The 53,707-nt window shown below is 37.9% G+C and overlaps 2 protein-coding genes across 3 annotated transcripts; one reads left to right on the top strand and one right to left on the bottom strand.

Annotated features, from left to right (window-relative positions):
- Positions 1-504: 504 nt before the first annotated feature.
- RFESD (Rieske Fe-S domain containing) lies at positions 505-10,378 on the top strand. Of its 2 annotated transcripts, none has more exons than XM_081090172.1 (4): positions 505-571; positions 6,575-6,753; positions 6,869-6,903; positions 8,509-10,378. In XM_081090172.1, the coding sequence occupies exons 2-4, from the start codon at positions 6,576-6,578 to the stop codon at positions 8,770-8,772; spliced, it is 477 nt and encodes a 158-aa protein (XP_080946298.1). In that variant the 5' UTR covers positions 505-571; position 6,575; the 3' UTR covers positions 8,773-10,378. The 2 variants fall into 2 exon arrangements, with proteins under 2 accessions (XP_080946298.1, XP_080946297.1); XM_081090171.1 differs by having other exon boundaries at positions 527-571; positions 6,571-6,753.
- Positions 10,379-11,194: 816 nt separating this feature from the next.
- On the bottom strand, positions 11,195-33,263 carry SPATA9 (spermatogenesis associated 9; the record flags this gene model as incomplete). Its single annotated transcript, XM_081090170.1, has 5 exons — positions 11,195-11,473; positions 15,536-15,631; positions 25,551-25,778; positions 32,940-33,028; positions 33,203-33,263. 5 exons carry the CDS (start codon positions 33,261-33,263, stop codon positions 11,195-11,197), a joined length of 753 nt encoding a protein of 250 aa, XP_080946296.1.
- Positions 33,264-53,707: the final 20,444 nt, after the last annotated feature.

Consider the following 53,707-nt stretch of genomic DNA (forward strand, 5'->3'; position numbering starts at 1 on the left):
AGCTGCCAGTTTTGAACACAAGATCGTTGTTGCTTTTTAAATTCGGAGAAGTATAAAGAGAAAAAACAAAGTTGCAAAGTTCAAAATATGAAAGTGAAAATCTTTCCTCGTTCCTCCAAGAAACCACTGTTATTTTTTTTTTTTAAGAAAAAGCTTATGTACAGACCTATGTATTTGTATCTCGAGAAACAATTTTTTACACCAAAGAGGGTACACACAGTATTCCATGGCTACAAGCAATTCACATGTCTACACTGTATTTCCTGTAACCATTCTTCCTTGCAATAAAACATCTTAAATGTGGTGAGATCAACAACTATTTCAAAATAAATGGATGCCACTTACGTTTGTGAAATACAAGATTAATGAGACTTGGTTCGAAGGTCCCGGCAGAGCGTGGTTGGTCCACGGTGCCGCCCAGAGGCTCCCGGAGACGGGCGCGCCGGGGTCACGTGGGCGGCTCGCCCCGCCCCCCGAGGCTCGGCCCCTGCCCGCAGCCCCGGCTCTCGCAGTAGCTTCTCGCGGGTCCGCGGCGGGCCGCTCACGGCGAGGAGAAGCGAGGAACTTGAAGGTAAATTCTGTTCCGGCCGCGGACCTCGGCGGCCGGGCGTGGGGCGGGGCGGGGCTCGCGGAGGCCGCTGCTTCCGGCTGGGAGGCGGGCCTGGGCTCGGACTTCCGGCGACGGCGGCGGCTAGGGCAGCCTGGGCTGGCGAGGGAGGCTTTCGTGTGGCTCTTGCCCGCCCCACCTCCCCCTCCCACCCCCTGGCCTTTCTGAGCAGCGCGGCCTTCCCGGGCCTCGGCCCCGCGTCGGTTAACCGTTAACCCCCGGGGCAGGCTTCCGCCCAGGCCCAGCGAAGCCCACACACCTGGTTCGCCCTAGAGGCCGCGCCACACCCCGAGCCTGTCGCCTCCGCTGGGCAGGCGGGCGGTTTCCAACCGCCTTCCCCACCTGGTGAGCCCCGAGGCATGACAACAGCGGCGGGCCGCCTCCGCATGGGTTCGTCTCCGGAGGTGTGCGGGCGGAACAGTCCACACCCGCCGGCCCCGTCCGAGGCTGCCGGCCGTCTTTACTGAAATGTTTAGTAGCTTCCAGTCCTGTGCCCCTGGGCGGGCAGAGCCGAAGGACCGCGGCCGGCCCGGCTCCCAACGTTGGGCCGCATTGACGGGTTCTCACCGGCGCCCAGCGCGCAGCCCCCCTCCAGCGCGCAGCCCCTTTCCAGCGCGCAGCCCCCCCTGCAGCGCGGAGCCCCCTCCAGCGCGCAGCCCCCCTCCAGCGCGCAGCCCTCTTCCAGCGCACAGCTTCCCTCCAGCGCGGAGCCCCCCTCCAGCGCGCAGCCCCCCTCCAGCGCGGAGCCCCCTCCAGCGCGCAGCCCCCCTCCAGCGCGCAGCCCTCTTCCAGCGCACAGCTTCCCTCCAGCGCGGAGCCCCCCTCCAGCGCGCAGCCCCCTCCAGCGCGCAGCCCCCTCCAGCGCCGGGCCGGAGACACCTGTTCGGCAGAGGCGGGGTTCACCTGCAGGGAGCTCCCTGGCGGTCTCATCCCTAACGTCCCAGGCGTGGTAGCCAGTTTCATGACGCTATGCGACTTTATTAAATTATCGGGGGAAATGTTCCTTTTTAAACATTTCTTTTCACAACTCTTAACACATTAGCGTTCCTAAATTATAAAACGGAGGACCACCATCTTTGGTGATCTATGTGGTGAGAGAGAGATTTTTACTTTGCTAAACGGTTTGGTAACTCTCAGAGTTCACTTGCAGGCCACGTGTTTTTATAAGTCCACGGAGACTCTTTCGATGAAAGGTTAAGGTTCATATTTCAGTGTTCACAAGTTTAGACTCATCGGATCTGGGTTTGAATGGTGACTGCTACTTTGTGAGTTTGAGAAAGCTTTTGTTAAAAAAGAGCCCTTTACCCTTAGTTCCTTCGTCTGGAACATACAGTACCGCAGGGGGTTTGTGAAGATGAACGAGTTTCTATACGCACAGAGCCCAGCCATTGGCACTCACTGAAAGAGCGCTAGTTCCCTGTTATCTGCCACCCAAAGAGATGGCACAAAACTACTGCAAAGGCATTTCTCTTCTCCGGCCCTAAAAGCAAGGGGACGCCCTGGAGCTATATATTCTGACGATATGTAGGCCAAGTCTCCAGACTTAGGAAAAGCATCGTGGTCAGTGCTCAAGAGGAAGAACAAGCTCCTTTAATCTCATCTCTCTTTTTGTCTCCAGTGCCATGGAAACTGAGTTAATGTCTATTTTTAATTTAACCTGAATGGATTCCTTATGCTGGAAAGGTAGCTAATAGAGACTGGGGTCCATTTAACTAATTTGGGATTTTATGTGGTGTCAACACCTTTAGAAACCCAATTTTAGGCACAAGTCAAAAAAAATATTTCTCAGAGTAAACCGTGGAACAAAATGGCTAAATTTTTTTTCAGAAGGACATCTTCATCTATCCCGCCAACTGGGTACCCTGGTTAATTTTTCACTTTCTTTTTATTCAGCTAAGATTCTACTATCTTAAGGTTGATTCAAAATAGAGGAAATGTGTGGGAGCATCTGAATAGTGCATCAGAGTAACAGTAGTTAAGGTGAATACATTGACTCTTAATTGTCCTCTGAAGGGACCAACCATGATACTCACAATATGGTTAATAATAATATGGGTGTTAAGTCTAGTCACCAGATATCATAAGTAAATAGAACCATTTATGATGCACAGAGGGAAGAATTGTTTGAAGGATGAAGTAATAGTGTCCTAAGCAAAATGGAAGACTATAATCATAGTTCTCTGAAACCTTTATCATCAGCCCCAGCTTTCTCTGTTCATTTCTTATCAGCCCCTGCAAAGCTCACTACAGATATTTTATTCTTTTCTAATTGAGGGTAAAATCCTGCAAAGACTGCATGTTCTAAGAAACTGAAACTTGAGGGAGGATTGTATTTGGTTCTCATTTATTTGGGAGTGGGAGAGAACTTATTTAACGTTTGATGCTACTCCACATCTCATGTATTTTGTTACTTGCTTGATACTAGTATTTCTTTTCTAGCTTTGGCCTGGAAAAAGAAAGAGAACTATTCATTTCTTTCCTCCTCTAATGCCCAGTTTTGAAATCAGCTGTACGAAATTCTCAAATAGTCCATTAATGTTCTATGCACAGGCACATCCACTATGGATAGAAAGTGCTATTTTATCCCATTTTTCTTGGATTTTTGGGTTATTTGGCTCATAATTATAAAGTAGGATACAACATAAATTTTGAAAAAGAATAATTTCAAATATAAGACCAAATGTAATACTTTGAGATGTTTAAGAAAATTTGTATTTGCAATCTCCTTGCTTTTCTTTATACATTTACACTTTATACAGTATCCATGAATAATATTTTTGGCTTTGCCTGTTTTTGCATTTGATAAAAATGAAAGCATACTCTAAAATATTGTTAAATTTTTTTCATTTAAAGTTATATTTTTTAAATCCAAACTGACATAGACATACTACTGCTACATTCATTGACTGAATACAAAAAAATTATCCATTTCACTGTTGATGGATTTTGAGTTGTTTCCTGCCCAGTTTTGCTATTGTAACCTTTCTTGTGCATGTCCCCTGGTGTACCTGTGAATGTTTCCCTATAATACACAGAAAGTAGGGTTATTGGGTCATGAATATGTTCAACTTTACTAGGTAATGCCAAGCTGTGGGGAGCACTAATTGATGTCATCACTATCAGTTGCTCCGTATCCTTGCCAATACTTGGTATAATTTTTTGCCAGTCTGTTGGGTAGAAAATAGTATCCCATGTGTTACTTTGCTTTTCATTTCGTTTACGTTTTCCTACTAATAAAGTGAAGCATCTTTACATATGATTAGTGGCCATTCAGATTTCCTCATCTGTGAAATGTTTGTTCTGTATTTTGCCCATTTTTCTATGACTATTTGGTATTTTCTTTCTGGTTTATAGTTCATATATTCTGAATCTTAATCCTTTGTTGGTTAAATGTGTTGCAAATTCCACTATTTCTTTCTTTTTCTTCAGCCTGTTTCCCCCCCTTTCAGTTCATCTTTCTGTTCCCATTTTTCTTATCATTATTGCCCTTCTGTCTGTTCTGTCACAAAATAAAGGGCTGTTCTGATAAAGGGCTGCACGTCCGTCCAACACTGTGGAGGTAATTACTACCACATGAGCAATTTGTGTACTTTGGGTAGCTTCCAAACTGTTTAGAGATGTAGTATTCAGAAAATCATGGTCTTTAAAAAAACAACACTATATTTTTTGCTTTTATTATGACGAAATAATTTTTCAAAAATAACTTATGTGCTTTTCTCATTCTTTAAAAAAGTAACTAGGTTAGTTAGAGCAAAGTTTAACAACACTAACATCAGAGCACAAATTTGACATGTCTGTAATTCCCTAAACTTGATTGTGTAATAATGCTTTCCCTTATACTTTGAATTTAAAGCTCCTGCTTCTTCCCATCAACATACACACACACACACACACACACACACACACACACACACACACGGGGGGGGGGGTGAGGGAGGGAGGGACAGTGCTCATCCTATACTTCAATTTTGGAGCTCAGGCTCTAATATCTATCTTCCTTATGGCTCAGAACTAACTTCAAAATAGTGTATAAATCCCTTCTATCCCTTCTATCTAAAGCTCATTTCTACACATTCACATAGAGGTTTTACTTTTTAATCATTTGTTTTATGAACTTGTTGGTGTGTGTTTTTTTTTTTAATTTTTGATCCTTATCAGAGGATATGTTTTTATTGATTTTTTTTTTTTTAGAGAGGGAGAGACATCGATGTGAGAGAGAAACATCAATGTGAGAGAGAAACATGGCCCACTTGCCTCCCATATACTCCCCAAGCAGGGATCAAATCTGAAACCTAAGTATGTGTCCTCACGGGGAAGCAAACATTTTGGTATATGGGATGACACTTAAACCAACTGAGCCCCCAGCCAGGACTGAATTTATTTTTTAAATGAGCTATCCTCTCATTTGAAAGTTGCTGAGAGAGTAAATCTTAAAAGTTGTCATTATAAGAGAAAAAATTCTATAATTATCTATACTGCTGGTATTAACTAGACTTATTGCAGCGATCATGTCACAATATATACAAATATCAAATCATTATGTTGTACACCCAAAACTAACATGTTGTGTATGTCAGTTATACCTCAAATTTTTTCAATAACTAAATGAGCCAATGCTCTGTTCCTACTAACATTTTCAAACTTCTAGTCAGTCATACAGGATTAAATAAGTATTTAGAGAAACCACTAGAAGGCCTGAAGACTATGTTCTTAAAATATACAGGTGGTGTCCTTAAAAGGGTTGCTTTCAAAGCAATAGGCTAAATATCTGGGATGAGAAGAAATATATTTATACCACCTGCACATTCTCTACTAAATCTTTGGCAATATGAGTTTACATACTGCTGTAAATTAACTGAAGAGAAGTCATCTCTTTGAATGCCCAAATGAGGCAGAAGAAAGTAATGACAATTTCTGATTTAAGAAAGAAGTGTTCATTCATACCCATCCCCTTCTGCTAGAATAGTCGTCTGGTTGATCTGCCTAGCTGACTGTCCATGCTAGGCAAAACCAAGTGAGCCGACCCAGCAATTTCACTTCTGGGATTTATCCAAAGAAACCCAAAACACAAATTTGAAAGAATATATGCACCCCTATGTTCATTGCAGCGATATTTATAATAGCCAACCTATGAAAGCATCCCAAGTACCTATCAATAGGCCAGTGGATAAAAAAAGCTGTGGTTCCTATCTACAATGGAATATTATTCAGCCATGGAAAAGAAGGAAATCTTACCATTTGAGACAGCATGGATGGATCTAGATGGTACTATGCTTAGTGAAATAAGTCCATCAGAGAAAGTCAAATACCATATGATTTCACTTATGTGTGGAATCTAAAGAACAAAATAAATGAACAAACAAACTTGAAACAGACTCATAGGCCCAAAGAGAGAACTGGTGTTTGGAAATATAGTCAATAATATTGTGTAACTATGTATGGTGCCAGTTGAGGTACTGGAAATATTGAGAGAAACGCTATGTACATTATGATTGTCTAACCACTGAGCTATACACCCAAAACCAATACATAAAGAAGCGGGGGAAAGTGATACACCTCAGCCTAGAGGTCCAAAACTATCCAGACTATCATGGAGTCCTAAATTCAACAGGATAACAACCAAATGTTTAGCATTGAGTTCGATCGGGAACAAAAGGGTAGTGAAACTTTAGTCTTGTGTTTTAAGAGTTCTGAAATATCCACCTTACACACTGAAATGAATCTAATATAAGTCCAGCTTTAAAGTGAGGAGTCCTCCCTAATTTTGGCAAGCTTTAAAAGTCAGTAACTCAAAATCATGACTATAATTCAGTATTTTAAAATGTATTATATAGCTACAAAAAATGCTTCTATCAGTCTCAGAGAAATCAGACTTCTCTTACAATGTGATTATCTGTGAGTTAAGTTATAGTCTGATAGTGAAGGCCACTTACAATTTTTTTTCCTTTTTCTTGTTGGCTCAGCTAGCATGGATCTTGGTAGCCCTGAACAAGATCCTGAAATGAAGGCGGAATATTCTTCTGTCTATGTTGGCAGAGAAGATGACATTAAGAAATCTGAAAGGATGACAGCTGTTGTCCATGATAGAGAAGTGGTCATTTTCTACCACAAAGGAGAATATCATGCTATGGATATTCGCTGTTACCGTAAGATTTTATTTTTTTATTTGTAAATCTTGTACTTGTTTGCTAACCACAAAGCTATCAAAATTTCAGGGGGTTTTGTTAGTGACTAGATTTAATACTCATAATTTCTTTTCAGACTCAGGAGGACCTTTACATTTGGGAGAAATAGAGGTACGTAAGATTAAATCTATTCTCAAAAAACTCAAATGTTTTCTATTTATATTATTTTATTCTGTAGTCAAAAATAATTTATATTTGTCTTTGCACTATACTTTAATGCTTCTAGTATAATTGCTAATATTTTAGGAATTTTCAGCCCTACAATGTAAAGAAAACCATTTCACAGACAAATGTGAGAACTATGTATGTCTTCTGACCTAGCGATTACACTCTGAGATATCTGCTCTACAGATATAATTGCACAAATGTTTAAATGTATATAGGAGATGGTTATTGTAGCATTATTTATTGTAATAAAAAATGACAGCCCTAGCCTGTTTGGCTCAATGGATAGAGCGTCGGCCTGCCGACTGAGGGTTCCAGGTTCGATTCCGGCAAAGGGCACATGCCCGGGTTGCAGGCTCAATCCCCAGTAGGGGGCTTGCAGGAGGCAGCCAATCAATGATTCTCTCTCATCATTGATGTTTCTATCTCCCTCTCCCTTCCTCTCTGAAATCAATAAAAAATATATATTTTTAAAAATGACAGCAACCTAAATGTTTTAACAATAGGAAGCCGTTTAAATAAGTTATAAATAGCCATGCTATGGAATACTATGTTTTTCCATTTCATGAAACTGATAGCCCTCTCTCTCTCTCTTTCTCTCTCACTTTCTCTGACTGGTACAAAGTACAATCTTAAACTTAGTGTTCTACTCTCTCTACACTTCATATCTACCTAGTTCCCCACTTGCCCTCTTGTCCTCATGTAAAAGGATGTGTATTTAAATTATGAATGTTAATTTATAATTAATAATTTATGAAAATATTAATTCATAATTTATGGAAATATGAATCTTTGCCAACAGTTTTCTGGGGATATAATGTCAGTATTCCAGCACTTCTGGTGTTTAAAAAATGTAAGCACCTGGTGCTGATAAATGTGGAAGAATTTCTCCCAATTTCAGACCATGACAGACCATGAGAGCTGTTAAGACCTTGCTACTCAAAGTATGTTCCATAGACCAGAAATATTGGTGTCACTTGGAAGCTTCTTGGAAATGCAGCATCTTGCACCCACCCTAGGCCTACTGAATTTAAACAGAATGTTGGTGACTCCTGTGCTCTTTTAAATTTGAGAAGCACCATTTTTAATACAATTAAGAAGTTGAGAATTGACTACTTTGGATCGTAAATTGCTCTTCAATTAATATATGCACTCATGCTTTTAGTAACCTCTCTTGAATTATATCTGAAGCTTACCATTCTTCCAGCAGTTAGTGAAAATTCCTTAAGAAGCATCTGAAGCCATTGCCTCATTTCTGTCAAGGAAGTAACACTGACATCTAATAGGTAACAGCACAGCTGCAGCAATAGGTATAGTTGCTGAGCTAATAATCTTCTGGCAGAGGTCTATCTTCTCATCAATAGCAAAACGGATGTGATAACTGCTAAGATTAGATCCTGCCTTATGCTGAATAATTTCTAAATGGGAGGGAAAAGAAAAGCTGTCTTGTTCTTTAACCTGGTTCTTCTGCAATAGATTCTGTGCTGAGTCTGAGGTTTATTGTGAACATTGGAAATATCAGACTATTAAATCAATTATTTCCTTCCCTAGGATTTTGATGGACGACCATGTATAGTTTGCCCCTGGCATAAATTCAAAATTACTTTGGCAACAGGAGAAGGACTATATCAGTCTATAAACCCTAAAGACCCATCAGCAAAACCCAAGTGGTGTTCCAAAGGAGTAAAGCAAAGGATTCATACAGTGACAGTGGACAATGGGAATATTTATGTGACTCTTTCTAATGAACCTGTTAAGTATGACTCAGATTTTTATGCCACTGGAAACTTCAAAGTAATTAAGAGTCCTTCCTGATAAAATTATATGGCAATGAAAAGTGTGTATGTTTTAAAAATAACCTTGCTTCAATACCAAAGATGATTACTTTTTTCCAACATAGGCACATTACTTATCTTTAAAAATCATACAGTTCTGAAAGGTTCAAAAGCATAAGTACTGAGTATGAAATCTATAAAATGCATAGGCCTGGTATGTGCACTTAAAGAAGGATGAAAGTAATTTGAACTAAAATGAAGAAAAGGTATAAAATAAGATCTATTAAGAAAAATTGGGGTGGTCCTTGACGTAGCGGGTTTTATTTATCATGGAAAAGTTGAATATATGCAAAGTAAACAGAATTATATAATAAACTCATATCACCCAACTTCAGCAATTTTAGCAGTCTTCCATTCTTGTTTCATTGATACCTCCACATATTCCTCACCTCTCCTATTTGATTGTTGTTACTACTTTTTAAGGTAAAATATAAATACATTGAAATGCTTAAATCTTAACTTCTGTCTTTTCAAATATGTATACAGCAGACTTTTTACACTTAAAAATTGCCTCCAGAAATGCTGAATTTAAAAATATGAAGCTTATCAATGTGCTAAACATCAAAGCCACATAAATCTTGGTTCAGTTTCTCTCTGGTCAAGACACATAGTCTCAACATAGGAAGACACTCATAGCTGCTGCCCGGCCATGGGAGATGTGAAGTCTCCTTTTCAGTGAGCAAAAGTACTTTGAATGCCTATATGAAAATTTCAAGTAATCATGTTTTTATTTTTCATGTAAATGTTACAGAGGGAAGAGATGTAGGGTGTTGTTCCTCCGAATCCTTTCTGCTGAGTTGATGTGAAATGGTTTACCCTGCCAATTATTTTTGGCCAATGCTGTTCTGGTTGCCTGGTGCCTGTACTATACCAGTAATTCCTGGGGTGCTGGTCATCTAAAACTTGGCAGCACATAGGATATAAGAACAAGTAAAAACAGAAAGACCTAGCTATTCATAGGAGAATATGAATTTGGAGAAAAACAAACCTCGTCTCAAAGCACAGCAGTTTTCTTACTGGCATAGGATCATATTATAGCTCCAAACCTAATACTTAGCATTCTAAGGGACTCACCTGGCCTGGGGGGCTGGGGGGCTGAGGGGACTGGTTGCCACCATCTTGTGGCTGTCAGCGCCGCCATCTTTGAGGGCAGGGCAGTCAATTAGCATATTCCCTCCTTATTGGTTGTGGGTGCCGCCATCTTGAGGGTGGGGCAGTCAATTAGCATAATCCCTTCTTATTGGCTGTGGGTGTCACCATCTTTTCGATGGCATGAGGGTCAATGAGCATATTCCCTCTTTATTAGATAGGATTGTTTATGACAGTAGCTACTCACCAGGTAAAGGAAATGTACCATCTCTAGGATGGACACATCCCAGCCTATTATATCAGGTGCCCGTCCTCCAATGACCAGGCAGGTCTTAAAATGTGGCCAGAATGTTAATTCATGGAACAAACCTCAGTACCTCCTACAGGCAAAGCCATGGCTCTAGTTTGCAGGCTCAATTATAGAGCATTTTCTCTCAGGATCCAGTGGCAACAATGAGTAATATGGACTTGATTTCTGGCTTTAGATCTGTTACTCTAATCTGGAAATAAAAATGTCATATCAAGTCCTGTCCTCATGTACAGAAATCTTCTCATCAGATTTGTAAATAACATTCTGTTTCATACATTCCTGACAACAATGAATTGCAAAATATTCATACTTTATAGATGAGTTACAAAAGAAGTGAAATAGGCAGAACTATCTAGCCTGTAGATAGAAAACAAATATCCTTTGAAAAATATCCATAAAAAGATATGTAGTGCCGAAACCGGTTTGGCTCAGTGGACAGAGCATCGGCTTGCGGACTGAAAGGTCCCAGGTTGGATTCCGGTCAAGGGCATGTACCTGGGTTGCGGGCACATCCCCAATAGGAGGTGTGCAGGAGGCAGCTGATCGATGTTTCTCTCTCATCGATGTTTCTAACTCTCTGTTCCTCTCCATTCCTCTCTGTAAAAAATCAATAAAATATATTAAAAAAAAAAGATATGTAGCATTTTGATAGAGAAGGTTTTTTTTCCTTCCCCGAAAAATAATTAGAAAGATACTCAAAACAAGTCTTTAATAAAAACATAAATGTATTATACAGTACATACTCCTATATTATAAACCACAGCATAAAGTCTAACCTACCAAATGGTAAATTTTCATGTTCATTAAAAAATAATTATAGTCATATTCATTTTGTTTTCTCTACCATATAAACACTTCAGAATGACATTTTATTAGTTCCTCCCCACCCTTTTAAAAAGCAGAGTAGTCAGTATATGAAAACTAGTTTCCTAGTTTTATCAGATGAAATGTTATTACATAGATAATTCTTAAGCTGTTCAGTGATATTTATGTACAGATTTGCTCATTCATTTATTTCAGTTGATTGGTCAAACACAGAATGTAAAACCTGGATCTTATTACTCAGCATATTATCAGGAAAATCTGAAATATTGTCAGGCTGATCCAGTAATGAACAATAAGATTTCACTTTGATTTCACCATCGGGAAACATAGGCTCAGAAAGTGCAGGCTCAGAAAAGGATTTTCTAAGATGTTTGCTCTCCTCTCTGTTTTGCCTTATGGATTCTTCTTCTTGGAAAATTTTCTTTACCTTCTCCAGAACAGCATTAACACAGACTGTCTAATAATGAAAAAATATTGAAAAGTAAAGTTTCTTTTTAAGCTACTAAACTTGCAGATAAAAAGTCCAATAAAGTCCTATATAATAAAGAGCTAATATGCTCATTAGACTTGACAGCAGAATGACCTTCTGGAATGACCTTCCAGAATGACCAGTGGATGGGGCCGTGAGGCAGTGGGCCGCAAGGGCCGAGCCCCTTGCCCAAATTTCGTGCATTGAGCCTCTAGTGTTTAATATAAAGTTATTAATCTACATATTCTAATAAAGAAGCACTTCCTTTCTGGAACCCCTGGCACATGGCAAACATCATGAGATTGATTCCTTGTTCTAAATATATAGCACCATAATCTAGAAAGAAAATTAAAACCTAGTATAACTCAATAAAGATATGCTTTACATCCTTTTTCTCAATTCATTAATGTTCTACATATTTATCCTTTGATTTAATTAAATGAAACATTTCCTTTATTCTCCTGATTTAATTAAATGAAAATTTCTTCTGAGAGATGAAATGTCTCCAACACGTTAATACCTCACAGTAGGTTTTCTGTTTTTGCTTTTGTAGCCCCTGGACTTTGCTTATACCTGTGTGTACAACTGGAAGGGCACAACCATTTTGGTAAAAATTTAGTAAGCTAAATGATTTCTAAATAAACGTGATCCAATTCCCCTAAAAAAATACCATTTAGTACTTTAAGAAAGTGTCAAAACATATAGAGAAATACAATTCCAAAAACAGAATGCTTTGGGTTCATGATGACATTGTAAATCCATTGTACAAACCTGGGAATGCCAGCCTAACTCCAGACTTTTAATTAAGAGTGATATTTAAATATCTTTATCAATTAAGACAGCTGCAGGTATTTTTTTACTTGCATCTGAGTATGTCGAAACCTAGAGCTATAAAACTTGAGGTGCATCACTTCCAGCTGCAGACAGCTTCATGCATTTATCCCAAATATGATCATTTTCTGTGTATACCATGCTATGACAAAAGTTTGGGAAGCCCTATCCTATTTGATATATTTCTTTTTCCCTCACCTACAAAATTTTATCTGTCCCCATCCTAACCACTTCTGTCCCAGTTTTAGAAAATGAAGGAAAGTTCTCAAGATGGTTACCTCCAACACCTTTACTACTAAATCTAATGGAAATAAAATCTTCACTTTACTTAATGACTTCTGCTTGTTTTGACACTTATCAATCTCAACCTCCTGAGTCTATTTCCTTTGCACTGATTTTCTTCCTACTTTTCTGATTATTGCTTCCTTATCTCAATGGATTTCTTAGCTCATCTTAATGTTGTTCACATTTCTGTCAACTTTTCACTTGGCATGGTTCCAGTCAGAGTGTTAATTTCCAACATATATGTTATATGCCTTCAAAACCATAATGCCAGACCTGACCACTCCTAGGTCTTGCTTGGATGCATATATGACCAATTATCAGATAACCAAAAATTGTTTCTATTACCTGCTCAGAATGTTTATAACATGACAAATCATGTGAGATTATTTCAAAAGCCTTTGGGAAATTACAGTTTAATTTTGGTTTTAGGCTTCTTTTTTTTTTTTTTTTTTTTTTTTGTTCAACATAGCCATTTCATCCAACCCATTTTTTGCAGTGTATCTGCATTCTAGCTGAACTGAATGCCAATTTTGTATGAAATTCACATTTAAGATATTGAACACATCTCAAAAATTTGAAACACTTTCAAAATATTTGATAAACTCTGTTCTTTTAAAAAAAAACCTGTATATGTGTTTAAAATTAAGTAGTTGTTGTTTTTTTTACTTTTTTAAAAGGTATCTTGGGTATTCTTGACCCCTTGTAATTCCCTATAAATTTTATAATTAACTACTCAAGTTACACACACCTGCTCATATTTAAATTGGGACTGCACTGAATCTAGATTATGGGGAATTTTAGTCTTTATTACTGTGTGTTTCAATATGATAAAAAATATTAACATAAATGTGCAAGACATCTAACAAAAAAGCCGTAAAAATGATTAAGACAAAGAAGACCTAAATAAACAGAAAGAGATGCCATGTTCACAGGCTGAAAGGAGGACTTATTCTGACAATTATTAAGACTTATTATAAAGCTTCTGTAAATCATAGTGTTGAATTGGTACAAGAATAGAGAAATAGATCAACTGTATAGAACAGAGAGTCTTCACATATACCTACATATATAAGTTCACTTGATTAAGAACACAATAAGTGTTCTTGGGCAATAGGAAAAGGGTGTTTTTTTCACCAGGGAAGTGAGTCTGTTCAATTGGATACCCATGGAGAAAAAGTTTGACTCTTACTTCATACCAATTCCTAAAAGTGAAAGGTAAAATAATAAAGCTCCTAGAATGCATCAGAAATAAGAGTTTCATGACTTTGGATGTGGTAAAAATTTCCTAATTAGGATATTTAAATCTCTGAACATAATGGAAAAGTTAATAAACTAAATTATATTAAAAGTAAGAACTTCCATTTTAAAACACACTGATAAAACAGGAAAAGGCAAGTCATAGAATAAAATAAATTTGCCCATATGTAACCAAAAGAGGGTTTGTTCCTAATATATTTTTAAAGTACAATAAAAAATAAAAAGGATGGACAATTCCTAATAGAAAAATAAGAAGATACTTTAACAGAAATTAACAAAAAGGACATTCAAATGTCCAATTAATGTATAAAAATCCACTCAATCTCATTAATAATCAAGGAAATGTAAATTAAAACCACAATATGATTATATCACATATATACAGGAATGACTAAAATGGAAAAGACTGACAATACCAAGTGTTGGTGATGATGTTGAGCTACTGGACTCTATAATTTCCTGGAATGAATTGTTAAAACCGTTTTTGGAAAACTGGCAACATCTGTACAAGATGAACATGTGCATATTCTATGGTCCAGCAATTTCACCAAAAACATATGTACAAGAATATTCATAGCACCTTACAATAGCCAAAGCTGTAAATATTCTAAATGTTCAACAGTACAATGGATAAATAGTGATAGAGTCAATTAATGGAATACTACACAGCAATGACAATCAACAAACTACTGCTACAAGCATCAAATAAATGAATGTTGCAATGATAGTGCTGAGCAAAAAAGGGCAAATACAAAAGAATATGTTGTATATAATTTTACTTATATACAATGCAAACAAAACTATCTATGGTGTTAGAAGTCAAAATAGTGGTTGCCTTTATAGACAAAGTTAGAGATTATGAGGGGGACAAGAAAGAGACTTCTAGAATGATAGAATGATAGTAATTTTTTTTTTCTTGACATGTGTGGTACATAGGTTAATAGATTTTATGATGATTCAAGCTGCGTACTTTTCTCTTTGTATGTTATATATTTTTTAAAATTTTAAAGGTAAGTATAAATGGCAATAGATTAAAATAAATAATCCCTTATAATTTATAAAAGCTTTTATATTTTTGTCAATTATTAAGACATTATAAAGCTTCTGTAAATCATAGTGTTGAATTGGTACAAGAATAGAGAAATAGATCAACTGTATAGAACAGAGTCTACAGATATACCTACATATGTAAGTTCACTTGATTAAGAACATAATAAGTGTTCTTGGGCAATAGGAAAAGGGTGTTTTTTTCACCAGGAAAGTGAGTCTTTTGATGAACACTTTTAAATTACAGCACTTGTAACTCAAAATACACTTTTAATTTACAGCACTCATAATTCAAAACACACTAATATTTGTTTTCCCCCAAATCACAGACTTAAACAATGGAATACTGAATTTTAGCCAACTATGGCACAATGGCTGAAACAAAACAGCTATAGCTAAATGAAAGCAAAAACCACAATATTTTGACCAAGTGGTAATAAACCTTATAAAAACAAAATAAGGTATTTAAGCAAATTAGCTTTTAGAGATTGAAGTAAATTTTTAATGTAAAATTATTTTGTGTAACAAGAGAATAGTACCTTGATTTATGAGTAGAATGTACAGTATACCTTTAATCTTACATAAGATAAGGATATTTATTTCTAGATTCTAATATTTTGCTTAACTTACCAAATAAATTAGTGCTGCGTATGAAGCATACATTATGCTAGTTAAAGCAGTCTTTGCTGGAAAGGAAATTATATCAAACAAAGAACCCTTTCTAATCTGCAAAAACAGAAGAGAGTTTTCTTGTTAAAACAGAAGTTTTCAATGTTACAATGTTAAATTTTATAGTGTTATTGAAAAATGAGACTTTAAGTATTTTTTCCAAATAAAGTCATTTCCTTTAGATCAATCTGGGTTTTCACATTCTAAAAATATATTAGTTTCTTTTTTTTCCTTTTGTAAAAAGATACTTTCTTTTGCTTATCAAAACCTGACATGTCAATTTTAAGAACCTTGCGCTGGCCGGTGGTGTGACTCAGTTGGTTAGAGCCTCATTCCTTGTACCAGAAGGCAATCAATGTTTCTCTCCCTCCAACCCTCCGGCCTTCCCTCCCTTCCCCTCCTTAAGATCAAATAATAAAAAATAAAAACCTTAACTTTTTTTTTTACATTTACCAAGTGTTCACTAGGGGGTGCTGCTGTGCATATTAGAACAACAGTCTCTTCAAATTTATGTAATCATCCTTTACTACATTATTCATTTCTTCAATTAAGCAAACAGTAATCAACACACTGAACATTTCCTGGAGATTAATGACCTGCTTGGAAATGTTAATCATAAGTCTGCTGAAGGCCATCCTTAATCATGATCATTATGCTTCAGGAAATGCTTTGTGCTCGCATCCAGCATGCTTTTTGAAACCAAGAGAAGGTTTACATCAATAATGGGTTTGTCTCTCAGATGTTTCCACCTGCTGGCAACAGAAGGTGTCCCTGCCTAGAACAATAATACTACATATTCGATTCAAGGGAGCTATACTTTCATAGGCCACCTCTATTGCCTTGAGTAGGATATAAAATGAGGACATTAGGAAAACCATTTCCTTGCCAGTCAGCAGTGCCGTGGCCATTAGCCATGCTCCTCTGCAGTAACAGCCGAGCTACTTGATGGCTTCAATAACTCCCAAAAGGTACAGGCTGTAGCGGATAAAATAATGCACACAAACTACAAAGAACAGATATTTACAACATTGAAAAACTGAAACAATGATAGAATGATTAGGTAAATTACACTATATCTACTCAATGGTATATTGCAGCCCTTTCAAGTGTGTTTCCAAAGAACCTGTGATAACATTTTAATGAACAAACATTTACGTGGCCCTATGTACCAGGTTCTGATCTAAATACTTGTTATTGCAGTAAACTCTGTTTTTGCTTGCTGCTGTCACTGCTGAATGGTGAACAAAATTGCTATCACAAGTTCCCTTATTTCTTAAGAGATTTATGGAATGCTGAAGCAAAAATATTCTCTAGCCTAGTAGCTAAGAGATGGCTGGTGGGGGGAGGCCCTTCTTATTTCCTACCTTTCAGGCTATACCAACTCTTAGATATAGGGATAGGTAGGGGCAGTTTTAGCCCCCTCCTTCTATAAGTCATTCTGGAAGTTTTCCCAGTGTTCCTGGCTTCTGAAAGATTTTCCAGGAAATAAAGCACCTGTTGCTGTTTTCCTCTTGTAGAAGAATCAAAATGATAGCATGCCTTTGAATCCCACTGTTAGGCTATAAGGAGATGTTATACTAGTAGAGAGCAGATGCTGATATTAGGAAGGAAAGCAAATACACTCCAGCAAAATGCCTCCTAGCAGAGTAAAAGATTATGAGTTTGTGAATATATAAATGCAAGTGAGAGGTCCATATTTAATAACTGGTAAGCCATATGCAGTAAAAACAGAAGAGTCTGAATGCATAAGTCACTCTTTCAATGCATCTTTCTCTTTCAAATTTTGTCCTTCACCTAAAGGTAATTAAAACTGATTAGTTTCAAAATAAATTATGTATTTGATACATGTTTTGCTTCTGAGTGATGAATCTGTACATTGCCTAAGGGTCAGTTTTTCACCATTTTAATGTTTTTAATAAATACTTGCTATTCCTTTGACAAATCATCCTTTTAGAAAATACATTTCCTCCAAAATTCATGCCTATGGGCAAGTGGCCATTCTTCAACTTGGGTTGAAGAACTTATGACTCAGTTGAAATACATGTTTTTCATATTATAAGCTACCCTGTTTCATCTTTGGCATGCTATGAGCAGGAACAGTGTATGGTAAAACTGAGATAAAGAAAAATTTGGTAAATTGAAGTCTTTATTTAAATAATCTTGGCCTATTTCAGAAATTTTATCTTAACCTTGTTTTTATATTAATTTTATGTTTTTTGCATATTTAAATTAAAAGTATTTCATATCAATATTATTCCCATATATTTCTTTTTTTAATTTGGTAATATTACTACATAAGATATATGGATATTTCAACAGTAAAAACATTTCAATATTTAAATTTCCCCCACATAATTTTGACTGCTTCATTTCATAAAAAGAACTGTGTTTATCTTATTTTTCACTAATAATGGGATAAATCACAAAAAAGGAAACTATAAGCAGTTTAGAAAATAAAGATCCATTTACAGATGACCTGAAGGATGGAGTATTACCAGGTCCCACTTAGTTTATATTGTCCAAAACCATCTGGTGAGGGATATCAGGGGAGTAATAGGGAAAACTAACTCAGTGACTCACGAGTAGGTGTTGTAAGAAATACTGACTACAGTTAATAGGTCCAGGGAAAAAAGTGTTTCCTATTTTGGGAAAGCTACATGACCATGTCTTTGCTTAGCAACTCACAATACTAATGAGCACAGCAAATGCTCCTAGCAGTCCACACAGAGTAAAGAAAGTTATTTGACTTTGTTTATCCCAGTATTAACATCCTGTGGATCACTGGTTTCAAATAAGCTCTTAATTGGGTGGTCCTGTAAAAGCTCAAACATCCCAACCTCTTGGCCAAACTGGAGAATTACGTTTTCAAGATTTCGGTAGTTCTGCTTTCTAGGAATGGTCCCTTTCCCCAGATCTTGAATTACACCACCCAAGAGAGCCTCATGGCAGGCTCACCCAAGGACCTAAGAAGTGCCTGATATTTGTGAGGTTTGTAGTTTAAACCCAAAACTGTAGTCTACACCGGAGGGTTGGGGTAAGGAGTAAACTTTACTTAGAAAAACCTGACCCTCACCTTGGAAAAACACTAAGTCACTGGGGTCCACCTGTGGCACAGACCTTTTAGAGGCTGTTTTCTTCACTTTGCCTGCACAAAGTAGAAACAGTTATCTCTAATGCCGGAAGTGCTCCCAGTCCTGTGGCCCTGCTTGGCCTGCCAAAGTCAACAACTATGTCTGGGAGCTGACGTGTCTTGGCCCAAGTCAGCATTCAAGCTAATTATCTAGGTCACTGCAGCTTAGAGCAGCTTACAAGGCTTAGCAGATGCACCAATCCGTGAGCACTGGTGCTGGGAAGGTCGAAAACCATCAGGATATTCTCCACTCGGTTTTCCATTCCTGAGGCCCCTTCTAGAACTCGCAGATACTAGTATATCAGTACAATCTCAGCCCTGCAGAACCTAGAAGTCTTTGAGGAGCAACCTGACTCACAAAGGTGCAAAGCAAATGCCAGGTGCCAAGGAAGTCTGTTTTAACAAGATGTCCAGCTGGAACCTCCTAACCCAAACTCTCTGTGCTCACTCATGTCACAACAAGCCACCAGACCCTTCAGGTCACCTGTATCAGTTGGGCCTTTGGGTATTTCGTATTTGGCACAATACTAGTATCTTTGAATTGGAGATATATAGTCAGTGTCCTAATGAAAATATTCCTTTATGTTCTTGAGGACGGCAATCTGCCTGACTGGTGTTCCCACCCACATAATATTCAACAGAGCTTTGGTAGAATCATTCAAGGTGCTCTGGGTACACCATCCTCTCAGCAGAGACGAGACAGAGCACATGAAGAGGGCCTTTGAACATACCTAAAGATAGCTTAATGAGGCTGCTTGCTTTCCTACATAAAGCCATGTCCTCCATGCATCCGTAAAGCATATCTGCTTGCAAAGTATTCCAGATTTCACTCCTTTTACTTCTGCACACCACAAAGTTCCACCTTGACACAGGCAGCCTGGCAAATCTTGAAAGAATTCATGTTGCAATTCACTCTGCATAAGCTGAACTCCGTCACGTTGGGAAGGCAGCCAAGCAGTGTAGCAGGGCTGGTATAGCTCCTCTGTGCTATGCCACTTACATCTTGACACACTTTGGCGCCATTGACCGATCCATTGACCTCCACATCACATATGTTATTCTGTTGTTCCTTTGACTCTCCAGGCCATTGTCTTCACTGTTCATACTTCTCTTTTAGTCATCACTGAGACTTTCAGATTTGAGATACAGTATGTTGTTTTCTTCCTTGAAACAAGTTAGTTTCCTTTCAGTGGCAATTCTGATTCTACATCCTAGTTAATGCACATTCCCCAAGTAAAGCTTCTTCCTCATTCCTACCCTCAAGGGCCCAGGAACCTCTGATTTGGGACTTTCCCACTTGTCTCACTCCAGCCATTTAAAACTACTTACACTTCCTAAGGCATGCTCTTGATTGCTTCAGCATCTTAATATACACTGTTCTCTTCCTGGAATGATTCTCCCTTTGCAAGGCTAATTTCTCCTACTTCAAGTCTCAGGTCAAGTATCACCTTCTGGAAAGCCTACACTGACTACTCTTTGGAATGACATGCCCCTTGTTGATGCTTCCATAGTGCACTTTGCACACTTTGATGATGTAATTGCTACAATCTACTAGCACTGCTTGCTTGCTTATAACACCCACAGTTCATAGGCCCAGGACAAGACATCTATAAATGCCTACTACCGAAGCTAATGATTTTACATGTCAGGTTTTCAAAAGTATTTGTTGAATGAATGAAAAAGTAGAATTATACTTTACTTACTTCCAAAACCAAATTCAACCATCTTATACTGAAATTTATAAAAGATATTAAGAAGTAAAGCTGGGCCCTGGCCAGGTAGCTCAATTGGTTAGAGTGTCATTCTAATATGCCAAGGTTGCAGGTTTGATCTTTGGTCAGGGCACATACAAGAATCAACCAATGAACAAATAAGTGGAACAACATATCTCAATACCCTGCCCCCATCACACACACACTTCTCTTCCCCTTCTTCTCTCTCAAATCAATCAATAATTTAAAATAATAATAATAAAACAGGCCCTGGCTGGTGTTTCTAAGTGGTTATAGCATCAGTCCTCAGACATAGGGTCCTGGGTTTAATTCCTGGTCAAGGGCTTGTGTGTGGGCTGCAGTTTCCATCGGCCCAGCTGCTCATGTGGGAGGCAACCAATTGATGTGTCCCTCTCACACCAATATTTCTCTCTCTCTCTCTCTCTCTCTCTCTCTCTCTCTCTCTCTCTCTCATTCTCTCTCTCTCTCTCTCTCTCTCTCTCTCTCTCTCTCTCTCTCTCTCTCCTTCACACCCTTCCTCCCTCTCTCCCTTTCACTCTCTAAAATAATCAACAGAAAAAATAAAAAAATATCCTTGGGTGAGGATTAACAAGCAAACAAACAAAACAAAGCTGAAGGATATCTGGTTCCAGCAACATGGCAGAGTTAATGAACACACACACACACACACACACACACACACACACAACCTACAAATTCTATGTAAATTTGTACACCAAAAATGCAATATAAAACTGGGAAGAGAAGAAGGAAGGAAGGAAGGAAGGAAAGGAAGGAAAGAAGGAAGGAAGGAAGGAAGGAAGGAAGGAAGGGAGGAAGGAAAGAAGGAAGGGAGGGAGGGACAGAGGGAGGGAGGGAGGAAGGGAAGAAGGGAAGGAAGAAGGAAGGAAATCTGCTTGCCAGGAACAAAGAGGAAACTAAACACTGGAAGAGTAAGTGTCTGAGTTTATATCCCAGGAGCTCTGGGGATGTTATTGGACCCTGAAATAATGGCTGGGGCTTGAGTTTCAACAAAGAGGCTAGAGATGAGACTTGGATACACATGAGGTGAGGAGTAGGCCTTTGGAGAGTCTCAGTGAAAGTGGGACTGGGACAAGTGCACCCACCAGTCAAGAAAGTAAGGAAGCTGGGCTCCCCCAGGGGCCGATATGCCTGGAGCACTAGCTGAATCCTTTAGAGGAACAGTTCTAAGAGACAAGGAATTTCTATTTTTAAAAAATCCCCATTGAAAAAAAAACTTTCAGTTAAATAAAACAAAACACCAAAAGAAATTATCTACTATGAGTGAGACATTATATCACAATAGTCAGGAAGATTAGCATCCCCCAAATATCTCATAGAAAAATCTTTTAAAGGACCACATAGAAGTGTGTTTAAAATAATTAGATTTTTTAAAAAAGAAACAAACTCATAAAAGACACTTTGAAAAGAAAAAAAAATTGGAAGTTTGGGGAAAACACCAAATAGAACTTCTAGAAATGGTAAGTATAATGTTTGAAATTTAAAACACATTAAATAAGTAAAATAGCATATTAGATACAGCAGGAGAGAATTGATTAATTGGAGGATAGCTCAGAGGAAATTATTCAAAGTGCATTTAAGAAAGATAAAGGGAAAATATGAGGACATTATATAGACAAAGAATAAAGTGAGAAGACTCTAAGCATATTTTAATAGGCATTCCAGAAGAAGAGATTAGAGCAAATGAGAAAGATGTAATATTTAAAGAAATAATGACTAAGAATTTTTCAGAATTGAAGAATTTATCCTGAGATTCAAGAATCACAATGATCCCCAAGTGTACTGAATCTAAAAAGCATTTGACAATCTATATATATAAAAGCCAAATGACCATAATGACGGAATGACCTGAACAACTGGAATGACTGGTTGCTATGACACACACTGCAGCAGCCAACCGCCTGATCAGGGCCCCAATCGGCCCCCCAACTTCCCACGGCCCCTCCCCACCCCACCGACCCAGCCCCATTCAGCCCCCATCAGGATGGGTGGCCAGACCCCACCCATGCATGAATTCATGCACCAGGCCTCTAATAGATAATAAAAATGAAGTCGTGCATCCCTCATGACCCAGCAATCCCTCTTCCAAATATACATCCGGAGAATGTCTCATACATATGCATGAGGAGTTATTTACAAGAATGTTCACTGAAGCACTACTTGTAATACAAGAAATTTGGAAACTAAATTATCCATCTGTCTAGTAGCAGATAAACTGTGAATTGTTTTTTCTTATAATATAATACCCCAAAGAAGTTAAAATAATAAATCACAGCTACATATATAAATTTTGAGTAAAAAAGGAAGTTTCAAAAAGATAAGTACAGCATACCTTTTTATATAAATTTTAAGTATACACAGTAAAATATATGAATACAAATGTAGTGAAAATATAAACATATGCATGGAAATGTTCACAGCAACATCAGGATAATGATTAAGTTTGGTAGGAAGAAAAAGGGGACAGGATTGGGGCATGGTTAATTATATTTCTTTTTATAAAGGAGATTTCTGAAGGCAATATGGCAGAATATTACTACCAGGTAAATACTGATGGAACTTCTGATAAACTACCTTTCACATATTTTGAAATATTTTATTGATAAGGATTTTAAAAATTAAAGCTATGTCCTAAGACAATTCCAACAAGAACAAAGGAGAAGAGATGGCATAGGTGTTGATCTTGAATAGATGTCAAAAGAGAGTCAGAGTCAGCATGTGGACTTTAGATAAGTCATTTAATCCTTCAACCTGTTTCTCTCATCTCAGGTTCCTGGAATAAGTTATCACAACTAAGCTGTAAATTTACCTGTGAAACTCACTGTCAATCAAGGCAAAAAGGCAAACACATTGTGGTTTTCTTAATATTAAAGGAAACACAAATTCAACAGAAAATAGAGATTATTTTTCTGCCACTGAATTTTCATGAGTATAGGCATTCAGTTCTCCAAAGATTTCTTTCAGCCCTGGACAGATTGGATCTTCTGAGAAAAGGACATAGTTGAATAGCAAACAATTTTGAAAGAAAGTGTATTCCTCTGGAGAGATCTAGTGATGTACTCCCCAAGACATGTCACAGGGCACTAAAAGTAAAGGCCTCTCCGCCTTCCCCTCCAGAGACACGTGCCCTTCTCCCTCCCTCTCTCTCCCTCTCCCCCAACCCCACCAAACTGGGCAGACTACCAGCAACCGTATAAAAGGCTAAATCTCCTAATTTCAGGTTTCCTCTCCTGTGATGCAACTTACTATGTACACGCAGAGATAACATCTGGCTCTTAGCTCATTGCCCTGTGGGAACTGCAGTGTAGAAAACTGACACAAGATATTGCTCTGGTTGCTGCACTTGCTGTGAATAATAAACAATCTGTGTCTCTGCCACAAGGCTCTGGTCTCTGTCAGTGTGTGTGTGTGTGTGTGTGTGTGTGTGTGTATTTGTATAACTGTGGTGGGCTAAGTTGTTAGCTTGTAAATAATGTAAAAATCTCATCCTTCACAGCAAAGAGGAGCAAAGGGAAAGACTATGAATAATGTAATGGACAGTCCAGTCCCTTTAAACATGATTTCATAATGAATACAGAAATGGTCTTCAAAGGACACTTTTACATCAATCCTCTGTAAAACGTTGGACCTAACGTTCTAATGCAAGGAAAGAAATGTCAAGGCAAAACATTAGATTCAGACAGACATTTTGATGGGAATTTAAAATAATATGAGTCAGCTATATTTCTTTTTGATGATCTAAAGATGCACACAAAAAAATCATTTTTACTTTCTCAAACATCAGGTATCATTAAGACAGCTCTTTATAATGCTGTCTCAGGCAGTTCATAGTTGAACTATCTGATAATTTCTGGAAATGGCAAAATCTTTGATTAGAGAAATTCCTGTATGATGAATATTTTGTTCATTTTAGCAATCCCATCCATTATCCATTTTCTCAGCTCAAAACAACCCAGATTTTTGTATGAGAATTCATCCTCTCCCCTTTCTCAGGTCATGTGGTCTGGATGGAGTTCCAACCCCCACTCTGAGAATGCTGCAGGTAACTGAGTTCTAGAGCAATCAGTGATTACCATTCCCCTGGTTTAGACATAAGCCATTCTCCAAGAGTGAATCTCAGGCTTGGCCAGGAATGCTGAGTCAAGGATGCTCATTCTTTTCTGCTGTAATTCACCCTGGAAGGATGAAACCCTGGAACAGCTGCAAATCATCATGTGACCATGAGAGAAATATCAGTCTGAGAAAGGCGTCAACACGGGAAGCAGAACCAGGCGGCAGAGAGAAAGAAACAGGATCCTGAAGGCATCATTTGAGCACCTGTATCCAGCTATGCCCGAAACCTTATCAACTCTGTTGTTCAACTACACCATGAACTGATACACCTCCTTTTTGGCTGAACTCAGTTTAAGCCAGGTTTTCTCTCCCTTCAACAAAAGAATTAAAATCAGTTTATTCTGGGGATTGATTAAATGCCAGACTTGCATGACTCTAAATCTTTTGTAACAAATATTTAAAATGCTTTGAATAATGTCCAGATTGAAAAACCCAGAGTTCTGTGACATAAAGTTTAGGGGGGGGAAGTCCCCAAAACATTGTAAGAACTGTTATCCTTTATCAGAGCCTCAATGAAGCAATGTAGAACATATAATCTGAAATATACCTGGATGTTGATAGGTCTATCAAAATGAGTGCATAGTTAAATATACTCAATATATTATGTCAGTCAAAGATGAACTTGGAAACATAGTTTATGGGGAAATGGAAAAAAACACGATCATTTTTAAGGTTTGTTGTAGGATTTTAGGTTTGACATTAGTAGTAATTTGTAGACTGATATTTAGGATGAAACATTTGAAATTGATAATTTTATATAATTCAATTAAATAACGAGATAGGGAAAGTCCACATTACTTCCTCTTTCAGATTTATTTAAACCAGAGAATATACTTGGAAAAAGACCCAACTATTCATTTCTCTTATCCAACTATTTTTGTTTTACATGTAGGACAACCAAATGTGTCCTACATTTTTCAAATCTTGCAATTTTCTATCAAAAGGATCCATATCTTGTGCAAATGTAACATTCACTCACCTGCGTGTTATATAGGGGTTGCTTTGGTGCGTTAACTTCCCTCAGCAGGCGGTGAGATATGCACCTTAACTCTAAAAGTCTACAAGCAAGTCGAGGCTGCAGGAGTTTGGCCACTGATTTGGAGGATCTGGATATGCTGTTCAATCCTTGAATTAATGCTCCTCGGTTGATCTTGGCTAAAGCAATGGCCATTTTGACTTTAGATGGCTTTTTCATGGTTTCTCTTTTCTGGAAAATAAGCCTTTGAAAAGTGACTGATGTGCGATTCTCCAGAGAATTAAAATCTACTTTAGGCAGAGAACAAGTACCACATAATTGTACACTGTGCATGGTCCCAGGCATACACTCCATGTTTACTGAGGATATTTCACCCCCTACAACTCATAGACCCCACTATGTACTTAAATCTCTACATGAATATATGAATTGTTCCTTAGGATAACTATCCAGAATTTCAGTTATTATTGTAAAGATACACATTTTTCCACTTTTCTCTCTAGGTTTATTTATTTTTTTGCATCGATATTTAAGAGGTCTTTAAAAAATAAACAATTCTTATTCAAATATTATTCGATGTTTGAATTATTCAAATGATAATTATTATTCAAAACTTGTGTTTCCCAGCTTACTTTAAACATTTTAAATGATAAAATAGAGCATACATACATAATTCATAAAACAAATACCCTATATACTAATCAACAAGCTTAGGACACTTCTAAAAAATTCTATAAGCGTTCTGAAAAATGTGTGGCATTAGCAAAACACATAAAATGTAGTACTTCTCTGCTCTACCAGAAAATGAATCACAGGGAAATGACTTGCAATGTGGTCAGACTGCATTCCAGGCAACTCACAAGTATAGTTTCCATTCTTCTTTAAAGTAATGTTACGGGCTTTTCTGGCTTTTTAGTATAAGCAACTTTGAATCGCTATTTGTTGAGTCAAAATATGTAAGTATAAAACATCTTTTAAATGAATTTTTTGGTCTACAATTAACATTACGAGTATATATTTGTCTAAGAGCTAACATGCTGTATATTTTAAATACCTCAATTTTCATCCTGAAGTAATAATTTTATTATTGTTGCTTTTGTCCTCAAAGTTCAGTCTTCTCTTACTGGTCAGCTTTGCCATGGGAAATAAAAATAAAAAGCCATTCTAGTCTGTCAATGAGGATGTATTTCTGCAGCATGTGCTGGTTTAATCTGTTAACTTTATGGAAAAGTCCCATTGGCTCACCTGTGATCTTAACCCTGCTAGTCTATACAACAGCAGAAAATGCAATCTAAATTATGGACTGCTACAATTCCAAACCATTATAGAATAGAGCCATTCTTACAAGCAAATATGTGGTAGATAGAGCAAGCAAAATAGTACGAGGTGCAATCAACTCGGGTTGTGAGCGTACCCATACCAGGGAGAGGAACCACATTGTCTGCAGTATCCAAAGCTCCTGCACATACAGATTCAAGTCCTCTGTGACCTTATGCTTTGCTGCTGTCAGGGCGTAGGGAAGGCCACCCCAAAATATCCCACAATGGCATATCAATTATTTTGAATTAAAATTACTTAAGAAACTGCTAGTGCAAGAACAACTTTGGGCTCGCTCTCTCTCTCTCTCTCTCTCTCTCTCTCTCTCTCTCCCCCCCCCCCCACCCCCAAAAGCAGGAGATAAATCTCCAATGTGAAAAATTCTATTCCTGCACCTGGAGTCTAATGAGACACATCCTTATCACCAGAGTTAGGGAATTCAGGGCTGAGAAGTGTGTATTAAAAAAATTGTCTTTTTGTTCTTTTACTAATTTACTACCCAAGCCCAAACTAGGTTCCTCACTAATGAGTACCCAAATCTAAGTTCCTTCATCATGATAATTCTTCACAATTTATTTCTTTGTCTACAAGATGTAAAAAGCTGCCCGCATCGGTCATTTCTCTGAGCATCGTTGATGATCTGTTTGCATGCCTTTAATTGTTTTTTTGTTTTTTGTTGTCTGGTCTTGTGCCAATTTCATTATTAGTCCAGCTATAAGAACTCAAGAAGGGCAGAGGAAGGACTTCCCATCCCCCACACTGCACCGATTCTTCCTCCCAACTCCTCCTCAAGGTGAAGCAGCTAGAATAAGTACATTCTGATTACAATATACTGTGCTTTCTCTCATTACAATTTCTAATCATCAAGATGAGGGCCACAGCGCCAGGGCGATCAGGAATGGGACATGTGCAGTTGTTCTGCCTTTACTGACACCTCCTCTACCTGATCATTCAGTGTTTTAGGAACCCTTCATTTTTGCAGTTGCAAAACATTAGCATTCTACACTTTCCCTCTTTTTATTTTATGTTTCTTTATAAAATGTTGGTGATCTGTACACATTGACCATGCACTGAATTTATATGTGTATTTCTATTAAACAATCTTGATTAATTCCCCCAAACACTATACTAAATTGAGCCATTTAACTTTCCCCTCTTTTCCAAATTGTCTTTCTAAATTTTTCTCTGTAGGAAATTAAGCTGATTTGTAACTGATTATCTGTTAGTCAAAACTCTCCTGTAGGGTTCACATATTTGTGTTGAGCAAAATATAGCATTTATTATACACAATATTTTTAAAAATTCAAGTGTGTATTACAATAATGCTTTCATGCACTTTTTATTATCTTTCTCTTTTTAGTCTCATCGTGAACTCGTGGCTTTTTCCAACAGACTTAACCTGCTCCTCATCTTTGTTTCCTTTAATGTTCAAATGGTTTCAATTGAATAACTGTGCTTCCTTTCAGAGTTTTGTTTTTTTCTTTTTTTTAATCCTCACCCGAGGATATTTTTCCATTGATTTTTAGAGAGAGTGGAAGAGAGAGGGAAAGACGAAGAGAAATATTGATGTGAGAGAAACACATCGATCGATTGCCTCCTGCATGAGCCCCAACCAGGGTCTGGGGGACAGAGAGGAGCCTGCAACAGAGGTACTTGCCTTTGGAATCGAACCTGGGACCCTTTGGTCCACAGGCCAATGCTCTATCCACTGAGCCAAACTGGCTAGGGCCTTTCGGAGTTTTCAAAATGCTTTCTCTTTTTTAATACTTTCTTAGATACCTCGGAAAGAATTACTTCTGACAACAAACTGTTTCTGATCACCTCCACTCTCCCTGCCACAAAACACGGAATCAACTTGTTACTGCTCTGAAGAACAGTGTTAGAAACCAAACAGGCACTGGATGCATGTCCGGTGGTTCCTCGTGTCTCTGGAATACGAAAGTGACAGCAGAAGACAGCTACTTACATTCATTTAGATGGAGAATGAGACATTCTTCTTTTTAAAAAAAACAACAACCAGTCAACAGTTTAAGTTAATGAGTCCAATTAGTTACTTTTAAAACTAGCTTTAATAGAAAAAATTTAAATAAAACATTCCCCCCCCTTTTTTTGAGCTACCAGCTTTTTCTTTTTGTCTATTATCTATGCTATATATTTTCTTACCTAGCTGTGTGTGTAAATTTAAATGGTGACTCCAAAATAAGAAGTCCTCATTTCTTTTCCCTCATTTTTTTTTCCACTCTTGGCATAAGTAAGGATCCTTGAGTTGGTTGCAAAATATGCAAGTTTAGATGATTATTTTTGTCATCATTATCTTCATCTGAGCGTATCAGCAAATGTCAGAAAAGAAATTCCAACCACTGCCATCACCTCAGAAACAGGTACTTAAAGACCATTTACCAAAAGAAACTTAATCAGATTGGTTCAAAATATTTCTCGATTTGAGCTCCATCCTTTCAATACATATCCTGCTTTCCCTTTTCTTTTTAATTTTCCCTAGAGCCAGGCCCATTTCTCTATCATCAGCAGTTTTAATGCTGAACTCCAATTTCTATTATGCCAGCTTTTTACTACCCTACATTTATAAAGCCAGCCTGTCAGCAAATTTTACTCAATTCTTTTTCTGAATAGCCCACTTCTCACTGCCCCAATACCAATACCCAGTCCATTGTATTTATATATCACCATCATCTCGTCTGGACATAGTGAATTAGCCTCCTCACTGGTCTCCCTGCTTCTGACCTTGCCTGTTTTCATTCTTTTCCCCAACACATCAGCCAGAGAGCTACAATGAAAACGTATGTCAGGTCATATCTTGCTTTTCTTCTATTCAACTGCTTCAGTGGCTTCCTGGTACACTCAGTGTTAAAGCCAAAGTACATACCACGGTCGACAAGGCCCCACAAAGGTTGTGTCTTCTTTACCTCTCTGGCCACCTCATCTGTTTCTCTCCTTTTTCCTCCTCGTTACTTGTTGAACTTGTTAGGTATACCCCCACCTCAGGAACTTTGCCCTAGCTATGCCATTTGATCCCTCAAGGATACCAACGTTCTCTTCGTCACTTGCTTTAAGTCTTAATTCAAGAATTACTTTCTCACTAAGACCCTCTAGAGTCTTAACCATCAATTGTAATCCCTACCCTTACTTCATGTTTTTTCCATGCTGTATTTTTTCTTCTCCTTAAAACCTATTAACATATGTTTTTTTCTTGTTTATTATGTTTTTGCTTGACTAGGATTTCAGTTCTATGACAGTGTTTTATATCCACTTCACTTACTCATCTTTCCTCAGTGCCTGGAAAGATGGCACACAGTAGGTGCTCTATAAATGCAAGTTAAAATGAATGAATGATGAGTATCAGGAAAAAAAATCACAATAATGAGAAATATCGTAGAAATATACCAAATATTAAATTAGAAACCACCCAGAAAGTTTTCAGTGCAAATGTAGTTTGTAACTTTCACAATAATGATAGTGCCTGATAAGAAACAAACCACCAAAAATAAAAATATAACTGAATTATAGAATATCCTAGTTATGGTCAGGTAGATTTCTCTATAAAAACTCCATTATTCCCATCAAATTTTTTTTTTTTTGCCCCAGGCCAGCAAGATGGCCTTTTCCTAAATAAACAAATGCCTAAAATAATAATTTTTAAATTATTTAAATACTAATCACAATGTTTAAAGATTTAAAATATAATCCAATTAATAAAGCCCTCATTCCTTTTATTTTTATTTATTATTATTATTATTTAATATATATTTTATTTTTTACAGAGAGGAAGGGAGAAGGATAGAGAGTTAGAAACATCGATCAGCTGCCTCCTGCACACCCCTTACTGGGGATGTGCCTGCAACCAAGGTACATGCCCTCGACCGGAATCGAACCTGGGACCCTTGAGTCCGCAGGTCGACGCTCTATCCACTGAGCCAAACCAGGTAGGGCAAAGCCTTCATTCCTTTTAGTATGTTTGGGAACTAAAGAGAATTATAAAAATAATAAAATTTGCAACATTTACAATACGACTTTTTAAAAATAATCTAGTTAACAATGAAGTATTAGCATTGTTTTCTGGATAATTTATTTTTGAAGAGCAAATAACTTCAATGTGTTGCCACATCTCCTAACTATTTTGGCTCCCTGCCAATCTCAGTAACACATTCTTCACAGTAAATGGTGGAAAAGAACAATATTAAGTGTTTTGAAAATGAGAAATGAAGAACTTTTAACTATGTTTATATTCTCTGAGTGGGGTAAAGTTTTTATAAGTAAATGACTTCAGTGAATTGGAACTAAGAAGAGTTCTTTCTTTGAGGATTAGAATACCAATCTACTTCACCAGAAAGCATGGTGCGACTCTAGTGATAATGAGGCTATGCAGAGGGCAGGAAGAGATGAAGGGAGTTGTAAAGAAACCTGAAACTTCTTTGGTTAAATAAAATCCCTGGTCTCTAACATTGGCAATTGTGGAAGAATCACAGCTGGAAGGGGCGGTGGGGCTTTCCTGGTCTGTGTCTGGCCTCCTAAGAGTCATCGAGGCTCTCTCAATAATTACTGCCACGACTGTGCTGGCCCAAAGCATTTTACATCCCAGAACAAGCACGGCCACCTGCTCACCTCTTAATGCTCCAGCCATAGCCAAGAAAACTCTCCAATGCTTCAAAAGACTTATACCAAGACCAAGGGAATGTAAAGAGGGGAACCAAAGGGACACCAAGTCTAAGATATGGTACCACAAAACCCAACTTGCCTTCTGGAGCTCGTAGGCCTTATCTTACCTTACTTAGATGACCTCCGTCTGGATGCCATCTGACCGCTATGCATCCAGATAACTATTCTTCAGTGTCACCAAGGTCTAGACCCAAGACCCATGCCATTTATTCATATTTACTCGACATTCTGGGAACATGATGCTTAATACTTTTTGGTCTGACACTGCTTCCTTTGAAATATTCTTCTCTGCTCCTGCCCACTTACACCTTTGCTCACCTTGTAAACTCCTATTCATCCTTTGACACTCAATTTAAGCATCTTTCTGGCATGAAGCCCTCTCTGGCCATTCTAGGTAGAGTCCTTTATTCCTCTAAACTGGATTTACCTCTTCCCATATTCTAATGCAATGACTTGTTTATACTTAGTCTCCACTAGATTAAGCACAACGAATGGAAGAATCCTATCATGTTTATCTCTGTATTCCCTCTCCTCAGTCCCATACTGTAGTATTTAGTAAAATACTAAATACCAGCCTGATGCCTGGGTGTCTGGATGAATGGTTAAAGGTAGCTCTAATACCTCCTTCTCTGGAATGAAATATATAGATTTTGTGATTACAGTACGTTACTCAGAGTGCTTTTTTTGTTTACTCCCAGGTTTCGGCTATGTTTTTCATGTTTGACATTGCCAAAAGTCTGATTTTTGGATAAGTAGATTGTTACTGTACCACCTAACTTTACAACGCATTCCATTCCAACTGTGGTCAAAATGACTGAAACAACACTTCCATTGAGAGCTGTGTACTTTTAAGTAAAGCAGGTTACATGTGTCCCCTACACATGTTACTTTCTCTTGACCATAAAATTCTCTCTCTTATCCCTCTTCTAATCCCAAAATTTTATGTTTCAAATCCTTTTTGGAACAGATGTTTAAAACACATATACTTATCTTTCCTTTGGTATAATTAAATCAGTTATGTCAGTTTTTTCACTGATTTAAGTGCCAGAGATTTTAATGAAAGCATATTTAGGTATTTTTCTGATTTTATAGCAAGCAAATATAAGTAAACTACATCACAATTGTGGCTGAGAGCGTTCTAGTTTTTCAATCTAACACAGTGACTGTCTTTAAACTTAGTTTATCTACTTTACTTCTTTGTCCCCAATCTCTCCCAATGAGTAAGAGTTAAAATGTGTGTGTGTGTGTGTGTGTGTGTGTTTGGGGGAGGGGGGGTGAAGTGAAATTAATGTTTTTCTAATCTTGAAACACTGACCTCAAAATCAAGCATTAAATAATTGGTGTGATATTAAAAACACAATATACTTCTTACAATTCTTTTCAGTTATGAGATCACATTACCTGATTAGACTGTGACACTCGTGGGATGGTAGAAATATCATCTTTAAACTCATCTACAAGGTCCATGATTGTTTTCTGGATCCCCTCAACTAAGACAAAAAGAAGTTAAAGGGGGAGGGAATCTTAAAAAATATCCCCTAACCATAATTCAACACAACAGGGAACACTGGGTCCACTGCTTAGGTGGCTGGAAAAACAAGCAAACCCTAGGGGGCTTTATTCCGTTTCCCACACCCATATCCCCTTCACAAGCTTGTGTTTACTTCTTCCAGAAAAGTTCTTCAACACCTGCCCACATATCCACCCAATAGGTTTGATTGGCATGATGAGTTCTTGCTTGGGTTCCTTTGGCTTGGCAAGCTTGCAGGCCTGAGCAATGCTTGTCCTTCTCTCCCATTAGTGAGGGGTGAGGGCAGCCTTCCACCTGGGAGAGCAGGGAAGGACGGAACCTACAGCTTACGCCCAGAACTCTTTGTTACTGCACAATGGGCCTCTGAGAACTTGCTACAGAATCTTCTGAGATTGCTCTGGCAGTGAGAACTGCATTTGGAGGCACAGGGCAAGAGAAGGGACTGAAAAATGAACCACACTAAGGAGTTCTACAATATAAATTGAATTTTGTTCCAAATTCTGCAGTGATACCTCAATTAATGGATCATCGGAGAACAAAGCTCCCTTTGAAATGAGTTGGCATATGTTTTAAAAGAAATGATTCACATACGATGCCAAGTGGAAAAGAAACACCAGCAGTTAATTCACAAAGACTTCTGAACAGATTGTTTTCCTTACCCAGATGAAGGTCACTAGGTCCAACCTAGGCAAAATGGTGAAGCCTTTGTTTTGTCTGTCTTCTTTAAAATCTTTTCATCTTTTTCCCTCCTGGTACTCTCCCATTTAGATGACCATTATTCTCCTCTTATCAAACCTGGGAAGAACTGCATATTGTAGACTATTAATAGACTACCTAGTTACAATCCAGTGCGGATGAGTTGAGTTGGTTAACACAAATCCCATTGTAATTTTAAACCTTTTCATTTAACTGTAGCTAAGTGGTTTTCTTCAGCAAGCAAAGTGGCTGCTGGAGTCTATTGGTGGGAAGTGTTTGGAAAAGAGAAACGTTCATCAGAAGACTCTTCTACCAAGTGGAGCCTGACAGATTCCGGGCTTTCACACAGTCCTTAGTCCTAAGAAAGCTCCCCACCACAGCATGACCACCTGTCCTAACCTTAACCTGCCTTCCTCACTGCTCAAGATAATCACACCCTTAGCATTTGGAAAGTGCAATCATTGCCAGAAAGAATATCTAATTATACAAAGGTGAACATGCAAACCGGGGGTCTGTAAGAGAACAAAGCCCTTTATTTGTCTTATCAAGATCCTTGGCTATCAGTCTTCCTCAGAGGAACACCTGGTAGTACCTTCTCTTACCTTTTTATCTGTTCACCCTCAGGGTCCTGCCTCCCAATTGGTTTCACCCAGTTTTCTTCTCTTTTCATCAGTTCTTGCTCTCCTGGGCATCCTATAAAATTAACAAATCTACAAGAAAAACATTTCCCATGCTATTGTTTCCTACACTTTAAGCAGAACCTAACTGTGTGTTATGCTAACAAAGTCCTTTTTGTCTCTTCTTTCTAATGAGCCTGATGAAAAAAGACTGGGCGTGGTGGTGGTTATAAAGTAAAAAAGTTCCACCCTGCCACATTTATATTTGTGACTATATGATATTTTGCTTTTTATTTAATTATATTTATATATTTATATCCTGATGCATCTTAAGTTATTTCAGATAAAGTTAGATAAAATGTAACTGAAGATTATTTTCTTTATTGTTATTCTTTACAACTTATATTAGAGTGCTTCATACTGATAAAATAAATTCTAATAAGAATTTGAGGCAGCTTGTATGTAAATAGGATGTTCATAAATTGAATCATTTGAAATACACTAGAGAAACTTATTCTTTAAAAGTAATCCTAGATACATTATTCTATAAGGTAAATAATACTATTTATTTATTTATTTATTTATTGCTTAAAGTATTACAAAGGGTATAAACTAAAAATAAATAGCTGCTACATCTCTTGTAAATACAGATTTTTCAAAGATTTTTCAAAACAGGCATATTTATATCATTTTGTTTCTTCTTAAAAATTCTTTAAAAACTATATTCTATAATTTCAGTTGGGTAGTGTTATATATAGACCTGGAAAGCCTGATGGAAATCTTCAAATAGTTACAGTAAAGTGACAGGCTAGACAGGGGACAGAATTAGCAACCTCAGAATTGCTACCTAAGTTTTGGAATTGCTGATGTTTGGTAGTATGGTAGGAAGTTGAGAAGGTCAGATTTGTTTGTTCATTATTTTCACTATATATATATATATATATATAAAAGCCTAAGCAACCATTAAGACCAGACAATGGGATGACCGGACAACCAGCTGGTAGCTATGATGTGCAATGACCACCAGGGGGCAGACGCTCAATGCAGGAGCTGCCTCCTGGTGGTCAGTGGGCTCCCACAGCCAACCTCCCGTGGCCGGCCAACCTCCCACGGTCCCTCACCTCAGCTGGCAGGCCCCGATTGGCCTTGATCGGGCCAGCTGGCTAACCTCCCGGCACCAATTAGGCCAATCAGGACTGGGTGAGATGGACCCCCGATTGGCCCCTATTGCCAGCCAGGCCCAGGGACACCACCAGTGCATGAATTCGTGCACCGGGCCTCTAGTCACAATATAAGCTCCATGAGTTCAAGGACTCTGGTTGGCTCAAGGCTATATTCCCAATAGTTAGCATGCTTTTACAATTTCACAATATTACAGTAAATATTTCCTCAAGTAATGTCATCAAATTTGTTACTGGTATCTCAGGCAGGATGAAATATTTTATTATTAACACATTCATTATGGTGTCAATCAACTGACCTGTAAGTGCAGAACACATAAGACATTATATATATATATATATATATATATATATATATATATATATATATATACAAACATATGCACACATAATGCTTATCAAACATTAGAGGAAGAAAACTTTTTCTCCCACATATAAAGTACTGAATTATTATCTAATCCCTCAGAGTAAATACTGGCTTATGTCACATGCCCTAATAAACTGAATTAATTAAATCAAGATAAGCTCAATAAAAACTAGAAAATAGATACAATGCATCATATGTCTTTGATTTCCTTTTCTGCTTTTTAGGGGGTAAATAATACTGAGTATATTAATTGCAGATAATCTATTATTCTTTATATTTGAGAATAGAAAATAAAAGTGTAGCAGCTTAATGGGGTTAGTATTGATAAATATGAGTAAAGTACATGAAAATATGTAATACAGTAGATATCAAAAGGATGTACATGTGAAAATTTTCAAAATGTTTATTTTTTAGAAAATAATCCCTAAAACTGAAAACCAATTGAAAAAAATTAGCTGTATACCTAAAAATGATTTATTTTGAGTGATGTTAGAACACAGTTCAGAAGATCCAAAGACAAAAAGAACTAAAAAGACACTTTAAATTTTACTCAGTCATTTTCTAGGTAGTGTTTTCTTTGAAAATTTCTTCATACTACAGGATAAGCACACTTTTAGATTAACAATGTTATCAAGAATTTCAGTAAAATATTTAAAAAGACCTAATTAGAAAAATCAAAGAACGAAGTAAAACATTGTAATGTTGAACAGAATTGAAAATATTATCATGAATGAATGATTTTTAAAAATACATTTCTTTTCTAGCTGTCCAGATTTCAATGGCTAAAAACATTGCCAACCAGTAGAAAAGAGCACACAGGACTCCTTGAGGAAATAGCTTATATCAGTCCGGGGCTGACGTGCAAGGTGATCCAGGGAGATCTCAGGCCAGAACCAAAGAAAGTTTTTTGAAGATTAATGGGGTCCTATTAAAAGGACACAGAAGCCTGTAAAGTGGCTTCTACTGGCCTTCAATGTGATGATTATGTTTTGGGCTTTCCAATGGAAGGATCAAGCCATCATCATCATGCTAATCCAGTGGTCAGTACAGCATCACTAATTATGGGACAAACAAATACTATATGTTTCTTATAATGCAATATGAATTACATACCATCTATGACATATCCTAGGCAAAAATGTCCCAACTTGACCTAACTTTTAGCTCTATCTTCCAGTTTCCCAGAATACAGATGGACAAATAATCTAATTCAGTGCTTCTCAAGCTGTAGTAAAGAACCAGTACTTCTGTAAATTAAAAATGAATTATCTGGAAAAAGAAATGCATATGAAAACATAAAGGTACTATTGGTGTTTATTTTTAAATATTTATACAGTCAGATAAAATTATCTTTTCTTTTTAAATCTTCTGGTTTTCCTGTTAAGGTAGTTTTTCCAGTCCCTTTCTTTCTTTAAAAATTAATTTATTATTTTAAAATGTTCTATCTATGCTTCATTTTTTAAAATATATTTTATTGATTTTTTACAGAGAGGAAGGGAGAGGGATAGAGAGTTAGAAACATCGATGAGAGAGAAACTTTGATTAGCTGCCTCCTGCACACCTCTTACTGGGGGTGTGCGCACACCTCTTACTGGGGGTGTGCCCACAACCAAGGTACATGCCCTTGAGCGGAATCGAACCTGGGACCTTTCAGTCCAAAGGCTGATGCTCTATCCACTGACCCAAACCAGTTAGGGCTGCTTCATTTTTAATAGGCTGTTATTTTGTTCCATCTGAATACCCAACTGTCTTAGTACCACTAATTAAATAAGCTATTATTTTCTTACTGATATGAAATACCACATATATATTCACACACAGAGATATATATTACGAACTATTTCTGAACTTCCTATTCTGGCCCACTGACCTATTTGTCTATTTCTATATCATTACAATACTGATTTGTAGTCTGCTTTATTTTCTGTTAAGGAAAGTTTCTGTTGCTCTTCTTTTTCATTATATTATTTCTAGTAGTGTGCTCCCTCAAAACCCACCCCACACCTAATCTTGTTTTTTCAGTATCATCGGGGGAGGGGGGAAATTATCATTTTATTGCTTCTTTTTCCATGTCCATACCAATTATTTTATTATCATATTTAACTGCATTCACTAGGGCTTCCAAATCAAAGATGAATAATAATGATACAGTAGAAACGCCTATCTTGTTCCTGTTTTCCATTAACATGACTTCAATATTTTACTGCATACCAAAAACTAACAGCAAATGTTATCCTAAACAGCCTTAATGTTTTTAGCTTCCTTCTATTACCATTCTGGTTTTGTTTGTTTTTATTGCAAAGGGTTGTTAAATTTTATCAACTTCTATTTCATAGTCTAGGGATAGGACCACTTTCCCACCTCATTTTGTTGATATAATAAATTATATATTAACTTTCTTGACATTAGAAACATCTTACCATTCCTGAAAAAAAGAATTTGCATTTGATTTGATTATAGTGTATTCCTTTGATATTTTGCTAGACTTTATTTGCTAAGATTTCATTTATACTTCTTTCAACTATATACATAAATGAGATTGGTTCATGGCTTTCTTTTTTGTACTTAATAGTTTAGTATTACATTTGTGTGCATATGAATTGAGAAGGAGTCCATCTTTCAGAAGTGTCTGGAACAACGTCAGAATTATTTGTAATTTCTTTTTCTTTCTTTTCTTATCTTTTCCTTTTTTGTAATCTATACTAATAAAAGCATAATATGCAAATCGATCGAATGGCCAAACAGTGGAATGACCATCTGGGACAACCTTCTGGACGACCTTCCGGATGAAGCTGGGGCTACAAGGGCCGAGGCAGCCACGCGGGCTGCAAAGGCCTACTCTTGCACAAATTTCGTGCATCGGGCCTCTAGTAGAGCTATAATTTACACACAGTAAAATTTCTTAAAATTAAAAGTTTTTTTAATACTAGTAAGAATTTAATTGTGGAACTATTTGATCCTAATATTTTTGAAAGCTATATTTACCAACTTTTAAATTTCATATATGTCCATTTGTATATGAAAACTTTCTTGGGCAGGTTTCATAATTTATGTCCTATTAGGAAATCCTACAAGAGTTCAGTTATGTTGTCACAATTGCATATAATTTAATCTTGTAGATGTATATTGTGGATGCATATTATTTCTAATCTTATACATTTTCTTTCTCTTTTTTCTTTAAACCATGCTCAGGATGAATTTAAGATAAGCGTAAAATTTTCCTATTTTTAGTCTTTCTTTAATAATGAATGTGCCCTAGCCAGTTTGGCTCAGCGGATAGAGTGTCGGTGTGCAGACTGGAGGATCCCGGGTTCGATCCTGGTCAAGGGCACAGAGTTCGGTTGAAGGCTCTTGGCCCTGGTAGGGGACATGCAGGAGGTAACCAATCGATGTGTCTCTCTCACATCAGTGTTTCTCTCTGTCTCTCCCTCACCCTTCCACACACTCTTTCAAAATCAATGGAAAAATGTCCTTATGAGGATTATAAAAAAATAAAGAATGTATTCTAAATACATCTTTTACCTTATCCCATAGATTTTTGAAATAGTAATTTTAAATGCTTCCGTTTATTTCCTCTTTGCTATAAGAGCTATCTTAATTATGTTTTTAAATTTCCAAGTAATTAAGATTTTATGGTTTCCTTTGTGTCCAACTACCTGACAAAATTTTCATAAAGTTTTAAATCATACAAAGGAAACATATTTTGTCAAAGAATATGAAAATACAATAAACTGAGTTTATCAACTGTATTATTTGATTATTTTATAGCATACAAATATTTGCCTATTAGCTCTACCAGTATTACTGAAAAAGAAATGTTAAAATATTTCACAAATTGTATTTTCATCAAGATTTCATATTGTATCAAGTGCTACCACTGATGTGGAGCTCAGAAATTTTCATACACTGGTGGAAAGAATGTAAGTTGGCATACCTACTTTGAGAACAATTGGTATTATTAAGTACAATTAAAGATATGCATAGCTATGAACACCATTTTCAATCTTACCAATATCCCCACTTATACCAGGAGACATGCACTAGAATGTTCCCTGCTGCACTAACTATAATATCAAGAAACATAAGCAACCCAAATATCCATCAACTATAGAATTAGTAAATAAATAATACATATCCATAAATTAAAAAAATAAATAAATAAAAGGCTAAAAAAATAATACATATCCATAATGGTTACTATATAGCAGTAAAAATTAATTATTGCTATATGCAACATCATGAATAAATCTCAGGAAATAATAATTTTGAATCAAAGAAGCAAGATATAGATAAATAAAGCACAGCAAGCTTCTATTTATATAAAATTCAAAAACATTCAAAACTAAGCAATATGTTAGGAATAAACATATAAATGGTAAATCTATAGAGAAAAATGCAAGGGAATGATAAATATGAAATTAAAAGGACAATGAAGTATCATCTCACACCTGTTGGAGGCTACTATCATCAAATCAACAAATGAAAAGTGCTGGTGAGGATGTGGAGAAAGGGGAACCCTAGTCCATGCTGGTGGGAATGCAGATTGGTGCAGCCACTATGAAAAACAGTATGGAGTTTCCTCAAAAAATTAAATATGGAACTGCCATTTGACCCAATAATCCCACTTCTAGGAATATATCCTGATGAATCTCAGAGGGAAGGCAGGGGTGGGTAGGTGGGGAGAGATTAACCAAAGAATTTATATGCACATATGCATAACCCATGGACACAGACAATAGTGAGGTGAAGGCAGAAGGTGGGGGGAGTCAATGGGGAAAAAAGAGGGGAGATATTTGTAATACTTTCAACAATAAAGATAAATTTAAAAAGGTAAAAGTAAAAAATAAAAAATTAAAAGCTATGTCATATTCTAAAAAAAGAGAGAAAGAAAGAAAGAGAGAGAGAGAGAGAGAGAGAGAGAGAGAGAGAGAGAGAGAGAGAGAGGGAGAGAGAGAAAGAAAGAAAGAAAGAAAGAAAGAAAGAAAGAAAGAAAGAAAATTATAAAATTCAGGATAGTGATTGCTACCTCTGAGGGAGGAATGAAGAGATAGGGTTGGACAAGAGCACATGAGGTTTTCGAAGGTAATACTTTTTCTAAAATGTAATCATGTGTACAGATGCCAATGTACTATAATTCTTTATGTCTTATAACAATTTATAAGTATACTAGATGCCTGGTGCACAAAATTCATGCACAGGTGGGGTCCCTAGGCCTGGCCGGCGATCAGGGCCTATCAGGGCCATCTCACCCTGTCCTGATTAGGGCCAAGCCAGGCCAGCCAGGGCCTGCCGGGCCAGAGCCTGCTGGATGAGGGGAGGGATGGGGGAAAGGACCATGGGAGTTTTGCCAGCTGGGGCGAGGGACCGGGGAAGGTTGGCTGTGGGAGCGCACTGACCACCAGGGGGCAACTCCTGCATTGAGCGTCTGCCCCGTGGTGGTCAGTGTGCATCATAGCAGCTGGTCTATGGCTTGTTCCAGTCGCCCGGTGGTAGAGGTTACTTAGGCTTTTATATATATAGATGTACCTTCTTTTTATTTATTTTTTGTTGGTTTTTTATTGATTCAGAGAAGAAGGGAGAGGGAGAGAGATATAGAACCATCAATGATGACAGAGAATCATTCATCGGCTGCCTCCTGCATGCCCCCTACTCGGGATTGAGCCTGAAACCTGGGCATGTGCCCTTGACCAGAATCGAACCAAGGATCTTTCAGTCTGCAGGCCAACGCTCTATCCACTGAGACAGTAATTATGATAAGGGGACTTCTTCATTCAATATTTATTGAGCACCTACTGTGCGTCATCACTGGGGATTGAGTAATGAACAAAACAGACAAAAACCCTTTCTCTACTGGAACATACATCCAGTGGAACAGACTCAAACTACTTATTTGCTATTTTCTATGAACCTACACAAGGCATTTCTTTCATTAGTAACTTGCTCAGATTTTGAGGTGAATATATGACAACTGCAATCTATACAACACTTGAAAAAATTAACTGTATATGACATGAAATATTCCTCTGACTGAGAAATAGATCTTAGTTTAGCCTTAAAAATTGTTACAAATCTGTTTTAAATTAAAATCTTTCTTTCCTTACATCTCGCTCATTAAATCTGTAGTCATCACTGTCCAAAAAGAGTGTTTGAGCAGCAATATGTCTTCTTATAGACTCCTCCACCTTGGAATAGGCAATCTATAATTAAAGCATTTCAAGCAAAGCAATCCTATATAATAAGAGGCTAACATGCAAATTGTCCCTACGGTGGGCATCAGACTAACTGGGAGTTAGACATGCGCTGACCACCAGGGGGCTTTGCAGAACATGGCGGGCATTGGCGACACAGCACTGGCAGCGGGCGGCAGTGCAGGCACTGTGGCCCCGATGGGCCCTGATGAGAGCAGGACTGTGGCAGGATGGTGGAGCAGGTGAGCGGGCAGTGCCAGGCCAAGGCGGGTGCAAAGGGAGGCCCAGGGTGGCATCCAGGGCAAGGGAAGCCCTGGCCGGCGGAGGCAGCAGACAGCTGCTAGAGACCCTACCCATGCATGAATTTTGTGCACTGGGCCTCTAGTGTTAAATACATTTAAATACATATTAAATTCTCTTAAGTATTCATAATCCACATATGTTTATGGCCTTTGGTTAGAAGTCTTAGATTTACTCACTTACACTGTAACCTCTGCAGCGCATGGCTATAAATACAGATTTTGTATTTTGGCCCCTGCACTTATGATTATACAATGTATTACTTAATTGCCTAGATACTTAAGCTGGTGTCCCTGGTCAAACCAACAATGTTCAAATATAATGAAAAAGAAAACTGGTTATTCCATGTAATTTACATAATTATAAAGAAATTGTTATGTTCACTCAACAGTGCCAAAAATGAAAACACTAAAGGATGCATTCCACTCTTTTCATCCAACACTTTGACAGCAAGTTGATGACACCTCTTTAAAGCTCAGCCCATATGCCAATTTATCTAAACTCACCATGAGACTACATTTATTTTTATCCAGTACCAACCAATTCTCTTATGTATTTCTAAGTTACTCTGTACAAAAACAATTCTTACATGTTTAAAATGTAATAAATTGCTCAGTCCTAAATTGTGAAGACAACATATAACATTTATATTAATAACAATGTCTTTTATTTTAAAATAAAGTCTACCGGGTCAACAATTTAAACTGTATCTATCTGATCTGTGGGTATTTTTTTAAAAAAATTTTACATGAAAAAGTCAGTATAATGCAAAACTAATTATGTCTAATATGTGTTATCTTGGCAATTAGAGGATTGGAAAACCAAAGAACTCTTTGTTTTTTTCTCTTAAAGGGATGTAGTAAAGGCAGATTTCCTCCTAGATTTTATGTAAAGACTAGAGGCCCAGTGCATGGATTCATGCACCGGTGGGGTCCCTTGGCCTGGCCTGCAGGGATCAGGCCAAAACCAGCTCTCCAACATCCCCCAAGGGGTCCCAGATTGTGAGACGGCAATTCTCAGGTGATGCACCCTGGAATCGGGCTCACTCCTCTGGGGTTCTGGGTGTGTAACCGGAGAACTGCAGCTGCCAAGTCACCATGGCTCAGCAGCTCCTGCATTGAGTGTCTGCCCCCTGGTGGTCCTTGCACATCATAGCTACCGGCCAGTCGCTTAGGCTTTTACCAGTATACTAGAATATATAGATAGGAAACAGAATGGTTATGCAGACCATACTTAAGTATTACTATCTATACAAATGACAAAATTAACGAAATGATCATAAACCATTCTGTTCTGGCAACACGTAACATATTAGCATTGAGCTTCATTCCTATTAAATTAAATCAAAATCTGTAATACTCTGACATGGGCTAGACAAGAAGGAAGCTTCTATTTAGGAAGAAAATAGTATTAGGTCAATTGCCAAGAAAATTAATATTTATAAACTAGATCCCCCTAGAGATCTGCAATTAAACTTTCATGAAAATAATAAAAGCTTTTGTGCTTGGACTAAAGTTTTAGTAGAAGATCCATGTAAGTAAGATCAGTGCTAAAGTAAATATTTGTAGGCTGAATAAACACCATTTTATAAAAGTGGCCATGAGATGTAGACTTTGTACAACAGTCACCTTAGAAAGTTTGACAGCTTTCCTACATTTCACGTATCGATGGTAACACACTGTAATAGTAAGGTTAGATTTCTAATTCAGTAATGTTCTAGAAAATAGTAACAGTGGACTAAAGCACTTCATGGTGTTACTTTTACTGAACTGAAGTTAATGGAGTGTATTTTAAGTTCTTAAAGGATTGTTTGGTAGCTTGTTCCATTTAAAACTGTACCAGTAGTTTCATTTCATGATACTAAGGATTCTTTCAGGGGACAACTTAAGAACACAAAGTACTTGGCTTTTGGTCAACAAAGTTGGTAGAGAAAAAAAATTTCTCTCCAAGAAGTAGAAACGTGACACAGCAAACCCTAGGTATTTAAAAACAATAATGGCAGAAAATACTTTTTATGTTGTCTTCAAATTTGGGGCAAAGAATCTCAGCCTGATCTGGGGCTCTACATCTCGTTTGTCCTCGTATCCTCGAAGAATAACCATCTATTTTGGAAATACCTATCAAGGAATATAATGTCACAGACAGACCATTTGTTGGGTGCTAATTCGGGGAGGGAGGCCTGGATATCCCCAATTTACAGATGCTGAGAGGCATTAAGTGAGTTTCTGCTATCACACAGCTGCTGAGGGACAGACGTGGGATAAGAACCAAGTCTGTTGGGCTCAAATCCACTGCTCTCTGGCATATTCTATGTATCCATAAATCATTCCTATATATTTATGAAATTTTTTAAAATGTATTTTATTGATTTTTTACAGAGAGGAAGGGAGAGGGATAGAGAGTTAGAAACATCGATGAGAGAGAAACATCGATTAGCTGCCTCCTGCACACCCCCTACTGGGGATGTGCCCGCAACCAAGGTACATGCCCTTGACCAGAATCGAACCTGGGACCCTTCAGTCCGCAGGCCGATGCTCTATCACTGAGCCAAACTGGTTAGGGCCATTCCTACATATTTAAATAGAGCAGCGCCTCTACCGAGGAGCATTCAGCACTTTGCTCCCATATAACACATTTCTTTCTTTAAAAGTCACAATAAAGCACCATTTCTATTAAATCAGATGACTTTATTCAATAAAACTATGTGTTCAAATAGTATTTTTTTTCTTTTGGAAAAGGAAAATTAAAATGAAATATAAATAGGGAAAAACAGCAATTGTAATATATATACCAAAGGGCCAAAATCTTCACTTTCTATGAAATTCATAAATAACATATAAACATGTCAAAGGGAAAATATTGACAAAACAAAGGATTCCTCCATTTATTTAATGATTATTTTTGGAATGCTTTCTACATACCCTGCACTGTTCTGTATGTTAGGGATAGAATGAACAAGTATTCATTGATTTCATTCCACATTGCTAAAAAATGGCTTATTTAGGATAATTCCATTTTACAGAAATATGTGTACACACACACACACACATCAGGAAGGACATTATCAAGTGGTTGTCAGTGGGTGGTCAAATTTGTTTATTTAAAACATAAAATAATGAACAAGCATTTCTTTTGAAATAAAGTTTTATTTTTAAAGTTTTAAGTGTTCAGACATTAAATTGCTCAGTTATTTCACCTATTGTTGGGGGTGAGGTGGGTTGTAATAAAAATACACTTCTCCTTTTCTCTTTTCTTATCTGATGGAAGATGGATTCCAGCAGAAATGGATTCAATCCTTTTATTAAAATAATACTTGTATTGATTTCAGAGTGGAAGGGAGATGGAGAGAGAGATAGAAACATCAATAATGAGAGAGAATCATGGATTGGCTGCCGCCTGCATGCCCCACACTGAGGATCAAGCATGCAATCCAGACATGTGCTGTGACCGAGAATTGAACGGTGACCTCCTAGTTCATAGGTTGATGCTCAACCACTGAGCCACACCGACCAGGCCAATCCTTTCTTTTATACCACTATTTTCCCACTTTCTGGATCCTGCCCCCAAGATACAACAGATAGACAAATATTGACTGACAGATGTGCACAGAGAGACACAACTACATGGACAAAAGACAGTCTTCCACACAATAGAAACACACACACAAAGAAAGACAAACAGAGATACAGTCTCATTAAACTTATTTTGGTGTAAGTGAAAAAGTGTGGCAGAGATCTGATGGTTCTAATCTTGGAAATAGCTTTCATTATTCTCTAATTTGTTTTTTTCATTTGCAACACTTGAATGCAGTATTTTTCATGCTTGCATATTATAAAATGTATAACTTCTCTTAGTGGAAGATAAATCTCTAACTGACCCCCTTTTGGGTTTCTGTTTTTGTGGCTAATCATTTGTTCCATCTATTTGTCCTGTGTACTAGATTATCTTGGAACATGTGACAGATGAATGGTTGTCACAGCTGCTAGTCTAAAATAATAACAAATAGATTTGGGGAATCAAAACAGAAACAGACTAATATGAAACAGCTGACAGAAGATAATAATTTTTTAACAAAATAATTTAATTTAAAAATTATTTTGTTTAGACTCATATGTATAGAATTATGTTGTTAATCTATAAGAAATAGTTTTAAATAAAATATGGGTATCCATTCAATTAATAAAAAAGGCAATAGAGAGATAAAACTAGTCCTCATAATACAGTTCATATAAATATATACTATTAAATATTTCAATCATGAATTCATTCATGTTAGTAGCATGTCAATGAGCATTTTATAAATATATTAATGGTTTTGTCAGAATAAAAAGGTCGCTGATTCTCAACTTTTCCAGTTTTACAATTATGTCCAGAGCCAATGCTTAACATTTTCTTTAAAAGTCAAATAAAGGTCAGCTGGTAATAATGTTTATGAAGTATGTTTCCCTAATACAATTTTGTAAAACGAAAATTAATTGAGTATTTATGGAGAGCCTGCTTTGAACCCAACACTACACAGTTATTTGAGTGACGGTAGACTAGATTGAATTTCACTGTAATCTAATAGTTATCCAATTTTTTACCACAGTGTAAGAAGCCTTTTCATTTTAAGTAATTTTTTACAGCTAATAACTGTCAAGAAACACACAAACATTAATTTAAATCTGAAACAGCACAAGAGTTAGTGAAAACCTGTTCCCAGACTACTGTATTTCTAGTGTTTGTCCATGGTTTCTATTCAAACATAGTCTAAGGTTCCTACTACTCAGAAACCTTCCCAGATTTATTTTTAATATTATAGAAACATTTATCTATTTCCTTATTATTATATTTCTGTAAGGAAAATAAGGAAGGCACAGAGGAAGAAAAGGAGGAGAGGCAAAACGTTTTCTGTAATGTTTGGGGGTTCACCGATTCCTGAAGCACCTCCATTTGATCTTATCCCCCTCATGGAAAAAATCCATTCCTCAGACCTCTTTTAGGACGATTAGTACCAAATTCTTCGATGGCCCATTTGATTCCTTTAGGCTACGATGTTTTCCAACGAAGAGAGGATTCATCCCTCCTTCAGGAACTGCTCCACAGGTCAGTCTCAGAGAGGCCTCAGGCAGATCCTCTGCTTTATGTCGGAAACATAAACTAAGTCTTCCTCTCCCTGCTTGTTCCTTTAATCATTTAACAGATTTTCAAAACTCTAATCTTTCTTTCACTAAATTTCTCTTCCTCAAACGTACCTAACCAGAAACTCTGAGTTTATCATGAAAACTTTCAACAATGCTTATTTTGTTTGGTATATGTCATATAAAATACACACTACAAAATTTTGTATGTCAAGTCTATCTCTATATACTAATACTAGAGGCCCAGTGCACAAATTCGGCCCAATCCCTTGTCCTGGTCTGCTGGATTGGGCCAAAACTGACTCTCTGACATCCCCCAAGAGGTCCTGGATTGCGAAAGGGCACAGGCCAGGCTGAGGGACCCCACTTGTACACAACTGGGGCCAGGGAGGGATGTGAGAGGTTGGCCAGCCAGGGAGGGCTGCAGGAGGGCTCCAGAGCGTGTCTGGCCTGTCTCGCTCAGTCCCTATCGGCGGGACCCCAGCAGCAAGCTAACCTACCGGTCAGAGCGTCTGCCCCCTGGTGGTCAGTGCACGTCATAGTGAGCAGTTGAGAGGCCTTAGCATATCATTAGCATATTACGTTTTGATTGGTTGAGTGGCCAACTGGACGACCGGACACTTAGCATATTAGGCTTTTATTATATAGGATATAAATGCCTAAGTGACCATTTGACCGTTCGACCAGTCACTATGACACGCACTGACCACCAGGGGGCAGATGCTCAACACAGGAGCTGCCCCCTGGTGGTCAGTGAGCTCCCACAGCCAACCTCCGGAGGCCAGCTAACCTCCCTGGTCCCTCCCGCCAGCCAGTCCCTCCCCCTGGTCTCTTTCTTCGGCTGGCAAACCTCCTGCGGTCCCTTCCCCCATCCCTCCCCCTGGTCAGCAGGTCCCGATCGGCCCAGCCCCGATTGGCCCGGCCCCAATTAGGACTGGGCGAGACGGCTCCAATTGGCCCTGATCACCAGCCAGGCCTAGGGACCCCACCCGTGCACGAATTCGTGCACCGGGCCTCTAGTGTTTATATATTCATCAGGGTTAGCCAGAGAAACACTGCAGTTCTGTTTCTGTGACTTACCCTGACGAATACAGTTGGTGACAAATCCAGCCCCGCTAGCCCTTGGAGAGACTTGGTAGGGATGACACCAGGAGAGGGAAATATCCTATCTTATTTTGCTCCCGTGAGCCTCCCTGTTGACTAAATGCAACCAAAAGCCAGAAAGGAGAAGGAGCCTGTTGCTATACAAGGTGTCCCAAAGAAGTGTATACACACTTTGAATGATTATAAAGTCAGTGTTTATTAACTTAAAGTTCATTTTCAAAATTTAAAAGAATCTACTGAAATGAGTAAATTTTTTGTCAATGCCTGTTTTCAAACTGATGACCGCTCTGGTCCAGGCACTGCTGATAAACACAAAGCAATGGATTGCAAACATCAAGAATCATTTCATTCGGTATTTGTGCACCCTCTATATTTGTCAATTATTGCCGGTTTTGTATTGTAAACTTTATCTTTTATGTATCTCCATTAAAAAAAAAAAGTCTAGTAGCACTTCAGGATAAGTTTTCTTTGTTCAAAGCTTAGTCTGGTTTCACCTATTGTTTCAAATCAGTTAAACCTGAAAAGGCGTGAAAATTGAGTCAAAGTATGTATATATTTTTGGGGACACCCTATGGTTCATACAGCCTAGCTTCCCAGTATACTGAGCAGGGTGGAGAAGAGAAAAGAGTGGGCCTGGATGGGCAAAGAAAGAGTTAAACTCGTAAAGAAAAGCTGTGTAATTATTATCATAAAATTCAAATGGTGGTCACCTCCAGAAGGGTGAGAAGATAATGATCCAAAAGGGACACATGGGTGGGTGGGTGTGGGGTAACTTCTTAATCGGAATGGTGGTGGTTAAATGGGTGTTTGTTTTATAATTATTCATTAAACTATACATTTAGGTTTTGTACTTTTTGTATATTTCATAATTTAAAAGTTTAAAGAAAAAACAATGCTGAACATTAAGAACTTGTATATTTGAATTCTAAAAATCATAATAAATTTTCAGATGAGCACAGCTGCAGCACTAAAAACAAGTCTGTTTAAAACAAGAAAATTTGTTACAGAGAAGCATACAAGTCCTGACAAGTGAAAGAATTAAATAACTCATAACTAAAAGATCTTTCATTTAAAAAAAGAAGTTTGCTTCAAACCAGATGGGGAAGAAAGAATAGTAGCCAGAGTCTTGGACATGTTAAATGCTGATAGTCAAAACAGAAGAGAGGCCAATGCTGGAGACACAGAAGGAAAGGGAAATAGATGGCGTGCGGTCCCTCCAATGTCAAAAGGGACACACAGAGCACTGCCAGAGGAATCCGTCAGAGGGACAAGATGAGGAACATTCATCGCACTGTGGCCGAAGGAAAGGAAAGCATGCATGTGGCTGCATATACATTTGTGGGCTTAGTGGTGGGAAACAGGGGAGTTCCCTATTTGATGCTTCCTTTTTCTGTGACAGAAAACATGAGGAAGGAGATGTCAAAGTCAGAGATGGGGAACAGTGAGAAGGCGTATGCCACTCTGACATCAAGGAGGACCACAGACATATTGGGGTAGAGAGAAAAACAGTGAATAGTTTATGGGGGACCAAAAAGGGGTTGACGGTGAAGTTGCTAACTGACAGCAACGGAAGAGAAAGGGGGCAGTATAGTCTCTCTTGGGTCTCAGAACAGAAGTTCTTCAGGAGGATGCAGTGATGGTCTGGCTCTCATCCTCCACTCCAATTGGAAGTAGAAGATGAAGTAGAAAGTTTGGGCAGGAAGCAAAGCATGGGCCAACCTAGAGGACCAGGATAAGGTAGAGCTGGGCCTGTAGTGAGAATACCAGGAAATGGGACATGTTAGGTTAAGCCAGCTACAAGGTTTCAAAGAAGAATTTGGCCTAGAAATGTCCTGATATCGAGTAGTGGGTGGTACTGTAGCCTCGATGCCCAGGTTGGCTCTGGAAGACTCCAAGGTTTAGATCACTCCCTGATAGGAGAATCTAGTGGTAAAGAGCATATGCTCATTATACACAACTGTTTGCATACCTGTTTATCAGGTCATCAGATTCCTCTGAAGCTCTGGGTTAAGACCATATTTAGAAGGTGGCTTTGTGTTGAATGTGCCTACTGGGTGATCTTCATGGCTAATTCCATCAGGCAGGTAGGTATTCGTCTCTCCTAAAAGGCTGGACCTGCCAATCAGAAGAGCAAACTTTAAAAAGTCTATCGAAGCATAAATGGACTTAATGTAGTTTCCTCTGGAAAATAATGTCTCTATGACAACTCAGTGTTCCCATAATTCTAATTAAAGTGTTTATTATGCAAAAACATCCTTGGGATCAACATGACCTGTACCTTAGGTGCTCACTAAATGTCTGTTGAACTGAAAGGATAATAATGGGCTTCCCATGTAGGCTTTCCTACAGAGAAAGGAAAATGTAGGCCACATATCAAATGTTTCTAGTCCCTTTGATAGCTCCCTTTCTCAATATAAATGAGCAAATTAGCATTCTAGTTTGCACACTGGCCTCTTGTGCATTGGGTTAGCACAAGCTTTGTCCCTTGAGTAAGATCAACTCTGGGCACCCTGACAAAATAAAGTTTCTGGACTTGCAAAAGCAACGAATGAGCCCTGGAAAATGTGACTTGAGTGAGGCAATGATACCCTGAGGCCTGCCTAAGCAGCCCAGCTGGCCTTTCCCTATGACATGTCTAGCTTGGTTGGTTAGAACAGTGACTGTATTTAAATCAATCTGACCTCCCGCAATGAAAATCTTTGAGACCATGATGAAGCTGTTACCAAAACATTGTTGTAATCATAGCTAATGCAAGAGGGCTGAGTAATTCCTTAGACATCACAGTGAATTAATAAAACACACTGTCTGAAAATGCCTCCTAATTCTCGCGTCTAGCATGGGAGTTAATAATAGTGTCCATGTGTGACTGTTCACGGGTAGCAGCCTAGAAACAGACTGCTCCATTTTAAGGCTACAGTGAGTGAGTTCTAACCTGCTTATAGCAAAACACAACAAAGCACTGTGAATTCTGCTTCTTGTGTTATGCCAGGGTTGCACATTTCTGAGTGTTTCATTCTTTTTGTTTATAGAAATCATAGGCTCTTCCCCCCCTTCTGAAGAGATAGACATAATGATCCGTAACAACAGGATTTTTTTCCCAACTCGACAAACATTCCAGTAACAATTACTGATTATTCTTTTGTTTCTGTTCACCTACAAGAAGATAGTTTATAACTAGCCAGATCTACAAAGTGTGATTTCTTGCCAGATTTCACTAGAAGAGTTTTCTCCTCCATCAAATTTCATAAATTCTCTTTAAGATTTGGCAATTTCCATAGTAGTAAACCAAGGTATGTGAAAGGGAAGTCACAGTATAAACAAGGCCCATCATTTAATTTTACCTGTTGTTAAGCAATTTAATTCTTACTTTTATACTAAGTCAACAAGGATATACTGTGGCTTAAAGGTAAAACTTCGGAAGACTTAAACAAAAAGTCCAGAGTGTTCAGTGGGCAGCTTATGCCACCACCGGGGGAGGGGGGGGGAGGGATGCAATGTTGGGGGCTTTGCTCAAGTGCCTTTCTTTTGGGGCTATTTTAGAGGAGAATTTGGGCAGCTCTGCTTGCTGCTGAGATTAGTCCAGAAACGTCTTTGCTTTGTTTTCCCTTCTTGTCACTTCACTGAGAAAACTATGAATGCCTTTTAGTGTGGACTGAATTGCCCTTGTCCTAACACTGGAAGGAACCCGTAACACTAGAACATTTTGAGAAGCTCATGGAACAAGCCCCTTGGTTAACAGAAACTATCAACCATGTAGGAGAGGGGCAGTCATTGGCTGAGAAAGGGGTTTGGATCTCACTATACTAGTAGTACGGAAAGAAACTGATAGTATAGCTGAAGAGATGATAATAATTACAGAAGCCCAGGTGTTTTAATTTAAAAGTGAGAGGAGGGAATATCAGTCAAAAGTGATACTCAAGTCCCAGATTAAAAACAGAATGGATTCTAAAGAGGAGCATGGAGATCAGTGTCAGTAGGAATGTGACCAAGGAGACCTCTGGAGAAAGTGAGAAGCAGGGAGCAAGAGAAAAAAATGTCCTTCAGATAAGCCAAAATATTTAAATGCTTCAGCTGGGTGATTTGTTAGAATGCCAAAAGTACTGCTCACCAAGAAACTAACCTGCGAACTTCATATTTAGTGGTATCAGTTGGGCTTTCCTCAGGAAGGGGTGGGGGTAGGGGGGAAGACCTATAAGAAAATGTCAATTGCTATTCACTGTAAAATAGAGTTTTATACTGCAGTCAGGATTATAGACTCAAAAGTATAAAATAAAAAGCAAGTCGAGAAAAATAAGGATCAGAAGTATTGTGTGAGGGCAGAAGTCAGGTTAAGTGGCTTATGTCAGCTGCTGAATGAAAAAGAAGAACATTGCAAAGCATGCTCATGAAATGCCCCAGTGGGGTTGATAGCCCATGGTTGGCCATAGCAGAGACACATGAACAGGACAAGTGAAAGAGTGCAAAGGATGATGGGGAAGACTTCAGAAGAATTTACCATTGTAAATGGCACAACTTTTAGTTCAGTTAAAACTAGAGCCAGGTTATAGTAATATTTTAAAAATCTATTTTTAAAAATATATATTTATTGATTTCAGAGAGGAAGAGGGAAGAGAGAGAGAGAGAGAGAGAAACATCAATGATGATAGAGAATCACTGATTGGCTGCCTCCTGCACATCCCACACTGGGGATCAAGCCCACAACCTGGGCATGTGCCCTGACTGGGAATCGAACCAAGACCTCCTGATTCATCGACGCTCAACCACTGAGCCATGCCAGCTGGGCTATTTTTAAAATGTATCTGAGTTCTTCAAAAAGGTCTATAGGCAAAGAATTCAAATCTAATATCCTGTATTTCTGTTTGGCTACAAATGGACAACTTCATAAAATATTATGTATAAATAAATAATATAACCAATAGTGCTTGATTGGATACTTGTATACATATTTTTCAAGGGGTAAATAACACAACAGACATATTAAAGGCCATACAACCAGACTCTTTTGAAGTTCAACCCTTTGAGAAATGCTGGTAGAAATAGGCAGTCCTAGTTCAAAGGAATAAAT

Source organism: Myotis nattereri (assembly GCF_964212035.1).
Source record: "Myotis nattereri genome assembly, chromosome: 4".
In the NCBI taxonomy this organism is placed as follows: Eukaryota; Metazoa; Chordata; class Mammalia; order Chiroptera; family Vespertilionidae; genus Myotis; species Myotis nattereri.

Bases quoted from the DNA above. Each gene is read 5' to 3' on its own strand.
- RFESD (XM_081090172.1), top strand. From the start codon at position 6,576: ATGGATCTTGGTAGCCCTGAACAAGATCCTGAAATGAAGGCGGAATAT. The intron at 6,754-6,868 runs GTAAGATTTTAT...ATTTCTTTTCAG, and splicing joins TATGGATATTCGCTGTTACC to ACTCAGGAGGACCTTTACAT. The intron at 6,904-8,508 runs GTACGTAAGATT...TTCCTTCCCTAG, and splicing joins TACATTTGGGAGAAATAGAG to GATTTTGATGGACGACCATG.